General features: G+C 35.1%; 2 protein-coding genes and 1 pseudogene across 2 annotated transcripts; 2 read left to right on the forward strand and 1 right to left on the reverse strand.

Annotated features, from left to right (window-relative positions):
- Window positions 1–9,938: 9,938 nt before the first annotated feature.
- LOC133179568 (uncharacterized) lies at window positions 9,939–10,349 on the forward strand. Its single transcript, XM_061314293.1, has one exon. The coding sequence runs from the start codon at window positions 9,939–9,941 to the stop codon at window positions 10,347–10,349; it is 411 nt and encodes a 136-aa protein (XP_061170277.1).
- A 13,426-nt stretch (window positions 10,350–23,775) lies between these two features.
- On the forward strand, window positions 23,776–24,897 carry LOC133180011 (uncharacterized). The gene is made up of 2 exons (XM_061314635.1): window positions 23,776–23,859; window positions 24,628–24,897. Exons 1-2 carry the CDS (start codon window positions 23,776–23,778, stop codon window positions 24,895–24,897), a joined length of 354 nt encoding a protein of 117 aa, XP_061170619.1.
- Window positions 24,898–26,631: 1,734 nt separating this feature from the next.
- Window positions 26,632–27,223, reverse strand: LOC133179569 (uncharacterized; annotated as a pseudogene).
- Window positions 27,224–72,089: the final 44,866 nt, after the last annotated feature.

The raw sequence follows: 72,089 nt of genomic DNA on the forward strand, positions 1-72,089 counted from the left end.
ATCTGTATTAGTTGTTGGCGATCTAATGCAACTTAATCCTGTTGGTGAAAAACCAGTATACAAGTCTCAAACAACAGGATATGCAGCCTTGGCTTCCACACCATGGGAACTTTTTTCACTGTATGAGCTACAAGAAATAGTTCGTCAAAAAGAAGACCCAAGGTTTGCGAACATCTTATCTCGTGTAAGACTTGGTCAACATACAACAGAGGATGTAACTGTCTTAAAGGGGTTAGAAAATAATTTAAATGTGTCTGAAGGATCCCTTTCAATATTTCTTACTAATGCCCTCAAGGATCTTTACAATGAGAAGCAGTTAAGTTTGCTGCCATCAGAAGTGTTTACCATAAAGGCTCAAGATACTAGAAGAGATATATACACCAAACGAGTCCCAGTACAAGTAACAAGCAATAATCCTCATGAAACAGGAGGATTAGAGGCTGAAATTAAAGTAGCCTTGTATGCCAGGTACATGCAGACCAAAAATGTTGATACAGAAGATGGACTTGTCAATGGAGCTACAGGAACCATAATAAAACTGAATATTTCACAATCTAATCCTTTCGAGGGCATTTTGTATGTCAAGTACTGGCCGCCAAGCAAAAGCAAAAAGCAAATACAAAGATCTTGTTCCAATTCGGTCAGTATGTGCCACATTTAGTATAAGTGACAAATGCAGCTCTCTTCAAGTTGAACGAGTTCAGTTTCCTGGGACATTAGCATGGGGAATAACTGTACACAAAGCCCAAAGCAGTACATTTGAAGAAATGATAGGAGATATGACCACTCACAACAATAAAAACAACACAATGCCAGGCCAAATTTACACACTTCTAAGTAGAGCCAAATCAATGAATGGCCTGAGATTATGCTCTTTTGATGCAGAGAAAATCAAGGTTAATTATTCAGCTTTGGATGAAATGCATAGACTTCAAGCTACCAAACTTCTCATCCCAGACACTTTCCAGAAAGATTTTGATGTAGCAACCCTTACAGTGTCATATTTAAACGTGCGTTCTCTAAAAGAGCATCGCCAAGATTTACTAAACTGAAAAATTGCAGAGCATTCGGATATTTTGTGCTTATCAGAAACAAAGCATTTATAAAAAATGTAAACATGGGTCTGCCATATACATCAGTAGTGACAATTCTGAAATCTTTCCACTAAATACAAATGTCCTAGAAACGGTCTCTGTTGTGGTAAAAGAAACATTAATTGTATCTGTTTATGTTATTCCAGCAAAAAATCATGGACTCTTCTTGCAAAAGATGTAAAAGATTTGACTCAACAAATAAACTCTTACCCAAGAAGACACAGCTTCTCAAAAATCCTTATTATTGGAGACTTAATCTTGATGTCAAGATGCAAACTCTGCTAGTTAATATGTTGCTTGATATTGGTTTACATCAAATGATTACTGAGCCAACTCACGAACTTGGCTCCATACTTGATCTTGCCTTCACAAACCGTCATGATTGTGTAATTTATAACTTACCTGTCTGGTTTTCTGACCATCATATCATCACTGTGCATATAAAGTAAATATGTTCCCCCAGATAATTTTAGTAAAGTAATTAGTCTTAGATATAAATAAAAAATTGTTTGACATGTCACACTTTTACTCTCCTCTGCTTACACGAGCTTTTCTGATCAAAGCATGCATGTCTGTCCTGTGGCAGTCAAACCCGTCTTTGTAAGATGGACTACAATCCAAGACTCTCTTTATTGTATATACACATAAGTCTGCTTATGCCAGGTATGTTGAAGTCCAAGTTATTGAAACAAAGTTGATATCATGATGTGATGATATGTCAATATTCTATTATAACAAGAATTAGATTATAAAATGACAACACTGTAAACAGTTATCCAGTTCATTGAATAAAACATTTTTTAAAACTAATTTTCTAAATCAAACATGATTTAACAAATAGGCAGAATTAGACAGATGTTTGGATTAATCCATTTTCAATATCAGGTTTACTTAAGTATGAAATTTGTCCATTAGCCCAGATGTGTCGATGCAAAATTACTAAAGTAAAGAATTGAATGGAGGACTTTGAATCTGCACAGGACATCATGCATACTTTAGTAAATCAGTTTTCTCAGACAGATGTAGACTCTGTAGTGATGCAAATACAAAGTATGAAACAACATTTAAATGATAATTATACAGTTATTCATTTCAGTAGTTGTTTTACAAAAATTATTTGTTATCATCATGTTTCATTTTTCAGTTCTGTGGATTCACTGCAGTTTTTTTTTTTTTTTTCAAAAATGGTATGTGGGATACATGAATTAAGCTGATGCATATGTTGCAATTAATGTTATGAATATTTTGCATATGTAAATACATGCAGGTTCCTGAATCCCGTTTCTGTAGGTCAGGTTTCCCACATACAGATGCTTGTGGCATGTCTTTGTCAATACAGTGATTTAATAGATCTTGTATTTCAATGACATTCTTATGGCATAAAAAAATGCATTTTGTTCACATCAGTTAAAAGTTCCTGTCATCATCAACTTCTCATGAGCATCTCACCATCATCATTGTTTGTTTGCAAGATTGATTGCATGTACTGTGGGTTAAAATGATACGTTTTATTCTGGAGTAAAAGGAGCAAAGTATATATAATATATTGCTCCTGCATTTTAATTGATAATTTACATCCATTGAGTATATTTAATGATAATAGTTACACTCATATATTTATATATCATGTTTGAAATTTATTGTTATGCAGATGTAGAACAGAAGAAAAGGTTTAAATATTGCACGATTTCTTTTAAATTTCTTTTTGGATATCTTAGTTCTACATTTCAGCTTGTTAAATTTATCTTTGATTAAAATTGACAAGCCAATAAAAATACAAACACTAAAGCCAAGATTTAAAGAAGGAATGAGTGTTAGACCTTTTGACTCGTCATCCACAAACAGTTCATCATGGTCAGGATCCTCTTTTTTTTTTCTTCTGAGAATCTACAATAATAATTATATATACATTATGAAATGATAAATGATACATAAATGATACATTGTATATGATAGAAATGCATAATACATATTTAAAATGTTAGTGTGGAAATACTTGATTTGAATAAATACAAACATCTTTTTTTTCTGCTTCACAGTGTATCAATGAATAACTAAAACATATTTTCCTAAAACAAGATATCAAACTAGCATCATTTTTTTTTTTAAATCAGACCTTTGACAGAGACAACAAGAGAAACAAAGAAACCCACTTACCATCAACTACAATAGTTGATAGATGAGGCAGGGTCCCACGGGCCATAGTTGATGGAATGCCACTGATTAATTCGGATGAACGGCTATCTGTGGGGGTCCTGGGGGTCCCTGTTGTAATGACGCTGACTAATTCGGATGAACGGCTATCTGTGGGGGTCCTGGAGGTTCCTATTGTAGTGACACTGACTAGTTCGGATGAACGCCTATCTGGGGGGGGGGGGGGTCCTGGAGGTCCCTGTTGTAGTGACACTGACTAATTCGGATGAACGGCTATCTGTGGGGGTCCTGGAGGTCCCTGTTGTAGTGACACTGACTAATTCGGATGAACGGCTATCTGGGGGGGGGGGGGTCCTGGAGGTCCCTGTTGTAGTGACACTGACTAATTCGGTTGAACGGCTATCGGGGGGGGGGGGGGGGTCCTGGAGGTCCCTGTAGTAGTGACAGATTAATTCGGATGAACGGCTATCTGGGGGGGGGGGGGGTCCTGGAGGTTCCTGTTGTATTCGGATGAACGGCTATCTGTGGGGGTCCTGGAGGTCCCTGTTGTAGTGACACTGACTACCCGGGTAATTCGGATGAACGGCTATCTGGGAGGGGGGGGGGGTCCTGGAGGTCCCTGTTGTAGTGACACTGACTAATTCGGATGAACGCCTATCTGTGGGGGTCCTGGAGGTCCCTGTTGATAGACTCGTCGGCATTGGTGTGGATGACACACCTTAAACATAAGAAAATAAATCTGTGTAGCCATTATTGAAATTTGAAAAATTTCAAGGTTTTTGTGAGCGTTAGTTTGCTAACCTCAGGATCTTAAAAAATCAAATGTTTACTGATGTTTTTGAGTTTAACTGACGAGAAAAGATTCCGGTTTTGACACGATCTCTTTTATACGTATCTCTGTAAACAAACTTGAAGCTAACATTGACCTTGACGTGTTTTCCAGGTAAAGTGCATTATGGGATAACCGGAACAAGAGTTCCCTTGCTTAAATTAGACTCGGTCTTTTCCGTTTTATTTCGATTTAAATCAGTCTCAAAAAATATCCCGCACCTATGTTAAGCCGTCATAATTATATATATATATACATATATATATATATAGCAGTGCAGTACTTACTGCTACATCGTTTTCCTTTAACCCTTTCTCTACCGGCGCATTTTACGTGATTTTGGAGACCTTTTGACATTGCATTATCAAATTATTTCTAACCCTTTTATCCAAGGAGTAAGCTCGACATAATACATACCATTTTGTAGGGAATTTCATAGAGATGATATTTCATGACTATTCAGATACCCAACGACTGACCTTATTAGTAGAAATGAAGGTCAAAGGTCAAATAAGTGCAAAATTTTATCGAATTTTTCGATACAGTTTGATCTTCAAGCTAAACTTTTACAATGATGTATGTTGAAATAGGAAATTTAGAATATACTCACAAAAGAGCATTATACTGTACTACGTGAATCACATAAACTTTTTTTTTTTTACAATTCTGCATATAATGACTTTAAACGGGTTGCTTAGCAACGGGGTATTTTTCAATTTTCGGTCAGCAATTTTCGTTTTTTGCTCATTCTAGACATATTTATGTACTCCAGCACATTTTAAAGTCAAATTTGAGGTCAAAAAATTAAAATGGCCATACATGCAGATAAATTGTCTTAAAGTTTGACCTCATTAGAACTATTTTTAGGAGGTCAAAGGTCAAATAAGTGCAAAATTCCATCAACTTTTTGAACACTTTTCAATATTCTTGCTCAAATTTTCGACACAATGGATGCTGAAATAGAAAATTCTTAATATACTCTCAAGAAGGCATCAGAACTGCAATATCAATACACCATTTTAGTTCAAATATCTGTTTAATGACCTTTAAGTGGTTGCTAAGCAACAACATTTTCAAATTTTTGACTGTATACATTGTATGTTTGTTATCGCTCATTCTAGACACTTTTTGTGTATTCCATGATATTGTAAGTAAGATATGGGCCAAAATAATGTAAAGAACATTATAGAATTGAGTATTGACCTTAAACACTTCTGTTCTTAGTGGGGTCAAGGTCAGATCAGTACAGAATTCTGCCTTAAATTGCAAGTATATATCAATTTTGAAATGCTGCAATCATTATGGATATATCATCTTATAGCTGATGTAAAAAGTTGTGAACAACAAAATCCTGAGAGAAATTTGAAAAAATGAATTAATCTTTTTTATTTTGCATATCTTGGTTGCCATTCCAAAAATACATCTAAAACATGTGAACTGAAATAAAATTCGTAAGATGCGATTGCATGTAATTCAACCTTAGTGACACACATTAATAAAATAATATGGTAAATATCATATGGTAATATGATAAGCATGAAGAAACCTCATGAGATGGACAATGGATGGAACTTGGAATCTCTTTGTCAAATAAGTGGCTTTTGCATTACAATCCTTTCATTCATCTTATTTATGCGACATGCATTTGCTCATCTTTGCAAGCAAAGGATTCTGGTCTGCTACTCTTCTCACAAACCCTTAGCCTATCATGCTATCAAAAGTCAGGATTGTTTACGTCACTTGATCTCGAATCACAGCTTGCATCATTCATAGAAATAAAGAGCATTTATAAAAAGTGAAGTATCTGAAGAATAACTAACAAGCAGATAGGTTTTTTATTAGCAAGTTGCAAGTCTTTATCTGCAATATACAAAATGTAGGTTCCAGATTACATTATGTGCACATAATCTTCACATTGGATGATATGCCATAGCAATTTAAAGAATGGAATGTTATCTTATGAATCATTGTTTACAAGGGTTTTTATTACTGAGACTATAGAGTCAAGAAATATCCTGAATGAAGATCTCGTCATTTACTATAGCACTTGCCGATTGATCAAATGATGTCAATAAACTCCAATCACAACTTGTGAAAAAAATCCTGACTTTTGATAGCAAGATAGACCAAGGGTTTGTGAGAAAAGTAGCAAATTATTATAAATATATATATACTAGAAACTCATTGCGAGCAATGAGAGGTCTTCCGTCCGATTTTGAAAATAAAAACGTAATATCAAGCTAAAAAGGTGATAAAAGAAATTCGGACACTCTGGAGATTTAACCCTGGTTGTCAGCGTGAAAATCCAAAGTGCTAACCATTAACTTTTTTGCATCACTTCCTGTCACGACCGGAAGTACCGGTAACGGCGATATAAGATTTCCTCGCGATTCAAATAAACTGATGACTGACTATCAGTTCTGAAAGTTTTAGACTTCAGTCGTTTACCGTTGCCGAGCAATATTGTGAGAACAAATTATAATTCTGAGGACAGGTAAACACGCGACCGGAAGTGAATTTTATAAAAAAAATCTCTGACGTTTCTCTATACATTTGCAGTATCTACAAAATGCATAAAAACATTTCAAGTACTTTATCGATAAGCAATATTTATGAGAAAGTTAAAAATCGAAATAACGTAGTTTATCACCTAAAACCGGAAGTTGACGTTTTTGTTTCCAGTGGAATCTAACATATTTCAAAACAGCGAAAGAGATGCAATTAAGTGATGCAAACTTTAATCTAAAAAAGAAATGTTAATTTTTTTTATTTCTTTGATCACTTCCTGTGACGACCGGAAGTTACGAAGGACGCGTTTAACCAAAATGGTTTTGCCTACTCCTCAAGGTCTGCTACTCATAAAAATTTGGTGTTTTAATCTTTTACCTGTTTTTGAGATCTCACTCAGACAATTTTTCATTTTGAGGACAGAAAAACACGCGACCGGAAGTGAATTTTAGAAAGATATTTGAGGTTACTTTAGACCTTTGCAGTCTGAATAACATATTTAAAATTCATTTCAAATACGTTATCTATAAAGAATATTTATAGGAAAGTAAAATACTCAAATTATGTAGTTTTTCTCTTATAACCGGAAGTTGTCTTTTTTCTTTCCGGTGGGACCAACATCTTTCGAATCTGCGAAAAAGATGCAATAAAGTGATGTAATTTTTAAATGAAAAAAAGAAAAGTTGAAATTTTCGATTTCTTTGATCACTTCCTGACGACCGGAAGTGACGGCTGACGCTCTGAACCCAAGTGGTTTTGGCTACATCTTAAGGTCTGTTGCTCATATAAGTCTGGTGTCTTTATCTCTTACCGTTTCCGATATCTTGCTCAGACAACTTCTCATTTTGAGGACAGAAAAACACGCGACCGGAAGTGAATTTTTGAAAGATATTTAAAGTTACTCTAGACATTTGCTGTCTGAATAACATATTCTAAAATCATTCCAAATACTTTATCTACAAAAGATTATATTAAAAAAATATTAATGGGAAAGAAAAATACTCAAATTATGTAGTTTTTCTCTTATAACCGGAAGTTGACGTTTCTGTTTCCGGTGGGACCAACATATTTCAGAACTACAAAAGAGATGCAATAATGTGATGTAAGAATTGATTTAAAAAAGGAAAGTTGAAATTTAACGATTTCTTTGATCACTTCCGTAAGCGACCGGAAGTGCCGACGACAGACGAAAAGGTGCCCTCTCCAATCTAAAAATCATGTTCTATCATCTCTAACAAGTCTCCAGTTAATATCTTAAGCCATTCTTGAGAACACTCGCGGACAAAATTGCATTTTAAAATCAGAAAATTGTCCATAACTTGGCACTGGAACCGAGTTTACCAAAAAACGGAATTTTATATAAAATTCATATAAGGACCTTTTATCCCTGAAAATTTCAAGGAAATTCATTGAATAGTTTTCGAGAAATCGCGTGCACAAAATTTTGTCTAAAAAAAAAGAATAATAATAAGAAGAAGAAGAAACAATAGAATCACTATAAGGTCTTCCGTGGAGACGGAAGACCTTAATAAATATTAAAAAAATCAAAACTGACATGATTTTAAAGAATATAAGTGATTTAATTATAATTATTAATCCAGCAGGAAATTATGGGCCATAGACCTCTTGTTCATTAAAGAAGCCTCAAATAAGAGTTCATAAAAATGTATTTGAGGGAAATTCTATGAAATCGTTCTCCGGAAGAAAAACGATAAATTATTGTGGGTATATGTGTACAAGCATTTTCCTTCAATTTATTTACACACATGTCAGTTAACATGGGTAAGACGTTCATGAACATACATGTACGTACAATTTATTTTGCAGGAAGATCATCCACAATTCTGCTAACAAAGTACACAAAACCTCAGTCAATCCACAGTGTCATGAGGTAAAGTTATTGTGATAAAAAATGCCTTGAATTTTTTTCATACATCGATATAAAGAATAGCAGAACCTTATTTTGGAGTAAATCTGTCCAAAATCAAAATAAATTTGTCTTGGAGAAGTTTAAATGTGGCGAAACGAGAATGGAAAGTGAAGGTTTTTTTTTTGAAGCTGGGAAAAAATATGCGCTAAGGCCTTCAAAGCCCTGTTCAACAAGATTAAAAAAAAGATTTTTTTAATATAATTATTAATTTATTTATTAGAAATTTAGTGCAAGCTACATAAGTTCTGAGCCGAAAAATAGAAAAGGTCTGTTAAGTATTTGGAGGCGATGAGCTGGCTGGAAACATGCTTTCTACAGAGCTGATGATTCGCCCGATTCTTCCAAATAATTGCTGCCATACAAAACTAGGAAGATGTCAGTGTACAGGAATTATGTTGATGAGAGGAGAGAGATGAACATGGTAAAAATCAAAAAGTCTACATTTTTTAAAATGTGGAAGGCTTGAGAATCAAAGAAGTAAATACAGTATATATATTGAATTAAGTTAAACCTATAACTATTGATGGCGGCTTTCATGGTTTAAAAAGAAATTGTTTCCTTTCAACATTTTTGGATTTTAACAACTTAGTTGTATTTTTAAATGTTTTTCAACTGTTTAAAAGTAACTTTAAAACAATTCTTTGACTCAAAAATAATGTCTGTAGTTTGGTAGCTCCACGAAGTCAATACAAATAAACACGTTTTTTTTTCTCCAAACTTTTGGACAACAACTATTTACTTAATGTTATGTATATTTCCATTGAAGCTTTTAAAAATGTTGGTGGATTAAATAGCATTGTTAATTAGTTTAAAAATGTTTTCATCATAACTCTAAAACGTTTTAAAAACCACTTTGTATTATCTTGGTGACTTCACCAATTCTAGTAGATTTTTCTAATGATTTTTTTTGTATTTTTTGTGGAACCACGAAGATCATTTGTGATATTTTTCACTTCAGGGACGATACAGAATCATTTAAAATGGTATATTCACCAATTTGTAGCTTATGTTTGTGATTTAATCTGATTTCACGACAGGAAAATTGGCTTCACCAACTTCTTTCTTATTAATGCAATTTAGCGATTGGTTTAAACTATTTCTGGTGGTTTATTCAAAGCAATATTTTCACTGAGGCATTGTTGCATTTAGGCTCTATATTTTTTGGTGGTTACCTCAGCATCAGTTCAAAAGTTGTCTTTTTACGTGTGTGATATCAAGGGCAGTGAAACCTGGAGATAGCCTTTGGACATGACACAGATTCATTCCTTAACGCATTTTACCGAATGGTGAGCAGAAGAGGCCTACCAAAAGAAGTTATATCTGATAATGTAACTAATTTTGTAGGAGGCAACAATGAACTCAAGAACTTGTTGGTTTATTCGACCACAGAAAAATTCAACAGTCTACAGCAAAACTTGGAGTCATGTGGCACTTTAATCCGCCACTTGCACCTCACTTTGGAGGTGTCCATGAAATAATGATTAAAGCAGCAAAGAGAGCTATCTATGCAGTGATCGGATCGGCAGATGTTACAGATGAAGAACTCATGACGGCGTTTGTAGGAGCAGAGGCGTTGATCAATTCCAGACCCTTAACTTACCAATCAGCAAACCCTAACGATGATGTTCCATTGACACCAAACCATTTCCTGCATGAGCAGGTTGGAGGTCAGTTTGCACCAGAAACTGTAGACACCACAGAGTTCAACCCACGGAAACGTTGGAGAAGAATACAGGAGCTTGTACGACACTTCTGGCACCGATGGATGCGTGAGTGGTTACCAGGACTGAACTTGCGTAAAAAAATGGACTCAGAATTGCAGAGATATATGTAAAAGGTGAAATTGTGCTTGTCATTGAACCTAATATACCAAGGGGACATTGGCAACTAGGTCGTGTTTTGGACATTCATTCTGGCAAAGATGGGCATGTGCGTATTGCAGTGGTTAAGGTTGGACAAAAGACATTTACGCGCCCGATAACCAAATTGTGTCCATTGGAATTTAGTGACTAGATGAACCATTTTAAAAAGTGTTGTGTAAAAAGAATTGTTTAAATGTATTTCAGTGTTTGACATTTTAACGTGAATTATTTTCTATCATGCATAACGAAATTAAGTAATTTTGTTGATATGCAAGCAATCAAGGAGAGGAGAATGTTCCGCAGATTAATTGATATTATCATTGTTCGGGTTCGGGGTGTAAACTGTATAGAAGAAAAACGTTGTGTATTCGTTGTGTGCACATTTTGTTGAGGTTCGGACATTAAAGTCAAAAACAGAATATCCGTTACTTATCGCAAACATATTCCTTTTGACAAGATCTTTCTTTGGGTACCATTGTCACAATTCATGTCCATAATTGTTTCAATATATTATCAGATTACTACATAACTAATATTTATTATCCAATATGTTCTCCATACTTTTAAGCTTGTTCAGCAGGTTTTACCCGGCGAAAAAAGATAGATTTTACGGACACCATTAGAGTGGGTTACTGTGAATGTTTGCGAGAAAGCCTGGCTTCACATCCTGAAAAATAAGGCATAATGCTCACACGCGCCTGAGCGAGAGGAACACTGTCGTAAAGTTGAGCTCACAAACCAAAATTGCGCTATGAGTTTCTTTTAGTTTTTGGATGAATGTAACGATTATGATTGCCTTCTGTATTAATAGAGGTTTCAGTGGTCGTAAGTGGTGATAACACAGATGGCAGGATGAATAGCCCAATCTTGACGTGACGTTCTTACGCGCCAAAGTCATGTTTTCACTCCCTCTCTGACGATGGATAAGACGTTCTATGGTGAAAAAAATTACAACAAACTGCACAGCAACCTGGTCTTTCCTTTTTCCTTACTTAGGCAATGCAATAGCCAGACCACATGGAACTTCCGTCAGCCACATCATGATTACGAAAACTTCAAATTGTCTTTAAATATTCAAAAACAATGAGTATATCTTCAGTGCATCAATTTGTATAACAAGATGTGATGATAAACCTGACATCATCAATATGCACGTGTTTTTGGGGGGGCTTTTTCCCTACATGACGTCATACATTTTACGGTTGAGTAATTCTGAACACCGATTTGAGAACACAGTTATCAAGATACCCTTTGACCATTTTTGGTACATTTTGACCGAGCAGTCAAATTTTTTTCGCATATGTTACCCTGCGTTTCTTTTTCCTTTCAGTATATTTTAGCATAAATTCCCAAATATTATAACTAACTTTATTGTCCTATATTTATACTGTGTAATATGTTGAAAGATATTCCGTTGTGTTTTTGTAGATGACACCTTTTATTCTTAAAAGACGGCACGATCTAAAAAAAAAACACAAATGCCACCTTAAAACTGATGAAGAAACTTTAAAGATCTTAAAACGAGTCCAAGGATGGAGTATGCAAGATTCAAGTCTATCGAAAGAATTGAGGAGATGACAATTGAGGAATTGAGAAAACTCTTTTAGACGACGATGCCATTTGCTGTTGGAGTGCCTGTGTCTGAGGACTCCTTAAGAAGATTGGCACATGTGGCCATTCTCTTGGCCAATGAGATTGGCCAGCCACAAAGCCATAATCTCCAGGAGAAAGAGGTCAGTGTATTAACATCATTCAACCTTATGTATTCTGGAATGGGAGGTGCTAACGAAGGGAAAACTCCTACACACGTGTCACACATTAGATTTAGAGTGTTGAACTTCGAAATTGAACACAAACAAAGCTGTTAAATGTGTAATTACTGAAAATAAAGCAAAAGAAATACAATACGATTCCAAATAAACATTTTCATATCTCATTTTGATTAGGACACAGAGGAGGAGGATGTTGAGCAGGGGCCGTCAACAAGCAAAAAGGAAAGCAGAGAATCGTAAACCTAGAGAAAATTAGACACAGTAAAGGACCTTAAAGAAAAGATGGAAAGTTTGGCTTTCTTATGATATCGAAACCAAACGAAGCATTGCTCCTTTTAACTCTCGACGAGCTAACAAAACAGGCTATAAAACATAACGATTCAGAGTCCGACGTCTACGAAGAGTTATGTAGACAAGCCAACAGACATCAGGGAGGGGTAAACAAAGCCACCCTTAGCGTGGTCGGCGGGAAAGCGTCCGATATCGTAGTAAAAGCAATGGTATTATGCCTGAAAAAAAGCAAGTTGAGGACAAACTATCGACGACTATGTCGGCCAATACCTCTGAATCTGCTTCGCCTCTTCAATGTCTCTATCGTTCGCCACCAATGCCGTGCTTCATGCCTCAGAATATGACCGGGGTGGCCACATTCACGGATGTACCATTACCAGTTCAAACGTACGTGTGCTTGGCCGTGGATTCATGTGGGATCCCGGTTTCAGGAAACGCTGCTCTGTATGTACCTGTGAGATTTGTATATCCTGCACATCTCCAGCTTCAAAGTGTCGGACAGCTCTGCCCATTCCTTAAAATTTTGGAAACCTCTGCCGGCACATGATACCCGGGCTCTAGTAACCATCAAATTATAAACTTCGACTGGAAAACTGAGAATATGGTACAGTGGTGTAACTGGTTTAATTAGATTGGGGCCGGATATTGTTACAAACTTGCACCTGCTCATCTAATTTGGGAAGAACGCTCGTAAGATTACTCTGATGGTAAACTACTGGGATAATATGCTGGGCCGCGGAACACCAGTTGTAAAAAAAAATCTACCAACATTCCTCTCTTTTTCCCCTTAACATCAAATCCAATGTCTTGGCACATTTTCTGTAGCGTTGTTTTGTTTTCCTTCTTTTAATTGTCGCGCGAAGCCATGATGTTGTAAGAGACGCTTTCCTCGCGGAAGTAGTTATACGCATGGCGAAAGTTAGCACGAAAAGGTTTATGGAACAATAGACGAATCACTTAATAGGTCATCAGAATCACTGGTATCTGATATTGTAGAGAGAAATTCACTACTTTTAAACAATGAAAGAAACAACGGCATTAAACAATCTAAATGCAAATCCTGACGGACTCTAAAAATATCTTTTACCTCGAGAAATTTCATAACATCAACGTCCTTGGCCACGTTTACCCCTACTTCGTCCCCGAGTAGTTCTACTTGCTCTATTACTCTTTGTTAAAGCAAACAGACGCTTCATCCTTTTGGCTGGCTTCAAAAGATATCTATTGATTCAAGGTTCAGCTTAGTATTTCCTTCTTGGTTTTTTTTAATTACAAACATAAGCTATGAATATAGCACTTGTGTTTCAGCTTACTCTGTACATATTGGTACACGTTTAGGTTTTAGCTAATTGCTTAATCCCACTAGCAAAAAGGAACGCATAATTTCCAGGTGTGAATTATACAACTTGTTCATGTTTTCTCTTATTAACTGCTTAATTCTTCATACAGTGACATGTACATGAATATTTCATATTCTTGTAATTTTCGTGGCATATACAAAATGATCAGGCAAAAATAGTGTTAACATGTGTCAAGATATTTAGAAGAACATTGTAAGAATAATTTGCTGAAACCTCACATTTCGTCCTGAGGAATAAAAGTCAGTCTTGACGCCCAAAATAAATTTGATTTACTTCGAAGAACCGCACGGCGAAATAAATATATTAATACGAGGGTGATCAAAAAGTTCGCAAACTGTATCTATATTTACAAAACAATTCAGATCAGATTGAAATTTGGCATACACAGCTTCTATTAGTTGGTTGTTGTTTAACGTCCCTCTCGAGAATTTTTCACGCATATGGAGACGCCACCACTTGCCGGTGGAGAGCTGCAAATTTTGTCCTACGCTCGGCACTTACGGCCATTGAGCAGTGAGGGATCTTTTTCGTGCCAGCACCAACTGCGACACGGGACCTCGGTTTATACGGTCTATTCCGAAGGACCGGTCTCCACGTCCCACAGTGGAATTCGAACCCGCGATCAACTCCTTACTTCGCGACTCTAGAGTAGACGCTCTAACCACTGCGCCACGCGGGCGACTGTTAGATGAGGTAAGAATCGGCCGAGTGGAAAAATTGGCTGTTCTTGTAAAAAATAACTTGCATGGTAAGAAAAATAAGACTCGGAAAAATCTTTCAGCTGCTGTGAACAGAACGCTACGGAGCATGTCACGTGACCGCCTGGATCAAGTGATTCGCACATGGGCAGAACGGTTGAAGATGTGCATTAAAATCGGAGAGGACTACTTTAAAAAATAATGAACACTGAAAACTAACTTTACTCCGTTTTTTGTGTGCATTTTCTGTTTGTACATAATGTATTGACTTGTATATTTAATGTTACTTTTCTCCTAGCTAGGAAAAATGCGAAAAATTTGATAATTTTATCGCGAACAAGTAACACGGCAAAGTAAGATGTACGTCATTACGCGTCAGACCTCTACAACGAAATACATCTAGCTGTTAAGAGGTCCGCGGCTTATATAGGGGTTGTAGGGGATAGTGCCGACTAACGAGAAAATGACGGACAATGCCTTTGAGCAGCAGTCTTCAGCTTTAATTATTGAATATTGACGTGAGATCATTACCTGTCCTGATTTTAACGCTGCTCTAGTCGCCCGCGTGGCGCAGTGGTTAGAGCCTCTGCTCTGAAATCGCGAAGTAAGGAGTTGATCCTTACGTCGCGGGTTCGAATCCCACTGTGGGACGTGGAGACCGGTCATTCGGATGAGACTGTATAAACCAAGGTCTCGTGTCGCAGTTGGTGCTGGCACGAAAAAGATCCCTCACTGCTCAATGGCGTAAGTGCCGAGTATAGGACAAAATTTGCAGCTCTCCATCGGCAAGTGGTGGCGTCTCCATATGAGTGAAAAATTCTCAAGAGGGACGTTAAACAACATACAAACAAAATAACGCTGCTCTAACTTTAGTTAGGATGTAGGTCATGACAGTCGGGAAAAACGATAGGTGCAACATACTTCCTGCTAAGGCGACAATAATTTGTTTTTATACGCCCGTCTTAAGACGGGACTTATTATGATATAGCCTTCGTGTCCGTCTGTCAGGTTTAGGTTTTTCGTGTCCGGCTCAAAACTTTAATACTATTAGGCCTAGAATTATCAAACTTTGTCAGCTGATACATCTGGGGTAAAAGGCGTTTCGCGCATTAAAAGTAGGTCGCTCTGACCTTTAATTAAAATGCTATGGCCAAATATGGAAAAATCCTGCCCGGCTCATGAAGACTTGAAAACTATTATAGTCTCTTATGACGACTTGAAAACAATTATAGTCTGTCCCACGTTGCTTTCGTGGGGTTTTGGGGTTACGTGTGTAGTTAATGGAAGTTGTGTCTCTACCCACATTTTCCTTCAAGTGACAAGTGCCCAAGAATGCTCGCACTTTGTACTGTTCACTGCCGAAAGCGACTCTTTTATCCTCGTATATATTTAAAGTGTTATTAAAACTCTCAACAAAATAAGTATCACGTCCTAATCGAAATTATCCGGATTTTTATCAATCACTAAATTACATGTAATTATCAAACCCTTTAATAGTATTTTTCTGAGACAGGGTTTTTAATCACCACTCGGGAAGATTCATAGTTTGGATCAACTTTACATCTTAAGGAAGGATGACATCTTTCATGATTGTTGTTATAGTGGTCTAGGATATTTTCCAACATCTCTCTGAGCGTACTTGAGTCTCCACCGCAGTGCTTGAAGGCCCAATAGATATGTGATAACTTGAATAATTCAACTTTTTCAACTCCTCCTGTATGTATTCACTGAGCTTCTTCACATCATCCGGTGATGGAATATTCACTTCTTTATTGAAGCTACGGGTAACTAATACTGCTCTGGCCATTTTCGTAACTCTTACGGACCACTGAATTTTCATAAGCCTTAAGAAGATATCACATCTTTGGCCCTCTTGCACATCAGGTTCAGGATCTGTATACATTTATGTCCATTTCAGGTCATCAACTTTGAGCAGATGATGAGATCATACTTCATTTTGAATGCATTAGATGGTGACTTAAGCTCTTCAACATCATCTATGTAAGGGTATGCTAGTTTGACTGCAGTATGCGATGCTGTCGAATTTGGCAGGTACGATAAAGTCCCAAAGGGTACGTGAAGAAAAAGACTTGGAGTTATCTGTAAAATCCTCCGATTCTCTTAACATCAAGAGAAACTTCGTCAAATGCCGCATATGTTGCGAGGCGTAATATTTGGTTTTCTTTTTGCCATACTTTCTGATCCATGGCTATCCTAGGGCCCATAGTAGCAGGTCATTCTTTGCTGTTTTAGCTATCTCATCTCTAGTCATAATTTGGTAAACTTCATCTAGAAAATTTTCTGCAGAATCGAACTGCACTCTCCCAGATATAACGTCTGACTTATGTTGCAATTCACGTTTTGATATTGCCACGGGAATATGCTGGAGGCATATTAAGACACTCTTCTAAGGTTTTGCATGACATTAACCTTGCTTGGCCATCTCTTTTCACAGAGCTAAGTTAAAACACATAGTAATTGTATATTTGAAATACATGTATGGGCAGAATAAAAAAAAAATGGCACGAGACTAATCACAAACACACCTGGGTTGAAATAGTGCCAATGGAAAGGTTTTAGCCCCCAGAGGCCAAGCTTCAACATTTTTTTAGAAGAATGTGTGGCCACAATGGATGCTACGTCAGGTGCAGGACTTAGCCTCAAAAGTTTCAACACTTCAGAGAATTTACCCTGTTGGAATACAAAACAAAAAAGCAAATCCTTATTCTCAATAATTGCCGAAAAAGGGGCTTTGTAATTGTGTAAATATCTAAATGACATATTGATCATATATTTCTAATGTATTGCAAAAGAAAAATAAACTAGGAAAAAATACAAACATGAGGATAACCACTGAATTCTTAACTTATTTTGTTTTTTATGCCCCCGTATCGAAGATTTGGGGGTATATAGTTTTTTCCCAGTCCGTCCATCTGTCTGTCTGTTTGTCCGCAAAATCTTTAACATTGCTCATAACTTTTGATTAGTTGGAGCTATGGCTTTCATATTTCACATGTGTATTCCTTGTGACAAGATTTTTCTTTAAGTTTCATATTTGACCTTGACCTTGGAGTATGACCCAGTTTTATAAAATTTTACCCAACTTTACCTTGGCCATAACTGTTTAACAGTTGGTGCTAGGGCTTTCATTCTTCACACGTGTAAATCTTGTGACAAGACGTTCCTTTTGATACCAACAACTTTGACCGTGACCTACGAGTTTGACCTACTTTTGAAAAACTTTAACCTTGGCCATATCTTTTGAACGGTTGGTGTTAGGGCTTTTATTTTTCACATGTGAAATCCTTGTAACAAGCGCTTCCTTTAAATACCAACAATTATAGCCCATTGACCTTGATCTTGAAATTTGACCTACTTTTGAAAAACTTTAACCTTGGCCATTTCTTTTAAACAGTTGGTTCTAGCGCTTTCATACTTCAATATACAATCCATGTGACAAGACCTTGCTTTGGATACCAGCAACTTTGACCGTGGCTTTGGAGTTTGACCTACTTTTAAAAAACTTTAACCTTTGCCATATCTTTTAAATGGTTGGTGCTAGGGCTTTCACATTTCACATGTGTATTTCTTGTGAGAAGGCCTTTCCTTGGGCAACATTAATTTTGACCTTGACCTCGATGTTCGACTTACTTTTGAAAAACTTCCACCTTTTCTATATCTTTCCAATGGTTGCTGCTAGGGCTTTCATATTTCACAGGTATATTCCTCGGTACAATACCTTATTTTGGGTACCAGCATATTTGATTTGCATTGGAGAAAGTTTAACCTCCGCTATAAGTTGCCATACGGGGGCATCAGTGTTTCACAAACACAACCTAATTTTATTTTATAAACAACATTTCAAAATTTAAAATTAGCAAATGGTACACACATTTGGGAGGAAATATGGCAAAGACAAGAGGCCCGTGAACATTGGTAGTCACCAGTTTATAATAACTATTTTAGACTCTGATCAATTAGAACACACTAAAACCAGAAGTCTACGTTCGTGTTACAAAAATGTTCCCGTTTTGTAAGGATTATGTAATTATATGATATTTAAACAGTTTGAGGTAAAGGAGTAATGAAAATTGCGTAGGCTTTATGACAATGTAGGCCCAAACTATGGATAGGATATACATAAATTTAATGGCTTTCATATGCAGATAGCTGCTCTTTATGCTAGAGGTCATCTAAAGGATAGATGTTTGAGACATTGTCATGAGTTAATAAAGATTTCAAATTGTAAATGTACTTTCAATATATGACACATTAAATTAACCCCAGCCTCAAGTCTGAAGGCTAGTCCAGGTAGAGCACTAAGTTTTATTTACAATAAAGCATTTTGTTAGCTTGATGCCCAGGAATATAAAGATTTTCAAATGAAGAATGTATTTGTAATGTTTGACAAACTTAGCCTCATCCTCACTAATTTGATTATGTTACTTTCACTGAAAGTGGGGGATATTAATTTGGGTCTGTCTGTCTGTCCGTCCGTCTGTATTTCTGTCTGTCTGTAAAACTTTCGTTTCTGCTCAATGTCTCGAGAACCCTTTGAGCTTTTGCAATGAAATTTTGCATAGCAACTCCTTATGGAATAAAGAAGAACCCTATTAATTTTGAGGTCAAAAGGTCAAAGGTATAAAATTCATAAATTCTGTCTGTTTTAACACTCGTTTCCGCGCGATATCTCGCGAATTCTTTAAGCTTTTGCAATGAAATTTTACGTAACAACTCCCTGTGGCCTAAGGAAGACCTCTATATATTTTGAGGTTAAAAGGTCAAAGTGCAAGGTCGTAAATTCACGAATTCCGTCTGTGTGTAACACTTTCGTTTCCGGGCGATATCTCAAAAACGCGGTTAAGTGTCGCTCTATAATAACAAAGATGCAAAAGTTCAACACTACGCCGCATATTGTGAAACATAATTTTTGTTTGTATCGAAAGCTTGTATTCTATAGTTCTTGGAAAGTGCTGCTAGAATCGTGTGGTTAACATGATTGATGACAATTCCTTGATGGTATGTATAAAATGTAAAAATTTTGGTAAGGTTTCATGCGAAACTTTGGAATATTTTTTTCTGTGTTTGGAGAGTAGGCTTCTAGCAGCAGTTTTCATAGTCCAGTGATGTTTTTACATAATTATTTTCACTAAAAGAAATGGATTATCCCCGTAGTAGTGTTGAACTTTTCATTTTTTCATTAGGGCAATTTTTCTATCTATATACGTCACGTGATGACGTCGTAGTGGAGTGCTTCTTTAAGCCCAAGACGTACTCAATGACATCTATACAATGGATAATAATAGTAAATGTTTTTTCTATGGCTTTTCCGATTTATCAATGTTACATTTTACGAAACAAAGTCTAAATTCGCCGAAATATGATCTGTGTACTGCCTTAACGTACCCACGAAGCTTTTGAGCTTTTGCAAAGAAATTTTATACCATAACTCCCTATGGCATCTCTCGCCCCTCTCAAAGTGTCCTGCTCCGTTTTTTTTTTTATTAATTGTATAGCAAAAGTCGCTTGGCACTATTTTTAGCACAGGCGCATGTGGAGAGTTATTACGTAAAATACAGGTTGTTGACCAACTTAATATTCTATTAAAACTGTTTAGTAAAGGCTAAATAAGACAATATGTATTCTGTAAAATTTTGACAATATCGAACGTGAATATAAACATATGTGACCTAATGTTTGCATTTAATCAGACTTAACTCAAGATGAGCTAAGTCATATTATGGAAATGAGTAGATCAACTTCTTGTTACATAGTCAAAGAAGCATAACTCTTACAACATTATCATTACTTACTTTTGATACTACCCTTTTGAAATGATTTGCTGTATAATCAAGTGCCTCCGTGGTCTAGGGGTATGATGCTTGCTTAGCAAGTGAGAGGCTCGGGTTCAAATACCGGACAATCCAATTTTTATGTCCTGGGATCGAAAGATCCCGGGGGTATATTGTTTTTGTCCTGTTTGTCTGTTTGTTTGTCTGTCTGTTGTCAACTTTAACCTTGCCTATGACTTTCATATTTCACATGTATATTCCTTGGTGACAAGAGCTTTCCTTGGGTACCATCTTATTTGACCTTGACCTTGGAGTTTGACCCACTTTTGCAAAATTTTATGATACTTTAACCTTGGCCATAAGTTCTGAACAGTTGGTGCTTGGGGTTTCAAACTTCAAATGTGTATTCTTTGTGACAAAGCCTTCCTTTGGATACCAACAACTTTGACCTTGACCTTGGAGTTTGACCTACTTTTGAAAAACTTAAACCTGGGCCACAACTTTTGAATGGTTGGAGCTAGGGCTTTCATACTTCATATGTGTTATCTCCTTGTGACAAGACCTTTTTTGGATACCAACCACTTTGACCTTTTGACCTTGACCAAGGTGGTTGGTGCTAGGGCTTTCATACTTTACATATGTAATCCTTGTGACAAGACCTTCCTTTGGATACCAACCACTTTGATCTTGACGTTTTACTTGCTTTTAAAAAAAATTAACCTTCGCCATAACTTCTGAACAGTTCAGCTAGGTCTTTAAAATTTCACAGGTATATTCCTCGAGACAAGGCCTTTCTTTGGGTACCAACATTTTTTATCTTTTATCCTGGATTTTGACTTGCATTTGAGAAACTTTAACCTTCGCCATAAGCTGCCATACGGGGGCATCAGTGTTTCACAAACACATCTTGTTTTTAATGCTTTTTTTTTTGTTTTTTTTTTTAACTAAATGATACTATTCAACATGTGAAATAGAAAGTTATGACGTCTGGCGTGTACAAACTCATATAATCATTATTACAGTGTGATAAATATTCTATATATTAAAAAGAATCTTCTATACACATATTAAAGAATAAGCAATCAAATCTTTATATCCATATTGGCATTTTTTATTTGCTTCAGTATACATGTATAAATTTATTAATTCTACAAATCCAGAGGGAGGGGGGTCCGACACCCCCCCCCCCCCGAACTGCGCATGCTCTTCTCTTTTCCCTAAGCGGGGGACACAAATTCTCTGAATTAGCTTGTTCTGGTTATTTTTGTATGTAATCTTTACTAATATACACTAGAAGGAAAATTTTTACATACATATACACCTATGGAAAAGTTTTCATGATAAAAATGATTTACATTATAGTAATGTACCTTTCTTCAATATTTGAATTTAAATTAAAAACCATTTAAGTCATGGTGGCACAACAAAAGTGTTATGACAGATGGAGGGACAGATGGATAGTGATTCCCAGAGGGCTCAAGCATTTTCATGGGGGGATTACAGCTGAGATAAAGCAAATGAATATCAAAGGTATTCCTAACAACAAGAATACATATAAACTGTAAAATAAATGTGTATCAACATATACCCTTTGCTGACAGAAGCATATCGGCATGATGTTCCATACTAGCTGCGAAAATTTGGGAAGAATCTCTGAGCCATGGTGACACTGAATATTTCCAAATAGTCATGTTATATAAGCAAGAGAAACTTTTAAGCAATATAAAACTTACTTGAACACATTAGAATATGAATGATTAATTAGTTCATGTCTATATAAAGGCGATGTGCTACTTGTTATTGATTTATAACTTCCCTTCCTTATACAGCAATTTACCCTTTCACCTGCATATAATGAAGCGCATTACAGTTTCTAATTGGTCCATGATTTTTTTCCAAAGGGATCTTCGATGTAATTGAGAGGATTACCATGCCTTTGGATGTCATCAACCTTTAAAAAAAGTGTTTTAACATCATATATCATTGAACATCTTTAAGTGAATATAGGAATACGTTGGATTTTTAAAAATATGTTCTGGTATTGTTGATTAAATGCAAACTTTTAAGAGTACTTTGACATTTTTGTTAACTGAAAAAGTCAACTCTATTGAAGGACATATAACAACAGATGTAAATAATCAGAGACTTACTATATGCAAACAACGTGTCTTCTTTGCTCCTAGCTCTAGAATTTTACTCTCTACATATGCCATGTATTCCTCTAGTTCGTTCACTTTGTCAGATTCTGATTGCCGAACATGTTTTGAAACCAAAAATTTTAATCATTCATAAAATGAGTTCATGCATGTATATGGTATCTAAGTGAAAGACATGATTAGGCAGAAAATGCAGATGTACTACATCCATAATATGCAATTAAATTTGTTATTCCTTACCAGTGTTAGTCCTAGAGCCTTGACATACATCCTTTTTAGTCCGACAAAAGCCATATTGTGAGGAGCGATTAGAAGCTAGTGAACAAAATGTAAAGTCAAAGGGTTATTTTTTGGAGGTAAAATTAAGACCTGTAATTGAATTTTTAAAACGTTTTGCTAATTTTCAGAAAAGAAATTGGTATGTACACATGTTTTGAAATCTTTTCCCTGACGACTTTCAAGATACTTTATGATCTCATTTATCATCCATTATTGGCCACTTGAATAAACTATCACTGGGAATGGGTTAAGGGGCTTAGAGAGTATCTTTGTCAGCGTTTTAATTAATTACAGCATAAATGAAAAAGATGAAGATAATTTTATTTATCATGGACATTTTTTTATATTGTTAATAATGCAAGACATTAAATAAAATTTAAGGTGGTACCAAAGCCCTATTAAAAAAATCTCGAATGAAGTTCATTATTTTGACCGGTCTTTCACTACTGTTTCAGTTAGTACATTAATTATTTACTTGTTTTTAATAAAACTTGAACAAATAATATACAATATACAAAAATATACAAAAAACACACGTGCAGTACAGCAATGGTATTGTCAGAGGCTTTTGGTTATGTTATACTATAATTTGTAGGTAAATTATTTGGAAAAATATCCTTCTTGATAACATATTTCTGTATTTGGAATTCAATTTTTTTTAAAATGGATGTGTATTGGCAAGTGAGTCGTACTGCTATAAAAAGCCAGACCTATGATGTACAGCGTTGCTTTTTTTCAAATCAGATATCTGAGGTACAGTTAAGTTGTATGGATTTTATTAGAGAGGTTGAGATTCAATAGTGTTATAATAAAATGTCGAGTAAAGAAATTCTCTACAGAAAAATTTATCATTATAAAACTTGTATGTCTAAGCATAAATATAAGTATAAAGTAGGTGTACAGGTGTAAAGTCTCAAACTCTCTATCATCAAATACTTAGGGAATTGGCTGATTTAAAAAAATTGATAGGTATTTGACATACATTTTGGTCATTATGCACTCTATTTCTTTTTTATTGTACAGAGGCAGTAAAGCGTGTTTGGAAGAATATGAGGGCTGACCTCAAAAGAAAGAGAGATGGGAAGATGGAGCAGAATCGCCGCATTAATAAAGAGGCCAAACGCAAAAGATACGTAAGTATTCTATTTCATAATCAACTGCTATGCTATCCATTTCCCCCTCTTTTTAAAAAGTCTTTGCGTAGACCAACTTTAAGATGTTTGCTTGCCCTCTCCCGACCCAGGATGAAAAATTGGGCTCGGTAGGTAGGTGAGAATTTTTTTTCCTGGAAAGTACCAACATCAATGCTGAGTTTTCAAAATATGTTTTTCGGAATGAATAAAAGATTTATTGTTACCTTAAGGTTAGAAAAGGTTTTGAGTCGGAGTATTTTTGGCCAGTCGGTCGGGAGTGGGCAACCAAACAAATTTTTTTAAAGATGGACCTTTCATGCTATAAACATAAGTCTATGTTTTATTGAATTAACCTAATTATCTGATTAGCAATTTTTTTCACTGCTTGTTCCTAAAATTATCCTCATTCGAGCAATCTCTTGACTATATGCAGCTGTAATTGTAATTGACTTAGTGGTAAACAAGTTTTAGCATTGCTATTTTTTTTAATACAAATGCTTATGTTTAATTATATAACTATGTACAACTAAATTTTTATAAGGAAGACGGTACACACATGGCTAGTAAATGCGTCACAGCGGTGATTCTCATTATTTAGCTAATGATGGATTTTTTTAAACAATGTATATTTTGTTATGAAAATAAAACAAAAGGTAAAAAGAATAAGAGGTGGATAATTATTTTAAATTGGAGTCCCACATATTTGAATGTTACTGTACCTTTTCATGTATCTTTTATCAAATACTAACCTTTATGCTTTAGTTGTAGACGTTGAAGAGCAGACTGGTCCAAGTCGGAAGGGATACGTATTTCACAAAGGAGGAGAAGAGGTCCATCAGGAAGGCATTCGCGGTCGAATCAATGTTGCCTGAAGTAACAGATGACGAGGACGAAACAAGGAGGGTGTCAATCCCATTTCAATGGGAGTCGTCCAGGATGACAGAAATCAAGAGAGAAATGGACAAAGACTACCGTATAGCCTTGACAGCCAAGTCACGCAAACAGAAGGCTTCCGTCAACAGGAGCTCTACTAAGTAATGAGAACATCTCCTCCCAAAGAAATTCCCAGCTGGGCTCTGTCCTCCACCTATCGCGACTTTACGTTCAAGCATTTGGATCTTTAAAGGCTTCGGATTCGTTTTGATTCAATATTTATTTATTTATTTATTTATGTACTGTTATTGTAATTCCATTTCATGTGTGAAAGAAATCAAGTTATGGAAAATTGTTAATTTTTATAGATGCTTATATATCTATATATCTATATATATATATATATATAATAACATATCTATGAAATAATTAAATGGACTGAACTTCAATCCCAAACAACTAGTTTTTTCATGTCCTATAAAAATTGTGTACGTATATACTTAATGAATTTGAATGGAATGTTGATCATTAAATTAAATATTCTTAGAACACTATTACTGTGGGGTTTTTTATGATGCAAAATGAAAATAGAAGAAAAAACTGTTTTGGTTGAAGAACAAAATCTATTTTGTATGCAACTGCAAATATATATATATATATATATCAGTACTATCATTGAAAAGCTGGGCTGAATTATATAGTCGTTACTACCAGTTTACGTTGCGGAAACCTAAAGTACACCATATGTTAATCGACTGTTTACTTATGCTGAAACCTTGCGTGTACTTCAAGTTTCATCATGTTTTTGTTGCGGAAACCCACGGTACACCATATGTATTTCAACCTTATATGCATACTGAAACCTTGCGTATACTTGAAGATTCAGGTTGTTTCAGTTGCGGAGACTATCTTGATTGTGGACACCTTTGGTTTCCACACTGCGGAAACTGGATGAAACTTGAAGTTTCAGTGCAGGGACTCGACGGAAACTATTAGTAAGCTTAATTTTTAAGTTTCAGCCATGCTGAAACGGTACTTTTCATCCAGTGTAGTCATTGCGTAATAGAGTTTGTAAAAACAATATCGCAGATGGACCTTATTTAAGCCCACTAGCTGATTCCGCAAGAAAACCTGCATAGTAAAGGGTAAACTTCATTCAATGAAATCGTCTGACCAAGTCTGTATTTATAGCCTCGATATCAGCATCCGTTTAGTAACTTTTTTATCCGTGAGATAAAAGACTAATATATGCATTGCCAGTAGAAGAAAAATGCTTGCAGTTTAGCAGACTTACGTTGTTTATCACCCTAAATGTCTTTGTTGTTATCTTAGTCTTATGGGTAGGTGTAAAATAATACTCATTGTGTCAAGCACAAAATTATCGTCATGCAGCTACAGCTTGTATTGCTTGAATGAAACACTAGCACTAATCATTGAAGATGTATATGAAAAATGTAATATTTATAAAAAAAAAATAAATAAAAAAATAAAATAGAATGATTATATACTTTATCGTTGAAAACTGCAACTAATTTGAACAAACGTATTCCATCAGTTTATGTGTTCAAGGCGCGGGAAAATGCATAATGTAATTTAATGAATATTCATGAGACGAGAAATGTATTAGGAATTAATCGCTGCACCCATCAACAAAATGTCATTAAAATAACTAAGTATTTGTTAACTATGTACAATTTATTTTCAAACATCTAATTAAACTCAGTTTTGTCTGCAAAAACCGCTGCTAGGGTCCCCGTGAAAAATAGGCTGTTGTTTATTCCCGACAGCAGGACTGTGGCAATATATAACCACCGTCTAAAAAAGAAATCACCAAACTCATCCTTTTTTCCCCTTCCTTTCACTATAAATCTGCTCCCGTTGGTATACCAGGAGTGTGAATTACTTACTCGGAGAAATAGTTACCTGCAATCCAATCCATTAATGAATGTACGCTAGCTGTGATTTGGAATCTTTCTCCTTTTTCTCTTTATTGTAGACGATGCTATCGAACACTTCAGAGACTATTTCCTTTGATGCCCTACTTCAAATCATCTATGGAAGTGGCTCCTTCCATTTCTTCTTCTTCACTCTTGTTTTCTTCCATTATTTTTCTCTTTTAATGATTGTCTACCTTGTCAGATAATCTGTCTATTCTGGAGTTTACTTCACTAATTTTGTTGGAAAGCGCGTTGAATATGTCCGGTTTCAACTCGTTATCAGTTTTCTTATAAATCTCGTCCAAATGAGCTTCTAATTTGGAACATCCTCCGTCAGATTCCATTTTCCTTTCCAGGTTTTCAAGCCTGATACCAACGTCCTGAAAATATACAACTGAACTTCCCGAGAGTCTCTAAGACAAATTCTCTTAAGGCCTCATATTTTGCGTCGTTCTTACCTATCAAAAATGATACAAGTTGTAATATGCTTGCTATATATAACAATGTTTCACTATGTCAAATAAATTACCTTCTGATAGTTATTCTTTCTCCATTCTACTAGGGAATCTGTAATACATTGCGAAATGATTATAAGTGGTATAAGGAGATTCTTCCTCTTCAACTAACCAGGATTACAAACCATCAAGGTCAAGAACTCCCCTTGAGCAAAGAGATTAAGATATAAGAACAAGGTACAGTTTAAGCCAAGGTTTGCCCGGTGATCTTCTAAAAATTTACTCTTTCTTTTGTTATTTAATAAAGAAATCCTCATAGACACCAACACAAATAAAAAACCAAGAACACGAGTACGCATGCGTGAATATGAAATGTAAATTCATATTTAGTCTTAATTTCATCGTGGGCGAGGACTGTGGACATGATTAAATCTTTATAAAAAAAAACCCAGTTCGATCAATTTCTAATCGTAACGGGTGCCATGTCGGTAGTGGATATTATAATGTCTAGAATTATAATCTCAATACGATGATTTCAAGTTAGTTGAAAGCAGTGTATCTTTTAAGTGCTCAGTATAGCTAATAATAGTGTCTTGGCATACTTTTTAAGGAATGTTTTTAAGTTTTGTGCGAGTTACTGGTGTGTAAATCAAACAGACCTGCACGTAGGCATATTTCATGAAGCGCACAATAACATCAATAACTCGCACTAAACTTAAAGGCTCAGAGGAAACCGCAGTTCTAGAAATGCAGTGAAGACCGTCTTGGAAGGTAAACTGATATGCATATTTTATGATCAATTAATTATGCCAGTTTTACAGTTATGGTACAAAGTGAATAATTATTTAAAAAAAAAGGATGCTTGTCTGAAGGCCATGACATGCATCCAAAATTGATAAATCCCAAATGAAATATTGTTAATACGTGTTACATGTTTTATATTTTCGGAGTTTCCATATTTTGTTTTGTAGAATGAGCCATTCAGAAGACTGTTCCCACCGCAGAAACCTACTGTTTGTATGAATAATTAATTTTGCATAATCCAATAAACAATCAGATTCACAGAGAGTACTTGTATGAAATAAGTGTTTTGCCTGAAAAACATTTAACAGCTCAGCAGCCTTTTGTGTTTTTTGACTTGGAAACAACAGGACTAGGTGTGTGAATAATTTTATTAACTTTGGAAACAATAGAGATGCAACATCTTTGTTTTTGGCATACATATTTCATATCTGCAAATTTTGGGAAAAAAAATCATTTTACTTCTCCACAAAAAGTTTTGTTATCTTTATGCAAAATAATATATGGCATTTATTCATCCTAAGCACTTCCTTGTGTTGTATTGTGACATATTTTCAGTCTAAAGATAATTTTTTTGCAGAGTGTAAAAAAAAAGTGTCGAATTGTAAAAAAAAAAGTTGCAGAATCAGAACTCCGTAAAACCTTATTGAAAAAAATTGTTATACTGAATGATTTAGTACCTGATGTGTAATTATAATGTCTCAATGTGTCCCATTACAGGGCGTACTTCAGATATCATTCAGATAGCAGCTGTCTGTAATTATGAAACTTTTAATACATATATATTCCCTACTGAGCTCATAAGTCCTGGTGCATCATCAGCCACTGGTGTCAGTTTCAAAGATGGACAACTAAAAGCATTGAAGCAGTTAAGCAAAAGGATGGTCTGCTACAATTTCTTGCATTGGTGAAGAAATTTACTTATTCTTGCATCGTAGGACATAACATTAAAAACTTTCATGTGCCTGTCCTCATTAATCTTTAGAAAAATATGGTCTTTGTGAAACTTTAAACCGAAGTATTTCTGATTTTGGTGATACGTTAGTTATTAAAAGAGCATTATACAAAAAGGATGGAGTAAACGAACTGTTTGAACATTTCAGTCTGAATGAAAATCAATTAAATGATTTTGTTTTCCAACTGTCTTATTTTGTTTGTAAATCTAGTCTCCATGCATTAGTTGAGAAAAAGGTAATTTCACAAAATGTGTGCAACAAACTTGCTGCTTGTTCCCTACGATGTCTCAGCTAAGAAAAATTCACAACCGTGATGATGTGAATGGTATTGCTAGCATTTTAAAAGAGTGCATGTTCCATTGCCAAAAAAAATTATAAAATTTCTTGATGATTTGTCATCGGAAGCAAAGGTGGCAGGATCTGTTCAAAGATTGATAGTGCTTATATTATGATGTGTACCGGTATTGAACATTTTATGCATAGTAGTTGGATTTTTAATTTTTGCTATATGTAATTGTGAGAAATTTCAAATACTATTTGTTGAACTTATATCATTTTTGTGCAAAATATTGCATATTTTCAAAATATGAACTTTTTCAATTGTATACCTGTCAGATATGTGCAGAGTATTTGGATTTTAAATTTGCATATTAAATTTGTGAAAGAAAAAAAATACACAAATAAAATTTCTTGAATTGAGTCACTTTAATGCAGAGCATGTGTGTATTGATAGAAATGCAGGACCTGTAAAAAAACACGTCTGGTCACCTTGATTGCTTATCACTTCATAAAAATGGAGTTCGTGCTGACCCAGACAAGGTCAAGGCAGTGAAGAATATGCCCACTGATATAAAGGTATTAAGATCAATTTCATTTTGTATAATTAATTATGATTTTTTTTCAACAATCAATTTCCAGAGTGTCATGTCTCACAAAGATGACAGATAGTTGCAAACTATTTTGTCAATGTAATAAAAAACACTGTAATTATTAGTATTGATGTTTTACTAGGCAGCACCTTAGTTTCTTCATTACAATAATATAATGAGTAATTAAAATTTAAAATGAAAAACAATTAATTTGCAGAGTGTCATGTCTCACAAAGATAACAGATAGTTGCAAACTATTTTTTCAATGTAATAAAAAAACACTGTAATTATTAGTATTGGATGTTTAATTAGGTAGCACCTTAGTTTCTTCATTACAACAATATAATGAGTAATTAAAATTAAAAATGAAAAAAAAAAACACCTGTAAAATGCAAAAAAAATTATCCAGTCATGATGAAAATACCAAGTGCACACCTTCATATGGCGAACAAGTGTACAAATTTTCAGACAAATCCTTGCAACAGTTTTTAAGGAATGGTCCGGACAAAATCTCGTCTTCAGACAGACGGACATGGTGATTCCAATATACGCCGTTCACTTCCCACAGGAAGTTCTTTTTTGGCTACATCCATCAGAGCAGAACGATGAATCAGATATCAATGAAGAAGTGTGAGGATCTTGCTCGTCAGAACTAGAAGAAGGCATCCAAGAGTCAAAAAAAGACTGCATGAGTTAAGGCTGTATGAGAGGACATATAATATTGGTGATCTTGTCTACATCAAGGATGACGCTAAAAGAATGGGAAAGAGTCAAAAACTTCAGCCTCTCTGGAAAGGACCAGCAGTTGTCTCCAAAAGGTTGGGGCCAGTTTTGTATAATATAATAACTATAATAACGAAAAAGGGTATTACCACTCTTCATCATGATCGCCTGAAGCCATCTCAAGTTGATACACTGCCAAGATGGATTGCCAAAGTTCGTCGCCAGTTAAAATATTGTATGGACTTGGACGAACTTTTCATAGAATGTACAGATAAACATGAGGATAGGCAAGGAAACAATGGTGTTTGGACCACAAAATCAAGCCTACAGAACGAGGGAAATGCATCCAAGAAGGATGATGCAGTAGTCCCTGTTATGGAGAAACCAACGACCAAGGAGCTGGACCAAGGAGTAGTCACAAGGCGTTGAAGAACAGTAAAATGCCCAGAGATATGAAAACTAAACTAAACATTTTGCTTTGTATTCTTTTATTTTTAAATGTTTATTGAAAATGTAACATTTTCTGTCTTAAGAGGGGAGTAATGTAGTGTAATTGCGTATTTACCGTCGGGTTCGGTGTGTCAATAATTATGTTGTTCCAAAATTAAACTCTGAAGTAGACAGACGTGTTTCTTGTTCTCTCCCGGGTTTTGGATCCACGTGGTGCCAACTAGGACCCACACCATTGCGAAAGCCAACAATTTTACCTACTTTTATCTTTGTAAATTTCTTAACGTCGGTTAAAGAGTATCACAGTTCATGTTTTATTTGTTATATTGTTTATACGTGTCGACTATAAATGATTTTTACTTCATTTGACCGCCACGTCAGGGCCGAGGTGTCGGACATGACGGGTTGACGTGTCGTTGGGCCGTCTGTTAATCTTTAAGAAGCATGTTACATACAATAAATACTTCAAAAAACTTAAATTTACACTTACCAAAGAGCCTATATCTTGTCTCTTTACAAATGTACATTTCATTTATATTAGGTCAACATGAACTGAACATGCTGTCTGCAGGCCGCAGCCATATGTCGCATTACGTGATGCAGCCGAGGTTACATGAGGTACGAATCGGTCAAGTGGACGAACGCATGTAGATTTCTCTGCAAGAAAGCCAGATTGAATCCGTTGTAAATGGTGTACGTAATCTTTGTATTTTTTCAAAGCAATGAAAATAAATTTCAATTGTCTTTCCTGCATTTCATAAATAATATCCCGCATAATGACCCGAACCACGTGTTGAAGATTCAGTTAAATGTAAACACGTAGTGAATCATTATGTTCCCTATTGATTGATTGATTGCATGCTGTTTTACGTCCCATTCGAGAATTTTTCACTCATATAGAGACGTTACCATATACCGATGAAGGGCTTCAAATTTTGACCTTTACTCGGCACTCAGGGCCATTGAACAGTGAGGGATCTTTATAGTGCAAACGCCTGCCGTGATACTGGGCCTCGGTTTTTAAGGTCTCATCCGAAGGACCCGCAACTTTCACTTCAAAGTGCAGAATGCATGGCGAAGGAACAGTTGCTACCCATTTTTTATCGACTTGGGTCAGTCGCTGCCGAGATTCGAATTCAAGACCTCCCGATCACGGAGCGAGCGCTCTACCCACTGAGCTACTGTGAACGGTTATGTTCGCTATTCATGGAGCGGAATGGACAACTGTTAATAATTGCAAGTGTCATATATGGTAGTTTCCTGGACCTGTTAATTAAACGGATTTAAATAAATATGGAAACGCCACCACTTGCCGGTGGAGAGCTGTAAATTTTTGACCTATTCTCGGCATAGGTCTCAAATTTGCCATTGTATGTTCATCTAAGAAACACTATCCAGGGAACAAAGTCAGCGATTTTATTGTACATAACAGAAGCATTAACATTCAGGAAGGGAGAAAACAAACTTGCCCTAGATGATTACTTAGAAATGATGAAGAGGAACAGCTAAGAACTTGTGAAAGTCGTCAAACCAAACCAAGCATTATATTTCATTTTACGAAAATTTAATATTTTATTATTTTGTGACGTAGTCTCTCAGGTAAGATGTTTAATGAATCGTGTCTTTTTATCCCCCCCCCCCCCACTTTTCGAAGAAGGGAGGGCATATTGCTTTGCTGGTGTCTGTCTGTCAGTCCGCAAAAAACAGTTTCCGTTCATTTTCTTTGCAGAGGTTGCACATACTGAAATGAATTTGGTACATAAATTTATCATGATAATATCTAGGTCAACTAATGTTTTGGGTACATCGAGATATTTTTGACAGAGTTATGCCCCTTGGACTTATTTGCAGTTTCCGTTCATTTTTTTCGCATCGCATGCACACACTGAAATGAAATATGGTATACAGATTTATCATAAGAATATCTAGGTCAAGTTGTGTTTTGGGTACGATCGTTCAATTTTTGACAGAGCTATGTCCCAATTATTTGGGGGGGGGGGGGCATAAGTGTTTCACAAACATCTCTTGTTTATAAGAGTTCATGCTATGATTTTCTTTCCAGAGGAGGCTGTAAAAATTGTTCAAGTTTGCTAGAAAAAAAAGAGTCTGCTGGAAGGAGCAGGGACACTCGATGGAGGTGATTGTGTAGAGACTCGAAAGGGGTGACTCTGTGGAGTCTGCTGGAAGGAGCAGGGACACTCGATGGAGGTGATTATGTAGAGACTCGAAAGGGGTGACACTGTGTAGAGACCTTACCGAGTAGGACGAGAAAGTTTATGATTTCCTAGAATTGACATATTGTCTGGTTACCGAATGAAAAGATAGAAACAGTTTTAATCTGTCATTTTTCATTGCAATCATGGAACATTCACTCTCAAGGAAAGGGAAATCAAATTGATTATTTGCGTAGAGCAGATGTATTTCTTATTTGGAGGAAATTTAGTCCTTCCTTTTCGCTTCAGCAAAAACTTATTGTCGTACTACTTTTCGGTTAGTTCGAAGTGTATGTACTTTTAATTAAATTGCTTGACCTGGTGCTAGCTACTGGACTCTTTTGTCTTGGATAGGAGACCAATCATGCTATGCAATAGCATCATAGCATTAGATGACGCAGCGGATACAATTACGTATTTTGACAACAATCAGATACTTGCCAGAAGCTGGCGTGTTCACTATGAAAATAAAGCCATGTTATCCGCAGTTACCACTAATGTTCATTTTTTTCCAAATACACCAACCTTTCTACAAGAGAACCCTGATATTTCTCTAAGGAAATGGCTGTATTCACATCCTTCAACTCACCTTACTCCGACCTTCTGTCTTATTTGCACAAATTTCCTTCGATATCTTAGATTTAATTTAATTGAAAGCCGTCTCCAGATAATTATCAAAACAGCAGAGGGAAGATTAACAAGTGCTATAGATTCCATCCAGGAAGCCACCAGCCGATTAAAGATGAGGATACATGTTCGAAATCCAGGATTCGCCACGATCCTTGTAATTTTATACAGCATTATCATCATAATAAACCTAGCATTGTAATAGGTTCCACTGCAGGCGGTTGTAGAAGGTGGACGGCTATTGGGTGCGATATGCTCCCTTATCTTATTGCGAGTCGAATGTTAAGGGAGCACCATGAACTACAAAATATCCTTCTGCAGCTTTGCCTGGGTCACTTTGAAATGAACATGACGAAAGTATACAGCGTTATTAAAATTAAAAGCAACATTTGCGTGATAAAATTCAGTGGAACATTATATATATATATATATATATATATATATACATCACATCATTATAAATCCTAGGTGAAATCTTATTTCAATTATCATTATCTACTTCTACAGACTTGTGACATTATCATTATCTACTGCTATAGGTTTGTGACATTATCATTATCTGCTTCTACAGATTTTTGACATTCTCATTATCTACTTCTACAGTCTTGCGACCTTCTCATTATCAAAGAATTATTTTACACATATAACAGTAGTAGTTGTCTGTAAACAAGTCTGAACATTCTAATTATAGCCATTATAAAGCTGAAATATGTGGAGATAACGAACAGTATTCGAGCTTGAAAGTCCATTAAACATTACAAATTAGGAACAGAGCAAACATGGACGCACAAAACATCAGAGTTGGGATCAGGTGCCATGGAGGAGTGAGCATCCCCTGCAGACGGTCACACCCTCCGTGTGCTCCTTGTCATGTTCGGGAAAAAACGGAAAAATCCGTCGACAATTAGTGTGTAAATAATGGCCTACCGATCAGTATGAAAAAAGTCTGTCGTCATTTGACTTAATGGTTTCGACCATAGAACTTACGAAACGTCCCTGTATATATATTTTCATTCCTTTTCTTTTGTCTCGAATCCGTGATCAGAGGTCGTGAGTTCGAATCTCGGCCGCGACTGACCTAAGTCGATAAAAATTAGTAGCAACTGTTCCTTCGCTATGCTTCGGCACTTTGAAGTGAAAGTTGCGGGTCCTTCGGATGAGACTTTAGAAACCGAGGCTCCGTGTCACGAAAGGCGCTGGCACTACAATGATCCCTCACTGTTCATTGGTCATGAGTGCCGAGTAAAGGTCAAACTTTGAAGCCATTCACCGGTATATGGTAACGTCTCTATATGAGTGAAAAATTCTCGAACAGCGCGTAAAACAACATTCAATCAATCAATCTTTATAATCCCAAACGAAGGAGATGAACTACTATTGCCTTATGTCAGACAGTGTCTGAGCACCGATGACACACCGTCAGCACAAGGATACTTTCAGTGGTGTTGTGATGTGAAGGATACCAATTACAAATTCGATTCTATATTTTTGGGATATAAATCAAATATCTCATTTTTAAAAAAAGGACTTTCATTTTAAAGCAATAATCATGCTAATGGTGCCGTGCATTATATCGACGGATTACTTCTGGAGGTCATTTTCACATACACACTCCCTGTGTACTTGTTTCGCGCTGGTGTTCGGAGGAACAATTCCGATGTCATCATGACTGCAAGACTAAAATTTGCACCCTTATATTTTGGCACCAGAATATATAATTACCAACTAATACAGGGTATTTCAAAGTATATAATATATTTTTAAATCTAAATATTTTTTAACCTATAATATTTTTAATAGCATACAATATATCAATTTAAACATCAAATCCTGTATTTTTATTCCATGTGAAAAAGTTGAGGAAATCATGGTATTATAAAGTTTAATTGTGAAATCAACGAAAATGTCATAGTTTGGATATTTTTCGAAATGGACATAACTTATCAACATTTTAAAGCCGTTTAAAGCAATTGTAAAGCTGTTGTTTTAATACAAATTGCCAGCAATCATTCAGAAGTTGATGAAGATAAATATTCCAAAAGAATGGAAGCTTTTTAGAATGCTTCACAGCACAGTAGGCTAGTAACAAAGTTAAAGGACAGAGACGGGCAATACAAGATAACTGACGAAATAATCCAGAAAAACTAAGAATGTCAAGAAAGAAAGAATTCATTGTTGAAATGAGAGTTTAGAAAGTATAGCCAACGCCTTAGAAAAGTGCCAGAAGGATGTTTTCAGCACTGATGCTGGCAATTTCAATATTTAACGAGTACATTGAACTTTGAAATATGAAATAAAGTTATCAACATATAAATTCTCAATAATGCTACATCTCAAGGAAAGAACTTGAACCCTGCATCGTAATCTTTATGCCTTTTTCTTTGAGAATTCTTTAGCAACAGGGTCTAAAATCCTAAACCATTCTGAATGAGCTCAAATAGAACATAAACCTTCAAATGAGGAGGGTCTTAGCAAAAATGTGTGACAATGTTATAACAATTTCAAGAAGCAACATCTTACAATCAAAATAGGCGAAAATCATTTGGAACATGTAATGAGGGCTTTGACGTTGTAAATTCAACGTATCAAAGATGACCCAATTTAGAAATTTCACTAATTTTCATTAATATTTTAAATTTCGGCCTGTATTTAATATTTTATTTGGTAATTGTGCATAAAGAATCTAATGGATACATGCATCAAGTTGATGAAAACTCTTGTCTGTATCCTTTTCTTGTGTTTGTTAAATTATAGATTTAAAATGTAACATATAATATGAAACACCCCGTAGAAGTCTCTGACTCATTAATGAGAGTGTGTGCACTATCTGAAGTCTCGAAATTAATAAATGCCAACGAATTTCTAACCGGTAAGTGTACCCAACTTTGTCTTTTTTTCCCCAAAACATGTTACACTGAATTGTAATCTGAAAAGAAAAAGACTTTATAATTAATCTCCAATTAATAATTATTCTTACAGAATCAGGATATCCGAGTTAAGGAGAAGGATGCGACTTCATCCTTGAATCTAGGAATAAGATGACCAAAAAATGGCTACCTCCAGGCGCGGCTGAAGAGAAACATTGGAACCAAGCTTGTCGAAATTTTGGCAAAGTAGAAAAAGGTTTAAATACAGTATATAACGTGCACTTTTGCATTTTTCTTGCACCTTTCAAACAACAATTACTAACAACTAATAAATTACATTGCAAATGAGTTGGACACAGAAATTCAACGTTGTTTTATGTTGGTGTTTTTGGTTTAAGGCAATCAGCATCACAAATAGCTGAAGGACTGGAGAGACTGCCAGATGACATTGAAATAGTTGAAGGACTGGAGAGACTGCCAGATGACATTGAAATAGTTGAAGGACTGGAGAGACTCCCAAATGACATTGGAATAGTTGAAGATCGACTGGAGAGACTACCAGATGACATTGAAATAGTTAAAGGACTGGAGAGACTGCCAGATGACATTGAAAGAAGAAAAGCTCTGGAACCTCAACTCAAGTTTAGAAAAAAACAGTCCTTAAGCAGAAACATGCGGTTAAGGCTTATTTAACTTCTCCAGAATGTTGCCAACTGGAAAATATGAGAAGTTTTCTCAAACCTAAAAGAAAATTTAATGGTATTAGTCGAGAGCACTTTGGCCACTCCGACTCGTGGAGTTTCAGCTGAGGGAATTCCCCTTTTGGGGAACAACGTTAACAACCTTCATACTCTCCATCTTTCACAGCGTCCCAAAAGCCCGTACGTAAATATTTTCCAATATCCATTATTTAAAAACGGTATAACTTCTCATGATCTTTATTTGGTGTATTCATAAGTTCCAAAAATCCCTATTGGGTGTATTCATAACTTCCGATGATTTCTATTGAATTTGAGCTCATAGAAAAGCATAGAACTCATTTGAGCTCAATTTGAGCTCACAGAAAAGCAAGATGTATATATTAGAGCAGCCTGACTGTTGGAGAGCCTACATTAAATGAAAATTTGCACATTTTTATATAATTGATTGACTGCAGTTGTTCCTCCCATGGCTGCAGTTGCTGGTCTCATGATTATGTGAAGTAATCATATTTATGTACACATATAAATTATGAATAATGTACAATAATTCCAAGATGATGTTCAAAACTGAATGCAAAGCGAGAAAGAAACAAGAAATACAGAAGTTAAACGATGAATTTGCATTAGTAAATAACCGCTTTTTTAAGTACAAAGTACTTTAGAGTGTTTTCATCTTTTACGTGAGCCACTGCAACACTTTGCTATTGTTTAAAAAACTTGGAAAATCTATTTTATTGTTTGTCGGTTTATTGGATTATATCTACTGGTAGTGATGGGACATCGGTTAGTTTTCATAATCGATCATCGGTTGGAATCTGTTACTGCTTCCGATGCGATTTTACCGATTATAATCGGATGTTTTAGTTCTCTATAAAAAAAGCAGACTATTACAAGTATTTCATATTATTTCTTTAACATAAATATGTAAAATATATAATATATTGTTTTCTTTGTTGTTTTGCTTCTTTTACACCTTCTATATATGCACCTTTTGGTTCTTGATCACCTCTGCTTTGTGCTAGTTGGCTTTGTAACACACAGGTATGGTGAATGGTGTGATGCATGTCCATATGAACCATTAACCAGGCACTTTTAGCATTGTCCGCCATATTTCTATTTCATCGGCTCTATCCCAACAACCCCTATGTAAGCCGGAGCTTGTAACAGTTCAAAGTATTATGCTGTAGAGGTCTCACCCGAGAAGACGCACATCTTACATTGCCGTATAACTCGGTCGCGATGAAATTATCAAATTTTACGCAATTTTTTCGAGCCAGGAGAAAAGTGACATCAAATATACAAGTCAATGCATTATTTACAAACAGAAAATGCACATAAAGCAAGGAATAAACTCAAACAAATCTTAGACCACGAGAGGAATACTACATGTCGGCCACGATTTTCAAGTGTACAATCGGGTATAACGAAATTGAAGGGTTTATATACCTGTGTGGAGGTGCCTATTTATGAGTAGTGTTCAGCTTTAAAATAACACGTGAGAAAGCCATTTTCTTTCATTACGAAGAAATAAATTTTAAACCGGGAACGGATAATTCCGGAACGCATTATATAAAAAGTACGTTTCCGATGATCGATTATGAAAAATAATAATCGATCATCGGAATCGGTAGCATTTTTTCCGTCGACAATTGATGTACTCTTATTATCTATACAGCACTATCTACTTGTAATAATATATTGTACTTTTTTTAGCATTTTTCTGTATGACCCCAAGATTTTCGTTGCATTGTTTTCTATTATAGAATTATATGCACTGATTTTTTTTTACAGAAATAAACTGTAGATATTCTTTATTTTAATCATTTGGTACAAATATTTTTTTTAAGTGGATGTCCTAGGATATTCCTGAGACATTTTATTCCTGGGAATTTTGGGAATTCTTGACTTTATGATTCCTGGAATTAATCTTGGAAAATGAAGCCCCATTATACTGGGACAGTCTTAGGAAGTCCCAGGAATTCCTGTTCAAAAACATCTTAGGATATCTGAGGAAAATCCTTTTTTTTTTCAAGATATCCTAGGATTAAATCTTGGGAATTTCCTAGGATATCTCGGGATTATTCTTCAAGGGCATATAAATATGACCAATCATGGTTGTGCTGTTCTTGAGAAGAAGATTTTGTAAAGATTTTTCTTATGTTACATCTAATGCTGATGTGGGACGACTCCAGAAATCCTTTTACATTGTCGTTCCAGCAGTTATTTAAAATATAAATGACTTTTTGTCTGTTGCCATGGCAACAGTGTCAAATCTGAAAATTTTAAAGGGAACTACAGTTGGTGATTATCATTTTTATAAAGTTTCAGTAAGTTTGTCCAGGTCATTTTCAAGAAACTTGCAGGACAGGACCCACTAGCCATTTATCTCAAAATTGGTCACGTGACATCTTTTCTTCAATTACTGGTATTTTCCGTCCGTCCTTTTTCAATTTCTTGCCCAAATCTTTTTGAGAGGAGGCAAGGAAATGTCTTTAGATTTTGAAAAATATTGGATTAAAAGCAACTGAGAAAGCTGAAATTACCACTTTTTGTCAGTTTCCATGGCAACAGTGGCCATTTTGAAAATTCTGAAGAAGGATTACACATCTTTAGTTGGTGATCATTAAGACAGTGAAGTTTTATCAAGATTGACAGAGGCATCTTCGAGAAAATGTGCGGACCGCGTTATTGGTCGAACAATAGCAATATGTCTCCCCGACTTCGTCCGGGGTGACATAATAATGAATATTGTGATTAGTTAAGAAACAAAAGCTCACAACAACTAAACTTTAAAAGTTTTTAAATAAAAATGAAGACTGTGAATTTATTGAAAATCAAATCATAAATATAAATTTTAACACTAACTATATATCTTATTTTAAATTTAAAACACCTACTCGTCGCCCGTGTGGCGCAGTGGTTAGAGCGTCTGCTCTAGAGTCGCGGCGTAAGGAGTTGATCCTTTCGTCGCGGGTTCGAATCCCACTGTGGGACGTGGAGACCGGTCCTTCGGATGAGACCGTATAAACCGAGGTCCCGTGTCGCAGTAGGTGCTGGCACGAAAAAGATCCCTCACTGCTCAATGGCCGTAAGTGCCGAGTAAAGGACAAAATTTGCAGCTCTTCACCGGCAAGTGGTGGCGTCTCCATATGAGTGAAAAATTCTCGAGAGGGACGTTAAACAACATACAAACAATAAAACACCTACTCATGAATCACTTACTTGATGCTTAAAGGCATCAAACTCGGCTAATAATATCATACTGAAATAGGGCATGGGCTTCCTGTCTATGCCCAAAAATGTTTCTATTTTTGATCATCCTTAATGTTCGGCAAGGCAATTTATGGAATCCTTAAAGTTTAAAGTAAGAGATATGTTAAATTACTGTATATGACATGTAGATACTGTTTATTTTTTTCGCAGGTTATTATATGGTATTAGATGAGTATTTCATAATTCAAGGATTAAAAGTTATCTTGAATGAACCAGTCCACTTCATATAATACCTTTTTATAATTGTGAAGTTCTTAAAGGGTGCCAGGAACATATTGCAGGTCAAAGACAGAGAAACTGGAAAGTACTAAAGGGGGGGGGGATAAAATGCATCCTGTATCTCATTAATAAGGCTGTATGTTGTGGGGACAGCTAAGGTCTCCACAACCTGTTCTGGTGTATATACAGCCTGTCCTCTAAAATTACAAGTTAAAAAAATAAGCATACGTATGATAAGAACAAAATATGTACATGTAGCTTTTAAAGGTACACTGCATAATGGGCCATGAGTTGACGCACTAAAAGTTAAGCATTTCCAGTCCAAACAGTTAACCGGACCAAACCTCATCCTTCTTTATTTCTGTCATCAATTTCCTCAAAAACATAAGGCAGGTTTGAGAGAAGCAAATCATTGTCAGGGGTTTGCAGATTTGAGCGAAACCTTTCAACTAAATGGTGCAGTTCCTCTATTAGTGTTATTAATATTTATTAATTAATATATCTGTAATCATCATAAAATTCAACGGCATGTGAACTTGGAAAGTCAATCTTAATTTATTGTTTGGCAGGCTACTTCAATTACCCTTGTCTTGGTATTGACCATAGAAAAATCATTGTTTCCTATAGGGCTGTATCAATATATCGATACGTATCGATATTTAAGAATGTATTGTAGCGAAAAAATAACTTCCAATACGTATCGGACAGGCAGATTTTCTTGTAACTCCGTGAAAAAGTTGGGAATTTCAATCATCAAAGGTTATATTTTCACTGTTATGAATTAAAATTGATCAATAATAATATAATCATTAAAGAGATAGCACATCTAAGATAAATATTACAAAATACATTAGCAACTTTATTTTAACATGTTGATTTCACAGTCGTTAAAAGTTTGAATTTCAAGTGTAATTTGTAATGACAGTGAAACAAGAACTTCGAAATGAGTTATAAAACAATTTGTTTTTGTAAAATTCATGCATTATATGATTTATGAGACTTTTTGATAGACTTGTTAAAGAATCCAATATATCGAATATCGCATTGTAAAATATTGTATCGTATCGATTGTTTTTGCTCAATACACAGCCCTAGTTTCCTTGTAAGAAGTCACTAAAGCGTACAACTGGCTTTAGAAGATCAAAGAGAACTAGAACTGTTGCCATAAAATTCTTCTCAAATATTTGCTCCCTCACACCATTATACTTAGGCTCATATTTCTGATAGAGAACCGCATCTAGGTATCTGTTGAACCGCATCTAGGGTAACTGTTGAACATTACAAATTCTTAAGAAAAGAATTCGAAATATATATTAAGATTAAAATTCATTTCATATTACGATACAGTAATGTCAACTCATTATGAGTTTCACCGAGTTAATTCAATAATATTGCTTTGAATAAGAGTCAATTAATTCATACACGTTTAGACAACACAAGCTCAATGCCAATTATATTACCTAATTAATATTATTTTTGATTAAGATTAACTAGTTTTAAAACATTTACCTCCACATAACGATCAGCAAGTCTGATGCAAGCCCTGCCATAGGAGAGCCAGCGAGTGGCAGAAGCTCTAATAAGTGTCAAACTTTTTCATTCCATATGATTCCTGAACCTGTTTGAAAAGAGCAAACTTCTTTGGCGAGTAATGGAACATTTTCCACACACCAATCAGCACGCTATCTACCCTGTCAATAACAGGATATGTCAGATGGTTTACACACAAAGCTAGATTTTGACAGTTAATATAGATCTGATGGGGAACTAAATGTCTGAATCTTCTTTGAAGACCTACAAAAGATTTAAAAGAGTAAATGGAAAGTTTTAAATGAAAATTTAGATCAAATTAAATTGTTGTGGTATGATTGAGGAATGGTAAAACTTTCAAAATTAAAATTGTTGTGATGAGTTCGGACATCTCGTAAATTACCTTTGTTTGATCCACTCATTGCATTACAACCGTCAAATCCAACAAACATGGCGTTTTCCACTCTGATACCTTTAGCGATAAGAAATTTCTCTATTTCTTTCTTCAGGCTTTCTGCATCAGTGCGCTGAACTTCTATAAGTCCAAGATAGTGGTCTCCAACCTTTCCATTCCATTTAAACCGTGCCAATATGACAAACTGTTCCCTGCGACTCTCATCTGATGACTTTATCAGCTAGTAAGGCATAAAACTTTGCCTCATTCAGACATTTCAATAGATCTTCCTCCATAACTGTATTAATGCTACTAAGAAAAGGATGAGGTGTATGTCAAATCAGAATGTTTCTGCATGAGTTTAACAACATCCTGTGCATTGGTTTCTTTCAAAAACCCTACAAGAGATGATACACTATCCAATGCCCACCTATTTTTCACTGTGAAAACAACTGATTTTATTACGGTTTCCATGTACTTGGTGTTAATATTTTTCTCTTCTGATATGTTTCTTTCTGCTGCCTTTTGCAACATGTTGATAACTGATCCCCCACTTGCTGCATTTGTGGCCACATATTTTTCAACTGATTTGCAATGCATTTTGGATTTTTCATGCTTCAGGAGTTTTCTGATAGGATGGGAACTCAGTGATTTTACTCCCTCAACAGATTGTCCGATCTCACGGTCAAACAGTTCACAGAGTTTGCACAGTACCCCCCTTTTGCAACACTGAAGTAAAACCAATTGAATATTTTTTTTTTCATATTTCACACGTGTGAACAAGCGAGAATCCGGTACAGGCACAAGTTTCTCAGAATTATCCGAGATACACTTAGTGCCACTGTCATTTTCACTTTCATAATTATCCGAGTCATACTTCATCAAAGTGTCATTTTCGTCTTTCGAATTATTTGAATCACGCTGAACATTTTCTTCATAATTTGTAGCATCTGGTTGTGGAATATCTGTATTATACTTATCAGAATGTATTCTTACAATTATACTAGTAGTTGTAGAGTCGACCGGAATTTTCTCCGTGTTGTCAGACTCTGAATCGCGATGAACTTCAGTCGCTTCTTCGTTTACGATGATATTTTTAAGTTTGGTTATATTGTTTTTTGTTAAGTTTCTTTTTAAATAATACTTGCTGACATGATGATTACAAACTAACTACTACTACTACTAGTAGTAAAACACGAGGTATTCCATTCTCTATCCAGAGTTGTCGTTCACGCTATGCACCCACATACACTTCTGTCAACGCTTGTTATACAAGATTCTTGGGAAAATTGTAAATGATTAAAAGTTGTATTAGTTTTTAATTATATTTTAATTATATTTCTTATCGAAAATAATTATTTATTTTTATTTTTTACACCTTAAAAGGATTTTTTTTTATTAAGATTTTAATTTTTACTCCGCAAAATAGTTCCCTAAAAACTCTGAAAATAAGTCGTTTTGAGGGATGATAGATTTAAAATAAATGATAAATTATCGAGTCTTTATTTTCCGCCGAAACATGGCTGAAATATTGCCGACTTGGTGTTAAACAATAGACAATCAATCAATCAATCAATCGAAAATTACAATAATTAATTACTGTTTAAATTTCAAATTTTCACCGTTTAAAATTTGTACAACGAGCGTTGACAGAAGTGTTGAGAGCGTAGCGGAAAACAACTCTGGATAGAGAATGCTACATAAGACGTACGAAAAATTTCGACAACTCGTACAAAGATTTTTTTTTATCAGGCCCCCAAACAACACTGGTAAGCATCCTTTCTTAGTATAGATTCAAGTTTGTTTAAATGATACCCCTCTTTAAGTGGTAGGTCTGGACCACTTACGCATTTAAGCTTTTCAATACTGAACATATATTTGCTTTTTTCCTAGCTGCAGTTGTCAGGTGAGCAATGTGGCCCATGGGCCTTTTTATACAGTTGCCTAATCATGATCAAATGGGTGTCGAAAAATGACCTGTTTCACCAGTAGATGACTAATAAAAGCAAAAATGAGATGCAGGAAGAACTTACAACAGCTCTCCAGAGACCACCAGCACTACTGACAACCAACGACAATATTTCTGATTTGCTCCACCTACATGAGATGCCACCCTGCGAGCCTCTTCACGACATCACCAACATTGTACAGAATCCCTGCCATATTGATAATTAAGAACAAAGAATTCGAAAAAATTGCTACATCAACCATTTGGGACAAAATGAAAATCAGCTCAGGGGATCCGATGCCCGTCTCTTTGCAGTCAAGCTAGCAATGTTTCTTCACCTAAAATTCTTGGAGAATAAAATCAGCAAATAAATTTCTGAATGTATTACTTTGGTGGATATCATATCTATACGTTATAGTGAATACTAATAGAGAACAACAAAAAAGTATTGCGATTATACAACCTTTGTTTTAAATTCTCCATCCTCTCAAAACCGTCATTGGAATACGAAGGAAAGAAAGCAACTGGCAGCCACTTCGCAGGTTTGTTAATGAAACACTCAGATATTCTGACTTGATTATAATGGGCCGACTTCATTTGTCACAGATCGGCGTACGCCGAATTGCGCCGGTCATATGATCGGCGTAAAACGGCTAACTGGCAAATGAAGTAAACCGGCGAAAACAAAAAATAATTATACTATATAACAATCAATTAATTAAGATCATTTTACGGTATGTCTTAGCGAAAAAAGGGTTGGATAATTAGAAATTCAATGTTTAAAAAAATCATGGACCTCAAGAAAAAGATTATTTTGAGAAAATAAGAACGGATTTTAAATATATGAATGGAGATTTGTTCAAGAAATGCAAACAATTAAAGAATATGCCGAATTGGTAAAAAGTGTCTGCATTTTATAAGTTGTTTTATCTTCCCGCCTTATTTCTAAGACCGGCGAATTCCTCGCCGGTCATTTCAGATCGGCGTACGCCGGCGAACCTTCCCCGGTCAAATGAAGCAACAAGCCCGGTTACCAAAGGTCAAGCGGCGCATTCGGCGTACGCCGGTTTGACAAATGAAGTTCCACCAATGTCATGTAAGCGAGATTACGTCAGTTTTACAACACGTTTTCATTATAATGTTATTTTAGAGATGTAAACATTTTAGGTATCATTTAGAGAACGAGACGGGTTCTGTATCGTAGATCCAAATTTGGGGAGGACGAGTGCGTATCTACGATATTTAAATGCGGAGTCGGTAAATAAATCGGTAATTGTTTTAAATTTCTAAAATCTATGAAACGCGATTGATTTAAATTGTGCAATTTACAGGAAAGTCCTATCTTAAAATAAAGTAATCGAACAAATAGAAAGATCTTTTTAATTTTAGTTAGTCTGAACTTAACAAAAATACGCCATATATGACTTTAACTAGATACAAACACAGGCGATACAGACTGCTCTTCGATGTACTTTGATTTCACGGATTTTTATTTTCTAAATGAAATAAGACATTAAAAACGAAGTGATAGAGATGTGCGGCAGTCATCAGAAAAGGATTTAAGGTGAAATTTTTAGAAATAAAAACGCTAAAATATGGACTTGAAGGAGTTTGCACGAGAAGAGTTAATGTTTTCCATTATTGCGAATTTTCCTTTTCGTTTGGATCGAAATCATGTGTAGATTTATGTGGAATAAGTTTTGAAAGGTGATTGAGAAATTTATGTGGAATAAGTTTTGAAAGGTGATTGAGAAGTTTTGACATTTTACATTCCAAGGGAAATATTTCTCCAAAATTTATAAGAAACAAGCATTCTGAGAGTATTGCATTAGCAATACTAGTCCCCTACCCGCAAGTGAAATCTGGTTCCTGTTAAAAATTGAAAATGAAATGATTCCGTCTAAAATCAATGAAGCGGAACGAAATGAAACTTGATCTTTACCTCATCAAGGTAAAGTCACATACCAAAAATCAGCTCAATACATTTAGATATATCGACGACGTATTGTCAATTAACAATGGCTATTTCCATTCTTATGTCGATACGATATATCCTGGTGAACTTGAGATAAAAGATATCACAGAGTCTGACACATCTGTTTCATATTTGGATATTTTACTTGAAAAAGACGTTAATGGTAATCTAACAACCAAGCATTATGATAAACGTGATGACTTTAACTTTTCAATCGTCAGCTTCCCTTACTTATGCAGCAATATACCTTCATCACCTGCATACGGGGTATATATCTCTCAGTTGATTCGATACGCAAGAGCATGCTCTACGTATGTACATTTTCTAAAACGAGGTAAATTATTGACAAATAAGTTGATGAAACAAGAATATCAGCTGTCTCGTTTAAAGTCATCATTTCGTAAGTTCTATGGTCGATACAATGACCTTGTCAGCAAATACAATTTATCATTGAGTCAAATGCTGACTGACGTTTTTCATACTAATTGTTAGGCCATTATTTACACACTGAATTGTCGACGGATGTTTCCGTTATTTCCCGATCATGACAAGGAGCACACGGCGGGTGTGACCGGTCGGCAGGGGATGCTCACTTCTCCATGGCACCTGATCCCACCTCTGATGTTTGGAGGTCCGTGTTTGCTCTGCTCCTATTTTGTATTGTTTAATGGACTTTTGAGCTTGAATACTGTTCGTTATCTCCATATATTTCATCAGCAAGCATTTACAAAAAAAAAAAACCCTGAAAATTGAAAAGGTCGAAATTTCGTCAAAAATCATTGAAGCGGAACAAAATGCAAACTTGATCTGTAACTCATAAAGATTCACTAACATGCCAAAAATCAGCTCAATATCTGCTTGCGTTTAGAAAAAAACAGTGGGACAAAAAGAAGGACGGACAGATTCAGGGGAAACCTATAAGCCCCTCCGGTTTCATCGGTATGGGACTAAAAACAGCATTTACGTATTGCACGGGCTTTTGATAAATTGAATCAGATTTATTTTAAGACTGTGTTGTATTTTTAGATGAATAGATTGCTAATAAAGACAGTTATATAAGTCTAATACGTGTTTGAATGTTTTAAAAAGAGGAAAAACTTTACTCTAAAACAAGATTAATAATAGGAAATACTCCTGTACAGTTCTTCTTTCATTTATATATATATTTTAACTTATGTTATAACACCTGTGTAACACCTGTTGATCAATGTTTATAAACCAATGTTATACTTTTGTGGCAATATATGCTATGTATACGCCAATAAAGATAAAGATACTACTTTTCTCTAACGGAACGGAAGTAGCTCTGCCCACTGTAGTCCCGTTCTGTATTGCTAATACAGAACAGCAATCGTGTCACAATATTAGCAAAAATAAAAAGCTTTTAATTTGAAATACTGTATCTGTCATTTGGATTAAAATCTCCGACCGATGACGTCATAAGTGTTCAACAAGTAACTTGAGAATTAACGCGAATTTGGCTAAGACGGCATATATAAAGATATGCTAAACAATAGTCACAAATAGGCATCGTCACACATGTATATAAACCCCTCGATTTTGTTACACCCGACTGCACACTTGAAACTCGTGGCCGACGCTTTTTATATTACTTTTTTATTTGATCTTCGATTTTGTGTTTTTGTGTGTGTGATCCTTGTTTTATGTACATTTTCTGTTTGTAAATAATGGACCGACTTGTATATTTAATATTACTTTTCTCCTGGCTCGGATAAAGTGCAATAAATTTGAGAATCTCATCGCCACCGAGTAACACGGCAATGCAAGATGTACGTCCACACTGGTTAGACCTCTAGAGTGAAATACCATGCAATGTTAAGAGGTCTGCGGCTTATGTATTATTTAGAGAACGAGACAGGTACTGTATCGTAGATACAAATTTAGGGGTGGACGAGTGCGAAGCACGAGTCTCCACCCCCAAATTTGTATCTACGATACAGAACCTGTCGAGTTTTCTAAACGATTTGTGACACGATCAATCAAAAAAAAAGCACCGCCCACTTCATAGCTGTGAGCATCCAAACTACCGCCAGAGTTCGTTTGTTCTCTCTGTAGATGAGGCCTCGACGGGGAGTATATATCCGCAGTGTATATATTTCCACAGACAACGTAAGATTTAGTCAGATTAGTTTTGACAACGGGGTAGACGTTACAGACTTGAAGCCAGTCTTAATTGATAAGGTGGACGATTTCACCTTGTTGTAGATGGAGATTGATCCTAATTTATTTCAGGGATCTTAAAATCTCAGTTAAACTAGATACACATACAGGCGATACAGACAGTTTTTCGATGGACTTTGATGTTACGGATTTTTATTTCTTATTAAAATGCGACATATAAAACGAAGTGAAAGCGATGTGCGGCAGTCGTCAGCGACAAGGATTTAAGATGGAATTAAAAAAAAAACACCTGAAAAATGGACTTGCGTTTGCACGAGAAGAGTGGAAAATGAGGGGAGGAGGAGTGCGAATTTCACGTAATGTATGCTGCATCCGCGAACCCATTGGCTTTACTATTTTGAAGGGGCCATGAAAAGCAGGGAAAGCAGACAGGTTTTCGAGAATGTATCCAACATAGGATGTTTTCCAAAATTGCGAATTTTCCTTTTCGTTTGGATCGAAATAACGTGTAGATTCTGTGTGGAATAATTTTTTAAAAGTGATTGAGAAATTTTGACTTTAACATTCCTAAGGAAATATTTCTTTAAAATTTATAATAGGAAAAAAATCCGCATTTACTATTTGTACGTGCTTTTGATAAATTGAATCAGATTTATTTTTAGACCGTGCTGTATTTTAGATACAGAACAGTTGGCTATTACAAGACAGTATACAGGGCTAATACAGAACGGAAAGTAGCTCCGCTCACTGTAGTCTCGTTCTGTATTGCTAATACAGAACAGCAAACTTCAAAGAAAAACACCGCAATCGTGTCACAAATATGGGTTGTAGGAATAGTGAAAATGAAAGGAAAATATGGCGGACAATGCCTTTTACGAGTAGTATTCAGTTTTAATTATGAAAATCAGAAAATATATCATATGACTGTCCGTTAACTGTAACTTTTTTTAAAATGTTCAATCGATGCAAGAACTATTATTTACAAATATTAAAGTTTATACAATCTTAAATTATTTACGAGAGATTGCTTTTTTAGTAAATTTAAATATGTGAAAATCCTGTTACATGTGAAAAGATTTTGAACTATGTAGAATTTAACTGTTTACATATTTTAACTGTTAAGTTGGTCAGTTAATGGTGCCGCGCGTGAAGGATGGCGACCGCCTTAGGACCCAAAAGATTCTTTGGTTTTCGAAAAAGAGCTAGCTCACTGGGGGCCGATAGAGAAACTAAAACTTTTGAAAGGCGATCATATGGATTCTACCGCTGACATATGGCTGAAATATTGCCGACTCGGAATAAACTAATTAATCATTTTTCCCATAGTTTGAAAAATATTACCTTGTTTTATTTAGGAAAACACTTGTCTATCTTTCCCTTGACACATTTATTGTCTATAACCTTGTGGGTTGGGAAAAGACTCTAGATTCCTAAGAGAGCCCGTCAAGACCGCCAATGACAAAATAACTATGCATGCAGCTTCTTCAAAAAGAATATTATTGCATTTAATAATCTGTATTAAACTCTCTTTAGTGCAAATTATTTATTGGACCAAGGTAAATTCTCAAACCAATTCACTCCAAAACAGTAATTTAATCTTTAATTCTAGGCAGAATACCGTGTTTCTACTCTTAGTTAAGCCTAGTTATTTCATATAAAACTTGTTTTACATACTATCTCTACAATTTATGCTGAGCAATGTACGAGTTTTCTCCCCTTGGTCGAAATCTTCAAATTTTGGGTAAAAATGACATTTGATAAAGACGGTCTCAAGTCATGACAAAATTCCTTCCTGTTACTTTTCATATTCATGCAACGTTTTGTACAGTACCAATAAAGAGTTTGAAGAAATCAGTTTGCATGAATGTGAAGTACTTCTTTTCATCTTGCTGGATAATATCATCATAAATAATAGCAGGGAAGAATTGATTGTGATTGTACCGAGGCCTTCCTTATTCTCTACAGCTGTGGCATACTCACAATAGATCCACAGTCTTTAGATTTAAAGATATGTTAAAAACATAGAGAATACTTTGGCACCAGATTGATTCAAAGGGGGGCATAAATATAGCAGACTCGGAAGACCATATATGATCTAGCAAAATTTCTCTCTTTAAAGTGGATGAAGCGGTAATATTGTCCGATTTTATCAAGAAAGAGGATGGGTAAGCATTTTTGTTTGCTTTAGCATCATATAACTTTAATCAAAAATTCTGAAAATAAACTATAGTCCATATTTATCAGAACAAGAGTCCCACGGGCCACATCGCTCACCTGAACACTTTGGGTAGAAAAATCAGAAATCAGTTCAGTATTGAAAAGTTTGAATGTAAAAGTGGTTTGGGACGGGGATATGATTTGAACAAACTCGAATCTACACTTTCTAGGGATGCTTTTGAATTAATATGACACATAATGGTTTTGCTCTTCTTAAGATGAAAATCCCCGTACACCTTGGATTGAACCTGGATAACTAACATTATTTTCTGTATGGCTTGCAACACGAGCTTTGATTGGTTACAAAGCCAGGTTTAAATTTCCATGCACCCGACTTGAGCCGGGGGTTGATAACGTGACGTCAAAATGCATTGTCTCTCTACATGCAGTGAAAAGCATACAAACACAAATGAGATGAAAAGAGTAGATTAAATAATTTAATCTTTTAAATAATCACACTGATAAAAAAAAAACTTCGTTGTATTTTAAGTATAACGATTTGTTAAAATTTCAATCTAATTAACTAAATCATTTGATATTGAGGCTTTGATCTTTAAAATAATGTGTCCTTGCCCTCTCCCGACCCAGGGTAAAATTACTGGGTCGATAGGTAGGTGGGAAAATCTTTTTTTCCAGAAAATTTCAATATATTTATTGACGGGACAAGAGGAATAAAAAGAAAAAAAATATCGTGCCCTGGAATGTAAAAAAGTTTTGAGTCGGGTCATTTATAGTCAGTCAGTCAGGAGAGAGCAACCAAACATTTTTTTTTTAAAGATGGCCCAATCATTCTTATGTTACCCGCCCCGCCTACTCAACCTGACGTCAGCATTGTGTCGAGCGACACCGCATCAGGGAGAGACAACCTTAAAGGTGTAAACATTGATGACCCTTTTAATGATATGTATGAAAAGCGATCACAAATATCAAGAATGGTATCCACAAATAAAACTACAGTAAACGTTAAAGTCAAACTAGAACTGTCCAAAAGGCCAACCCCCCCCCCCCCCCCCCCGCTGGGTTTTTCAGAGGTGCCAAATCACTAATATTTTATGGATCTAAGAGATGTTCACAATTTTCTTATTAACATTTAGAGTGAAAAAATAATTGCTCATTATATTTTTTTAATGAATGAAACCAAAGAACAACCTAATAAAACATCAATACCAATACACTGTGATTACATTGTTTTTTAATACATTGAAAAAAAAATTGCAACTATCTGTCATCTTTTTGAGACAAGACATTCTGCAAACTGATTGTTGAAAAAAAAATCAATTAATTACAAAATCAAATTAATCTTGATAACTTTATATCAAATTCATTTTAAAAATGAAAGGCTGGTCATCCAGTAACTATGTACTACGACAGACCATGAAAAAAAAATTTGTAAAATGCAGAAAAATTATCAAATAATGTTGAAAATACCAGGTGCACATCTTCATATGGTAAATAATGAGTGTACAAATTTTCATACAATTATATGAAAGAGTCTTTGAGAAAAGGTCAGGACAAAACCACATAACAAGAATGAAAGAAAAAAAACACCTGTAAATGCAGAAAAATTATTCAATCATGATGAAAATACCAGGTGCAATCCTTCATATGGTGAATAATAAGTGTACAAATTTTCAGACAAATCTATGCAATAGTTTCCGAGAAACGCGCTGGACAAAATCTTGTCTACAGACAGTCGGACATGGTGATTCCAATATACCCCCCTAAACTTCGTTTGCGGGAGGTATAAAAAGACAAAGAAATTTTGCACATGCCCCCGAGTGCGTTTTCCAGAACTGTTCAATTGGCACTGTTTTTACAAATCGTAAATTAATTTTCAAAAGAACTTCACAAACCTTAATTTCAAAGTGTTCATAATTTTTATGAATTAAAGATGTTGGTTTAATTTACCCTCGACTTTATTATTTTAATTTTTATGCACAGATCATAGATCTCATGTTTTGAGGAGTACGTAAAAACCCGCAAGTACGTAAATGGTATATCTTGAAATAGTGATACACCCGTGATTTGACATGGAAAACGAATTTATTTGGTTACCATAAGAAATAAATTCGTCATCCAGGTCCAATCAAGGGTGTACGGGGATTTACCCCGGGTTGTATTCCATTTGTATAAGTCTATGATCCCATGGAGTTTTGCATGGTTTTGCTGGGTTTACATGTACATCAGAATGGGAGTAAAATATGGGGAAAGGGGTTGAAGATGAATGATTTTATCATCATAACTTACCACATATACTAGAAGCTGGATGAATTTCGAAGAAATTCTGAAGGCGAATATACATTACTATATGAAATCAGAGATAGTTTTGTGAGCATTTTCCCTGATTTTATGAATCTGAGGATCGGACTACCTTAAAAAATTGCTCTTATGCCACAAGAATATGTTTACTTTTTCCTCTTGCTTTAGTGAAAACGAGTGATAACGAAGAGCTCCCTCTGGCCCCCTCTTAAGTACAGGGCAAAGTAAGTATCATGTCCTATGTAGCATAATATACTAGGAAATTACAATTTCTGTCTTTTTTTAAATAAATTTTGGGAAAATTGTATTATTTTTTCATATGTAGGTTACGGAACACGGACAACACGTGCTTCCTCTTCCATTGATTATCTGTCTTATACAAACAACACTGAATATAGTTACACTGAAAGGCATTTTTTTAAAATAATGTATTTTAAAAAATCAGTCAGAAAGATTTTTGTTCGTTTAGATTTTAGTTTTTCATGATTAATTTGCTGTGTAATTTTATTAATGGTTTTATCTTTCTTTCCAGACATAAGCAACAGTAATAGCTTTTCTTTTACATAGTATACTTCTACTTTTACTAGACCTACGCAGCATGGCTTACAGTATCTGAGCTTTTTGTCGTTTTTAATCATACCTATAGTAGTCTTTCCTTTATTCTATATAAAACGCTATAGACGCATATATGATTAACGTAAATTAACTCAAAGCATGTGTGTAGCCAATGGAAATGTCTACAGACAAACCTCGATTGGTTTAAATTTTCCAAATCAGATATATCAAAAACGAAGATGATATAAATGAATCTTCAGCTGATACCTTTTCAGTTGACACATCCATTTTACATCAATGCGAAGAACCAATATCAATGTTTAATAAAATATCGTCTAAATGTTACAAATGCACGAAGCTTTTATTGTGCACGCTTTTATTATCCATTTTTGCCCTATATATCCTTTGTTTATGTCTGCCTTTTCTTTTTTGTTAGTTGTATCTATCATCACCAGCATCCTCATCACCTCTCTTACTGTGGGTAGTTTGTACATCTTATATCGCCGCCGCCATGTGATCCGCCAAGTGTCTGACATACCTATTATTGATTTACCCCCTACACCTGCGGATGACATAGAGGATGAGATCGACGATGAGGTTAACACCATCTTCGAACAACCTCCCCAGAAAACAAAGAGGCGTGACCCTCAGACAACCTACCCAGAAACCAAAAAGGCGTAACCCTCGATTATTCTCGGACGCCAGTCCACCTGTTACCAGGTTGCAGGCCAAATAAACGAAACTATAAATTAGATATTTTGTTTGTTTTTGTTTTTTTTTTTTACACCTATAAGTGTTCATATAAGTTGTATATGAGATATACCGACAAGTGTTCTTTATCTTTTTTTTTTAAATATAATTTGTATTATGCTTAAGTGCAGTATCAGAGGAACAAACAAGAGATTTTTTCATATCATGACAGTTTCACACATTTATGAATGCACTTTTATTTTACAATAACCCATATCTTCATGGATGTTGAACATTATATACATAGTTGAATATAACTGATATCTGATCTTAGCCAGAGAGAATAGCTCTTTTATTTATTATTTAATTCAAAAAGTCTAAAAATGAAGCTTAAATGTAAAGTCTTTTCAAGCAGCAATTTTCCATTTTATACATCTCAATGAGATTCAAGGTTCCTTGAAGTTTTAGAAACAGTCTTTTAAAACGTTGATTTTTTTAACAATTTTTTTTTCAAATGCATGAATACCTATAATTTTTTATCCTAAAATGTTTTTTTGCTGATCGATTTCCAATTGGATTTCCAATTAGAAAATGCATAGTAGGTGTCTTTATTCGCATTTCTGAAAATTTATTTGAGATTTACTAATTTTCCTATATAATATGATTAACTTTAATGATGAAGTTTGAACAATTACATTACTTTGAGAATCCAAAGACATTTTTGTGATCATTTTCAATTATTCATTGCCTGATTTTCAGAACCTTAGGATCGGACTACCTTAAACCGAACTCTGCAGTTAACAATTGTTACGTCGTCTGTCAGTGTATTAGTAGTCAGGAAATATTTAGTTCTTTAATATTGCCTTTCAGTAAGCTTTTATTAAATACAATTTCACTAAAATCCGTTTTTATCAGAACAGCAGATTTTGTTCTAAATTGTGATTTTCACGCGTTTGTTGGAAACAAAATGGCGTCCACAACATGTGGTCAGAGTACGTGTTATTAATCAACGGCGACGTATCAACCTTATCCCTTTATCTTTTAAAAATGAATCCCTTGAAATACTTCGTTAATAAAATTTATCATGGCTAAGAGTGTTTCGGTGGTATTTACAAACCTGTCTTTTAAAATGAAGGAACGTTCTAGTAAGCATGGTAAGGCCCGCCTCATGAGCAGACGAGGGGCCCACCTCTGCACCTTGTGAACATCTCAATGAATTTCACTACATATTATTTAATTTAAGTTTTGACTATACGGGACTATAGGAGTTGTTGTAAATATGTCAGCATATTTCATCCTGTAAAAATAATCCAGACGTCCTTTTTAAATGCCTTTAATTCAGGGCTTAAGCTTCGGGACTTTGACATTGTGTACGGCATTTTATAAAATTAGATATGGTTTTACATACTATTTCCAAATAGTTTTGAAATCATGATAGCTTCCTGAGACGTGCAGTGTATTTTGTTTGAATTAGGCTCTTCGAGATTGGTTGTTTCTTTGTTTTAAATCCCTTTCAGAATTATTCGGATGAAAACATTTATGAGTTGAACATTTGCCCGGTGAAGTCTCCAAATTTAGACTTGTACTCGACACTTTTGGCCATTGAGCAGTGAGGGATCTTTTTCGTGCTAGCATCTACTGCGACACGGGACCTGCGTTTTTACGGTCTCATTCGAAGGACCGGTCTCAACAACCCGCATTGGGATTTGAACCTGTGACTTAGAACTAGTTCCTTACTTCGGGACTCTAAAACGAAATGTTCTAAACCACTGCACAATTCGAGGCCCTTGAAAAAGTACATTGCATGTGTAAGCACTGGTTTGAAAAATAATCCTCGGATGTCCGGTCTTTGCGTATCTGAGATTCTTGGCTTTATTTATTAAATATTCGATTAAAAAATATTTTGCATGGCGTTAGGTATTTCACTAGTTCAACTAAATATAGTTGTTAATTAATTTACCTTAAATTTTGCTTTTAAATGGCATTTGTATGATATTCTGTTTACAAAGCGCTCTCTTTAGCACTTTTTCTTATTTATAAATGCATAAGTCCATTAAATTTTAGAATGTATTTTCAAAGCTGCTGTCAGAAAAAAAAATTATTTAGCCACCTACCTACCCAACTTGAGATTTTTGGGTCGGGCTACCTAAGGGACTTAGCCTCTTTTAACGATGTTTGCGCCTCTGCCACCGGTCCGGGTTAGGGGAAACAAAGATATTTTTAATGATGGCCTTAGTTGCAAAGATATAACTAAAATATTATTATATCAAGACGATAGATAAGCTGTAGGAAACATAATTGCCATTTTATACATATGTTAGTTGAAAATTTATTGTTTTACATTACATAAAGTACATTTCAATTGTAAATTCACTTGACCCCTTTCAAATTCTTGAAGGCTATTTTTTTTGTGCTTCAATATTCTGTTATACATACAGTTAATCTTTTAAAACAAGTTTTGATATTCAAAACATCTAAAATATGTGTTAAGTAATTTTTGTGTATTTTTCTTTGAATTATACAAGAATTTTCATCTATTGATATATTTTCAAAACCCCTGGTAATGCATGCTGATTTTTGTCTAGAAACATCTGATGGCAATATAATCTTAAATTAAGAATATCTTGAAAACTTATCAGTAGGTAAGGAACGTTGCGTATGTCCTTAAACATGGTAATTCGATTAGGATGAAAGAATCCCCACTTTGACAGTGCCACTAGAAACCTTTAAAAGCACTGGTAGTCCACCAAAGGGGCCGCCCATTTTGGTAAGAACCAACATTAAAGTGAATCATGGGCAGGGAATTCTGAAGGCTGTCGGAAGTAAATTTGGACATATTTTTTTCGAACTTGTTCTAATTTTGACATCAATGTACATTTTGTATGTTTGGTACTGGGTCTTGATGGTCATCTTACATATTTGAATATTTATCTTTGAGGACAGGACACCTGATCCACATCAACTACAAATAAATAGGACCATTATAAACATAAAAAAAGAAATACGTGGAATTAGTTTAACTTTCCGCCTCACAATACTTTAATATGTTTCACTGATTTAAAAAATCTCACTTCCAAAAAAGAAAAAAAAAATACCACGCAAATGCAAAATCACAATTCGCAATGGGGTATATATCGTAACAATAAGATAAGATAATAAAAAAAAATAAGACGGAATACGGTTATAGTTGGTATGAAACAAGTCATACATAGATGAAAATGTTGTTTTTTAGAATTCATCTCAGCTTTAATGGCATAAAGATTGGACATGCGATAGGCCGACTCCATGTGGCAAAGTTCAAGGACAGTATCGTTAAAGAAGCGAAGCTAATAAACCTTGGCTTGGACGATAAATCTGGTGCCATCCTAGCCACATGCACAGACAAAGGAAAAAAGAGAATGATCCAAGAAGGAACACAATGCTGTCATAATAAGGACAACTCGCCCCCAGCATTAAGACAACAACGGGTATCAAACATACTTTATACATAGATGAATTTATTTGTGGTTTAATGATGGTTGATGGTATAATTGTTGACGTTGATGTTGATTCTGGCGGAACTAAAAACTTGTTCTAGATTTATTGGGTTCTCCGAGTTCCCCTTGTCCTCTTCTACAGTAATAGAAAGATTTAAAAAGTGTATACTGACCTCTGAATTTCCTGTGCCACTTTTGACCTTAGTGCAGAAGTAGTTGCTTTTACATCCGCTTTTGTCTCGTGTTTTTGGAGAGCAAATTCGTGATAAATCTAACGTATGTTTTTCTAAAATCACTAGCCGAGTGACATTTATTAACACAATCAAGTCGGTCAATTGAGTTCTTTCTTTTTACTCGTGTGATTTTTAATCTCTGACATCTTTATTTATTATGCACCTTTATTTGCTTACGTAATAATTTTTATTTCTATTGCAGAATAAGATTAAGAAATTTCAGGCGGCTTAAAGCAGAACATATGAAACAGAAGAAAGGAAAGCTGCTATATCAAACGAACGCAGAATTAAATCTGCTGCCTGAAGGTATGATCTTCAAACAAATGACGAGACTGATGACCTTTTAATTATTGGATATGACTCCTATTTTCAATTTTGGGAGAGGTCCAACAGATGCAACTTATTAAGTTTGCCGGGAGAAGAAACTTCCTCAGATGAGTGGAATCGAGGGACAACGTCATCAAGAATACCTGTGGTCCAGGCGTATCAAAAACAAGAACGGTTAGAAAATATTAACGTCCACAACTTTAGATACAACTTCAACCCCAACTTTTTTTCTTGACAGTGAATATGCATATTATCAAACATATAATCTAAATCATGCAGAATATTTTGTATTGCATATACTGCCGCAGTCTATACCTGATTGATGTGCAGTGCCTCTGGTTTTACACCGGACCGGGATGTTCGATGTCTCTGTGTTCGGTTTTGATCTTTTTCTATTTTCACGCACAGTCATTAATTTAAAAATATCCCACACATTCAAATACTATGGTGTCCGGATAGGGCAATTTGCAACAGCCCAACAGCGCGTTCAGAAAATCACGCCATCGCGCTAACACACAATACGCCGTCACGCTTTCAAACAACACGTCGTCGCGATAACACAACTTTACACAACTCGCCGTCGCGCCAACATGCAACACGCCGTCGCGCTAACACAATTTCACACAACATGCCGTTGCGTTGCGCTAATACACAACACGCCGTCGCGCTAACACGCTTTCAAGCAACACGCCGTCACGCTAACACAATTATACAAAACACATCGCGCATATACCCAACAAGCCGTCACGCTAACAGAACTTTACACAAAACGATGTTGCGCTGTCACACAACACGCCGTCGCGCTAACGCAACTTTACAAAACACACTGTCGCACACAACTCGCTAACACAACTTCGCACTCACAGTCTTCAGGCAAGTCGTTTACGGAAATAAGTCGGACTGCGCATGCTGATTGATTTAAAAATACACGTGTTATGGACGGATATTCATCATTAACGATATCAGAAACTCCAAATAACAATACTCGTAAATATTACACTGTATTTAAATGCAATTCAATGGTTTTACAGAAGGTTTTTTAAAATAAAATGAAAATTTAGAAACAGAATTTACTCATTACAAATTCATACATGTAACAAGTTATTATCTCTTGTCCCATTGTATGAACTTTTATTAATGAATTTTTAATTTTTATATATTTTACTGATGACTTAATAGGAATGGAAAACAAAGCCTATGTAAAAACTTTCTCCAGGGAATGGAAATCTAACATATTATGAATATAGCGATATTACTATAGGATTTACAGAGTCGATCTGGTATTCAGGTGCTTGGGTCTTTGCTCATGAATATGTACAATAACAAAGGTCAAGTCCGTTCACAAGGGGGAGACAATCAAGAAAGGACAAAGATAGGGTGGGGTGTTTAAAAAATCCTCTTTAGAACTGCTGGGCCAGAAAAACAGAAACTTATTTGGAAGTATCCTGGGGTAGTGTAGATTTTAAATTGTTCAAATCACAACCCACGGGGTAGGAAGGGGCCACAATAGGGAGTCAAAGTTTTACATTGAAATATACAGGAAAAATCTTCTTTTCAAGAACCACAAAGCCAGGAAAGCTAAAACATATATGGAAGCATCTTCAGGTTGTGAATATTCTAAATTGTTCATTCAAATTATGACTCCTGGTGGTAGGGTGGGGCCACAATAGGGAATCAAAGATTTACATTGAAATATGTAAGAAAAATCTTTAACAATCTTCTCAATAACATTGAACAAAAAGTAATCCTTTCAAAATAGATGTGCTTAAGCAACACATTTTAATATACTTTGGAACTGTACATTTATTGATGAAGAATTCACTTATAATGTAATATTTTAAATCTCATCTTAATACAATATGACCCCCACATGCATTTTTGTGGTGGTTAATTAACACAAACTTGTATTAAAGGTGTAAGGAGCAAACTTTTGATATGTAACATTCCTTTTAATGGTTTTATATTTGTAGGAAAGTGAAGATGAATCCGAGTTCGAGGGTTTAGTGGATGGAGTGGAGTTTTCAAAGTAAGAAATGGTCAACTAATTAGACTATCTCACCTGTATATTTAATATAAAAAAACTGCATCTATTGGTTCCCTACAATTGAGTGAAACTGTTGACTATATAATGAACTTAGCTATGTTTGTCCTTGAGATTTTTTACCTGGGTAAGCTTTTCTATTCAAAGTTTGTATGATGTACAAGGTAAGTGGATTTTTTAATCATGTCTTCCATTAATACTGCCACAGGGTCATACTTGTCTCAAGAACATTTCATGAATCATAATTTTCAGGGACAAAAGAATCAATTTTCAATTGGAACTTAAGTCTTTTACCACATCAACATGCAAGGTGTATTGACCTTTGATAGAGTACATACTGTAAACCAACTTTTATTCGCATGCGAGAAATATCCGCGAGATTCGCGACCTACTTTTACTCGGGAATATTAATCACCGTGAACCATTTATTTTGCTTTGTATTTGTAGAGAATATTCCTCAGTCGCAAGAATTAATCGTCGCGGATTGATTTCAAACTGACGAGTCGCGAATAAAAGATGACGCGAATAATAGTTGGTGTACAGTAATGTGTAATTAATGCTCAGTACGACACTTCTCCTTGAAATAACATTATTTCAGAGGCTTCAGCTACATCCTTATTGGGGGGGGGGGGGGGGGGCTACAAAATTTCCACTCCAATCTTGTCTGCAATCATGCCAGGTGAACACTTCATAGAAGACATATATATCAATGCCATCGTTAAAGGGCGCACAATAGTTGAAATGTAAGTACATGGCTTAATGGTGACATTCATGCACATACTCTTTACCACATTACTAAATGGATTCAATTGCTTTGCAACACCAATCACATTAAAGATGTATTCTTTCCAGTGTCTTGTTTTACATAACAAAATAAGTGAAATAAATTTTGTCCACTGCTTGAAATTAATACAACTGTTGTCCAATGTTTGTCTTTTAATGCATCTGTAAACTTTTACACATTTTTCACTTCCTCTGTAACCCAACCGATATTACACGTATTGAAATCTGAACAGATACCGTTACGACTATCTTGCCTTTTGTAAGACAAATGGTTCCTCAGTTGGAGCTACTATAAATACACGTTTCATTTGTTAAAATTATACTTTTCTACATTTGAATCAATTATTTAATTCAAACATTGACAAATATCAAATGGAATTTCTTATTGTACACCTAGAAAAGTCTTCATACATTTTTACTTCCAATATAAGTATACCTCCGCTAAACCTTTCATGAGAGTAGGATGATGCATATTTAAAATAAAACAGATTTTATTTATTTTATCGAATATTCGAATACTTTCATTGAATATTCGAATATGAATTATTGACAAAATTGACATCCCTAATTTTAAACCTTTTGTTGAAGTGACATTGATCTTACTGGAATGACCTTGGGTTAAGGTTTGAACATACCAATGGGACATAAATCTTTTTGTGAAGCATGAGCTTACAATATTTCGAAATGTGGTCAGGACACGAATTATACATTTTTCTGTAAAGGACCTTGAACTTAATCATCTGACATGGAATGAAGAACATGATACACCTCTTAAACAATCTCTGTATGAAGTATGAATATCCGATGTGCCTCCATAAGAAAGTTATAGACCAGACAAATTTTACACTATTTACTGCCAACGACCTTGAACTAGCTGAAATGACCTTGGGTGAAACGTTAAAGTCAAAATTCAAGCTCAGATTATATACAATCGTTTTATCAAGAGTGAACTTTCAATCTTTCTCCATTACGAAATTATGACCCCATCATGATTGCACAGACAAATGAACACAGAAACAGACAGACAAAGTGATTCCTTTATACTCCAGTCTTTGTTTGCTGGGTTATAACTATGGCACAAATGATGTGTTATCATGGCAGCCGATATTTTCATTGTTAGAATAATATTGCTAAAACTTCTTTTCATAAGGTAAACTATTTTTATTGTTTCTTTATCACTGGTGATAAAGTTAAGTTATGTAACTCCCATAACAAGATAATACTGAGCGTTTTCCTGTATATAAAATGTATGCCGAGTGTAACCATGGTTACCACCTATATAGAGATCTATTCCAAATACTTTCTTTACATAATAAGTGGCAACAAGGTTTATTGTTTATATTTTTTATATGTAAATGGCCAATTTGGTTTTTAAGTGCTTGTGAAGGGTCAATAAAGATTCAAAATAGCCGAAAATCTAAATTTTGTTGAAATCAACCTGTCTGTTACCATGACAACCAAGGCACATAGCAACCAGACTTTGTTTGATTTAAAATTCTGTTGTCAAACTATTATAATTGTAACTATTATAACGAGCAAAGTTTCTTGATAATCGGTGACCTTGCGTGTAAAAAAGAGTTCAAGTTGTTACAGAAAATTGTTCGTAACTCTCCATAACATATTTTGGTTCTTATGTGCTCAAATGTTATTACCATGGGTTAAAAGTATAAAAATGTACTTTGCTAAGACATCTATTACAAAATCAAATTTTGATTAATCGCAATATGCTACCAAACTGTGGATTAATATTTTATAATCGTTCATAAATATTTGCCGAAAGTGACTTTATTTGCTTTGTTGATATGGAGAATTTGTGGTTGCCATGGAGATAAGTATCTTTACAATATTTCTTGGTTTGCAAAGGTGTCTCAGATATATTTCCTTATTTTAAACTGTGTTTTTATATTCTCAGATGAAAAATTATTAGATTAATAATGTTCACATTGTACGATTTTCCATTTTTATTTATCAAAACATCCATTTTTGTTGCTAGGCAACGGATTGGAATTTTCAAAAAACACACCTTTTTGAATTTAAAGTCCAAAAGAGACATTCCTCTGCTACTGTGCGAAATACTTGCAACTCCTGTATTACGCCAGAAGTTTGAGTAATAAGGCTTTGAAAAGTACCCAAATCAACAAAAATGCTGAATCAGCAAAAACGACAAAACATGCATATCTACCCATGTCTAGTACAGATATATCTCAAAATCTTATTTCTATGTAATGCATTGTGAAAACACTTTAAATGTTTATCTTTACGATAAAAATAAATGAGAAGAAATTATTAAATATTCACAATAAATTTCAAGCCCTAAAGATTAGTGATTTTTTTGTCCATACACATGGAAAATTGACTGGTTGCTAAGGAAATATCTTTTGTCATGTTTCCATAGTAACCATGACCCAAAACTTTTTTCACTTTGCATACGTGGTTCATAGCACAAGAGAAATCTATGTGTTGAAAATCATCAAATTCTGAGAACCCTCATGATTCACCTTTTGCCTGATTCTTACAGAGACCTGTACTTAATTCTTCACATTTGATTCATTTTCAAGGTACATCATTTTGTGATTGCCATAGAACAAAGGAACATTGATATGAATGCAACATTGTTATATTCAAGACACTGACTGAATCATGTTAAATTGCAATGATCATGTTTATAGCAAATTCTTTCAATACCTTATATAACACTGAAAGTTACAACACATGTAGAAATTAAAACATTAATGGAAATTACCCCTTACAAAGGAATTACAACTGCCATGAATGTTTGCAAATAACTGCATTGCTTAAAACGAAAATGGAGAACTTGGAGAGGGAGCTAGAAAAGATAAAATGCAAAGTAAATTTGTCCTCAAAAACAAATCTGTTTGATTCAATATCTCACATTTGTATATTAGTGTTTTTGGTAATTTCTGCATTTTTGCAATAAAATGTGCAAAACTTCTGTTCCTTAGTTGTAAAAGATTTTCATGCATTTTTTTTCCGGGGGGGGGGGGGGTTATTATAAAAAATATGGTTTGTTTCTTTCATTGATTTCTTTGTTGTTTAACGTTCCTTCTGAGAATTTTTCACTCATATGGAAACGCCAGCACTTGCCGGTGGAGAGTTTCAATTTATGATCTATGCTCGGCACTTAGGGTCATTGAGCAGTGAGGGATCTTTTTCGTGCCATCACCTACAGCGACACAGGACCTCGGTTTATACGGACTCATCTGAAGGACCGGTCTCTACGTCCCACAGTGGGATTCGAATCCGAGACGTAAGGATCAACTCCTTACTCTGCGACTCTAGAGCTCTACCACTGCGCCACGCGGGCGACTTATTTCATTCAAAGATTAGTTTTATTATTGATCATAATCTGGAATAAATGGAAATTCAATAGATTTTGTATTTTTAAAATTGGTATTAAACTGTGCAAAGTTTGATCTTTGTTTGTTGTTTAACGTCCCTCGAGAGAATTTTTCACTCATATGGAGACGCCACCACTTGCCGATGGAGGGCTGCAGTTTTAGACCTATACTCGGCACTCAAGGCCATTAAGCAGTGAGGGAATTTTTTGTACCAACACCTACTGCGACCACGAACCTCGGTTTAAGCAGCCTCATCCGAAGGACCGGTCCATAACATAAGGATCAGCTCCTTACTCTGCGAATCTAGAGCAGACACTCTAACCACTGCGCCAGGAAGGAGACATTTTTTTTTCTATGAAAATTGTATTGGAATTTTTGAAAAGAGCTCGTTTAATTACTGTTTAACAGTGAGCATGTCAGTGCCAGCACTGCAGCCCCAAACAGTTCAGATCCTGAAGTATCGAGAATCGTAGGTGTGTATGTCATATACAAGAGTATAAGTGCAGTAACTACAATGTTTTAAACTCATCTGAGCTGGAACTCCGGTGACCTTTTCTTATGACTCCAGCAGTAAGTCTGTATAAAAGCTTTTAAAGATTTTTTTACATATCCAGAACCACTTTTTACCACACTTTCCATAAAGCATCAGTCTGTATGAATTTTTTTCTGAAACACTGGCCAGGAGGGCTGGTGGATTTGACATTTTACTAGCCCAAAGAAATTTCGATAGCCATAAGCAATGGAATGGAGGAAATCCAGATAGGAGAAAAAAGACGATCGTTTTTATGGATATATGAATTATGAAAAAGTTCTACGTGAACAAAATACCCATAAACAAGCCTAATGGTGAATTACTCATCAATGATGGCACTGTCCAGTGAAAAGGAAATCTGCATTTTATAGTTTATAGCCCAAACAAACCAGAGAATAAGGATTTATAGCATTCCCTCTGATGCAGAGAATGATTATCGCCTTTAGATCAGGCTATATATATAGAAAAACTACTTCTTAATGAAAACTACATATAAAATGTGCCGTAATGTCATTAAATTGAATTTTTCAAAAAATCTTGAAATTAACACATTTCGGAATTCGGTACGATTAAAAAATGCAGCTATTTATATTTTTAAAGTATATTTAAAAGAATCATACTGCAAAGTACATTGTATTTAATAATACCAAGCGTATTACTATCAGTCAAAATATTTTATCAAGATAGTAATTATTAGTCCCATACCGGTGAAGCCGGAGGGGTCTTTTGGTTTCCTCATCGTCTGTCCGCCTGTTTGTCCGTCCGTCCCTCTGTCTATCTGTCAGTCTGTTCCGCTTGGTTTTTTCGCCCTAAACGCTTGCAGATATTGAGCTGGTTTTGGTATTTATAGTGTATCCTGATGAGAAACAGAGTTTGAAATTCAAGTTTGAATTTCGTTAAATTCTGCTTCATTGATTTTTGACGGAATATTACAATTCAAAAAAAAAAAAAGGCTGGGGTGTTCGGCGTTTTTTGTTTTGTTTTGTTTTTTTTTTTAAATCGCATATATTGAGCTGATTTTTGTTTTGGTATATGTGTTAAACTTGAGTTATAGATGAAGTTTGCATTTTCTTCTGCTTCAATGATTTTTTTATATAGGGCATTTTCAATTTTTAATGAAAACCAGGTTATACTTGGTGTGCCGATAGTGGACTATTATTGCTAATGCAATGCTTACAGAATGTGTGAATAAATAGCCAAATGATTAAAAAAACTAAAATACATTGAGTGCATGTCTTCTATTCATTCTTAAACTTAAAAGTTTTTAAGCACATAGAGAGGTGCATTATGTTTTCAGCAAAAATGAGACAATTCAGGCAAGCGAGGACCTACATGTAATTCCTCGCGCTTCCCAACTACCTTTTGATGCTTATGCTGTTTCACCAACTCTAGTCACTATTTGATTTGCTAGACCATAGCCGCAATATAAAATACATTTGTAAATACCAAATGTATGTGTTAAATCATATCCTGCAGATACGTACAAATCAACATCAACATCCAGCCTTAAAAGAAATCTACGTTCCCTACATGTAGACCACACGGAAATATATGTGAACCTTCTCTAACAGATTGAAGCGAGGAGAGTTTCTATTCAAAGGAATGGCTATAACCATATCCGTGATAAAGAACGTTAAAGCTGAACACGACTCGTAAATAGGCATACGCCATTTTCGATATTATATCTACGATACATCAACACCAGGGTATACTCTTCGCATTCGTTACACCTGACTGCTTTATTGTCACGGGTATCGGCGTGGAATGGCGACCCGTGTTCGTGCTGGTTATCTTGCAATACCTTTGTTTACATTTTATTGTAGTTATGTGTATCTGTGTTTGTATAATGCACTAACCTGTACAACTGTAATTGTAAGTTTCTTTTGTATCTACTTTCCTGCATTAGACGAGGTATTACAGTTATTTTTGAGTGCTGTGTAGCATACGTCCGTCTACAGCGGTGTCGACTGATCATACTGAACAGTGTCCAAGTCAGGCCCTTTATATAGGGGTCCTCAGATATAGCGAGAATCCGAACAAAAATGGCGGACACACTGCTTTTACGAATCATGTTCAGCTTTAATGAATGGACTAATTCTTAAGCTTCTCTTTAGTTCAGTCAGTCATTCGGAAAATGTAAGATCCGGCATCTGTTACAGTTCTGGTAATGTGTAACCCTAAATGCATCATCGGTGCATATTTCTTCAAGATAGGGATTATAGTTACATGAAAATGAGACATGTTCAAAAATATATACCCTGAACATTCATCAAGAAAATGTAAATCAGATCTAGCATCTGAAGCAAGTCTGACAGTGTGCATCCGAAGATGCATCATGAAGCACGTCTTCTCATCAAGTGCTTATAGCTGCACTGCTCCATAAACATCAACCTGCTTTAAAAACATTAACCTGGACATTCTTTAACAGAAAATGCAGCATCTAAAACCCGACAGATGACAAGAAAACACACTAGATCAGGCGACTCTGATGATATGAAAAAATTGATTAAAAACTGTTAATAACCTATACGCCTATAATGATGGTATTTCAAAAGCTCCCCCAACTTCGTGTAGGTGAGCTAAATATGTGACGTTAACGTTATATGCGAGCGACGGAATAAGTAGGGAAATAACGATAGGATACGATTATGTTTTCTTATGTTAATATTTTCAAGAGTTCTGTTTGGTTAAGAAAAAATATGCTACTTTTGGCTTTGTATTTTAACACCGCGTCAGATCAAGTACCCAGGAGCATCTAATTTTAGATACGCAAATTTTAGACAATTTTCAATTTTTGTATATGAAGTGCACACGCGACACTCATCATATTTTAAGATATTAGTGTGCAGAGTATATCTAATTACTAAGCAAAACAAGGTGAGTGTCCCTCATGCACTTCATATTCTAACCATCGATTTATAAATGCCAACCTCTTATATTTTCCCATTAGCCTAATGTTAAAGCATTTGAGGGTACATCTAAGAGTGTGCCAACTACGGCGTGAATTCATCTCATATAAACTCTTGAAATATAAATAACAAAAATTAACATATATATCTTGAATTCTAAACCAATTTTGAAAAAATAAAACGAAGTTTATTTTTATGAAAATAAGTGGGCCGATAAGTGGCCTTATCGAAACTCCCCCTTTGGGTAAGGACGTCGGTGAATTTTTTTTTAATTCAAAAACAGCTTTAATGTGTGGAAAAAAAATCGGGATGAAAAAAATGTTACCTGCAGGTTCGATAAATTTTGGTTTGGACCGTTTTTAGCACTCGGCCAAGAGAGGACAAACAATCATTTTCTTTTTTAAAGATGGCCTTACATATAACTTTTTTTTTTAATCTTTCCCGAAGACAAGCATATTTTTTTTTTTAGTTTTTTACTATTTTTTTTTTTTTAATCTTTTTTTCGTCTTGAAAATCTGCCCGAAACTGATATATTTTATGCCTTTTTTTAATTAATTAAGAGATGAAATTACCAGAGATACTAATGCTGATGTTGAGAATTGGTTTGGGGTTGTTGAAAACTGTATTTTACAGAAGAATAAAAATGTCCCTGCTAAATCCGGAAAATTCATATTCAAATCAGGAGAACTTTTGCAGGGATCAAATGGTAGAAAAGTAGCAGTGCTCCACAAAATAGAGGAATTCTCGATGCACAGACCAAAGAAATTTAAGGAAATTTCTTGGACCCAATTATCAAGTGCTCTGAAAACCATTAATTATGTTGTTCAACTAGGGAAATTCTAGGCCTGTTGCTATCTGGAATAAGCCGGAAGCCCTTGCCAAACCTGAGATTACGGGAAAGTACATCATCTCTTCCGGATGTGGACCTTGTGGATTGTCTCGACACATCACACCCCACAAAATCAACACCATCTGCAACAGTATCATCACTAGATGCTTCAGCTTGCTCCACTAGTATTCCGTCAGCTTGCTCCACTAGTATTCCGTCTCTACGTCTCGTACATCCCCAGCATCCTCTACTAGTATTTCTCCTCCTACATCACTGAGTTATCGACCAGTGTCAAACCATGTTTCAACTTCTGCACTATTGTGTACACAGATGTCTTCCACTTCTGTGCCAGCATGCCTTCAAGCTAGCTTCCACATTGGACAGTACTATGCCAGTGTCTCCATTGCCTTCTCATAAACCAGCATCAAATACTCAGAATATCCCTCCCAGCAGGGGATCACCAAGTACATGGCCAACTTCCAAAGGAAATGTTACTGCGCCATCAACAGCTGAACCAATTCGATGCAGAGGTACGCAAACTCTGTCATCAGTAATGTTTTGGAAGAATCGTGTTCCAGAGGAAAACTATCATGGAGGTTGACCCAGGCAGTCTACCGACCAGATATTTATCTAGTTAACTTAATGTAGCTTAAATATGACATCACTTACTTAATTATGCTAAATTTAAATATATATAAACAAGACACTTAGCGATATACAATATACTCGACTTAGCAGAACTTGCTTTCTGCCTAAAGAGCAAAAAATAATGCATATACATTGAACAAATGTAATACATTTATAGAATAATAAATTTTAATTATTTTCTTGTACTCAAAAATATGACTTATTATTGTCTTATAATCTTGATAACATTTAATAAGTCATAAATTCTTATTACTGATCTGGTAAATGATTCTCAGACCAAATGAATATTCTACCAAGAGTTAAAAAAGTTTTAGATACCAAACAGAGAATTTTTCCAGGACCTCTGCTGGAGGATCAACATTAAAATCCTCTGTGCAAGGATCTTAATCCTTCATCAATTCTGTGACACCCAATTCTCGGAATTCAATATATATAGTGGCTACGACTTTTGGATGACCATTTATAATTGGATACATGCTGATCGTTTGCTTGGAAATTGGACGTATTGTTAAGGTAGTCGAATGGCTCGCACATCTCCTCCTATATCATAATATATGTTCAGTTATATTCATGATGAAAGAAGCTTTGTCCTAGTAATCCATGGCCAGCTGGACACTGGTACTTCAATCTTAATGAATACATCGTCGAAAATTTTGAGACAACCGTAGTAATACTTGATTGAGAAGACTTGGCATATTGGACAATCACTGCTAACGACAAAGCATAACGCTAACAAAATGTACGCAATTTAGATATCCACACTGCTACAGTGACTGTTTCATAGAAAACTAAGTAAAAGTATCTTACAAATGTTTCTTAGATAACGATTTTATCTTGTCTCTGAAGAGTTTAAGAGAGGTTCACTATACTTTGCGTGATAAAGTTGAATTATTCAAAAAAAATATTAGAAATAAATATATTACAACATATTTCTCTGCATGAAACGCTTAATAATCTGCTCTGGTATTTTCAATCTGCATGAAGCATGTGGTTAGAATTTCTATTTTGTCAATTTTTCAGTTACTTTCGAATTATCATGTACATTGTACACATGGATGGTCAAAATATATTCACTTGATTCACTGGATGGCTATTTATCAACACTCCCATGTACACGAACAGTCTTGCCCCAGGAATTTTGCCCTGAAGTAAGTTTTCAGTCTATGGTGTCCTTTCTCTTAACAACCCTGACAGCCAGGTATGCTATATCTTTTAGTTCAATAATTCAACCATGATCATGATGGTTTACAACGAGGTTGTTAATTTCTCAGTCCTAATACACTGACTTCATCAAATCAATTAACTACATGAATCACATAACATATATACTTTAAATTTATTAATACTGTTTATTTTAAAAGGAAAATTATATCAATGTATTAATTGTAGCATTCTTAATTTTATATATGTAAATTCACACTATCTAATTAAGAATACTTAAATCTTTTACAGGATAAAAGCTGATAACATGTACTTGACAGAAAATGATAATGTCTTGGACAAGTCAAAGAATTAAGTTCCTCCATGCAGTCTTTCAGTAAAATGACAGTTGATGAGAGATTGGTGGCCACAAAGTAAAAAAGCTCTGGTCTTCAACATTTTGTGGAACATTAAATCAGTCTGATTTGGAACATTCAGCTTGCAATATTTCTGGATTTGTACATTTGGATTAAAACATCACATTTTCAACTTATGGACTAAACAGTTTTGCATTAAATGTATTGCCATAAATTATTATTATTTTTTTATTCCAAGATGACATGTCAAGTCTTTATTGTGCCCCTTAAGCACTGTTACTAGAAAAATCTTGTGATGAATAAGTTCATTTTTTTCTTGTCAAATTAAAAGGCTGGGGGGAAAATCCATGAAAATTAAGATTATTATAAATGGCACCAAGAAATGAATTTGTTTTTGTTTAACAGAAAATTGTATACAAACATGTAGTAGCTATTGTTTTGTAATATTTTTCATCACTGTTCAGCTAGACCTTTTTGTTATTTGTCATTGAAATTCAGGTTAGCTTGAGTGAGGAATTTTCTTAAGCCAAATTAGCCAAATCTTTCAGCAAATGTATAGGAGCTGTGAGTCTGTCAATTTTACGATGCATATAAATATGCATCGTAAATTGGAATGTTAGTTGCACTGGTGGAAAATACCGGGGGTTTTATTTACTTGATATTATGGTTGTGAATTCTTTTATTGTTTTAAAAGAAATTAGAACACAAGAAACCTCATTTGCAAATTGTACTTCAAATTTTTGACTACCTGATTTTTTTAAATAAATACTTCAATTGTCCATTTATTATTGCCTTAAAAGACCAAGTCAAATGTTTTTCATCAAACATGGCTAGTGAATGCATCTTCACCAGCCAAGGGTTTTGCTTTTCTTTCCACAAACCCTTGAGCTATCTTGTACAGT

Source organism: Saccostrea echinata, unplaced genomic scaffold (assembly GCF_033153115.1).
Source record: "Saccostrea echinata isolate AGI-Se365-2 ecotype Australia unplaced genomic scaffold, CSIRO_AGI_Sech_v1 ptg000005l, whole genome shotgun sequence".
Classification (NCBI taxonomy): Eukaryota; Metazoa; Mollusca; class Bivalvia; order Ostreida; family Ostreidae; genus Saccostrea; species Saccostrea echinata.

Excerpts from the sequence above, each read along its gene's own strand:
- LOC133179568 (XM_061314293.1), top strand. The coding sequence starts at position 9,939 with ATGTGGCACTTTAATCCGCCACTTGCACCTCACTTTGGAGGTGTCCAT.
- LOC133180011 (XM_061314635.1), top strand. The coding sequence starts at position 23,776 with ATGAGGGCTGACCTCAAAAGAAAGAGAGATGGGAAGATGGAGCAGAAT. Across the intron at positions 23,860-24,627 it reads AGGCCAAACGCAAAAGATAC|ACGTTGAAGAGCAGACTGGT; the intron begins GTAAGTATTCTA and ends CTTTAGTTGTAG.